Consider the following 72,089-nt stretch of genomic DNA (forward strand, 5'->3'; position numbering starts at 1 on the left):
TTGAGAGGTGCTTAACCTATCGCAGGGTTAAGGACGAGCACCAGCGACCGCATGGCATGTTGCAGCCACTTGAGGTTCCCCAATGGAAGTGGGAATATATTTCTATGGATTTCATTACAAAATTGCCGAGGACCGCGAAGGGTGTCGATGCAATATGGGTGATCGTCGACCGGCTGATGAAGAGCGCTCACTTTCTTGCTATCAGTGAGAGCTCTTCTGCTGAGAGGCTGGCAGAGTTGTATATGAGGTAGGTGGTATCGCGGCATGGTGTACCGATCTCAATTGTGTCAGATCGAGATGTGTGTTTCACTTCCAGGTTTTGGAAAAAGATTCATGAGGAGTTGGCTACTAGGTTGCATTTCAGTACCGCTTACCACCCACAGACGGACGGACAGAGTGAGCGGACGATTCAGACACTCGAGGACATGCTTCGGGCCTGTGTGCTGGACTTCGGAGGGAGTTGGGACATGTATCTGCCTTTGGCTAAGTTTGTTTTATAACAACAGTCATCATTCGAGTATCAGTATGCCTCCCTTTGATTTATTGTATGGGCGGAGGTGTCGGACTCCCATCTGCTGGGGAGAGGTCGGGCAACGAGTTTTGGGTAGCACTGAGTTAGTACTTTATACGACAGAGCAGATACAACAGGTCAGACAGAGATTGTTGACAGCTCAAAGTCGCCAGAAGAGTTACGCGGACAGGCGACGATCCGAGCTCGAGTTTCAAGTCGGGGATCTCGTACTCCTGAAACTGTCTCCTTGGAAAGGATTGATTGGATTCAGGAAGAGGGACAAGCTGGGGTGAAACATCCAAAAATTCAATCCAATTTGAACTTTTCAAAAACAAACCAAATTCATTAAGTTATTACAAAAAGGTTTTCAATACATTTATTATTAGAGTATTCCAGAACCATAACATAAAACATAAATATGAGGAGCGGTACGATCACGCCTTTGCCTTGCCACGGTCTCCTGAAAATACCTGAAACATTTAAACCATAACTGTAAACCCGAAATCCTAGTGAGGATACCCCCCAAATACCAACCACATATACCATACACATAACAAGACATATCATAACAGAACATAGAACAGCCATGCACTTCGGGTCTACTGTGTGACTGGTCTGCCGCACCGGACCTTCAGTCCACCTGGTCCACCCTCCGAGTCTAGCCATATCCCTCGAGTCTGTAGTGTGGTTGGTCCGCCCGCACCGGGCCTTCAACCCACCTGGTCCACTCTCTAAGTCTACAGTATGACTGGTCCGCCCGCATCAGGCCTTCAGTCGGCCTGGTCTACTCTTCGAGCCTCGGCACGTATGGTCCGCCCTCATGGGGCCTACAACCTATCCGGACCGCTCGTTGGGTCTTCGGGATAACCGGTCCGCCCTGGGTATGTTGGCCTACAGCACAAAGCAGGACCCGCCTCAACCCAACCCCAATCAACCATCCATGTGCACATAAACATATAACCACATAACAATTAATCATCAGTCAACCGATCTAGCAAATCATATACATAGCATACTCTAAACAGGATACCGACCTAACCGGTCACTAACTTATACCATCCTAACTACCAGGATGAAAGCATAGCAAAGCAATAACACAACAACACTGCCCGGATTACAATTCGATAAAGGGTCGGCCTTGGTGCCTTAGACCCTGTCGATATAGTGAGGATAACTCACCTCACAATTGCTGACTAAAGAGATAAGATCACGCTGTTCCAACCTCTGACACGAACTCCACCACTGATAATACCAAAAGACTGAACTCAATATATACAAATAATTACCAAATTACCCCTGGAAGTTAACTCTTGGTCAAAGTCAAATTCCTCAGTCAAAGTCAACCTTCCTGACTGACTCTACTCGCCGAGTTAGCCTGCTGACTCGTCGAGTCCCTATGCTCTGAAAACTCCCATATCGCGACCCAACTCGCCGAGTCCCACGAACTCTGAGTCACCTCCTGTTCAACTCACCGAGTCACCCCTCGGCTCACCGATTCACAACTCAACCAAAACAGTTAGGACTTCGCGACTAGACTCGACGAGTCCAAGAACAGACTCGCCGAGTCCAAGGCAATCTTCAACAGACTCGCCGAGTTGTTCTTCCAACTCATCGAGTTCCTTCCTTTCTTCAACCAACTCGCCGAGTACACCTATGTGACTTGCCGAGTACCTCTAGTTCTTAATCCATACAGAGGCGTTCCAAGCCATGCAGGGTCTCCAATCCGTAGATCTACTCTTATACAAGCGATCCATCATGTAAAGTGGCAAACTTTACGTGAATGCAAGGAGATCTAAGCATAATACACTCTAGGCTAGGGTTTGGGACAAAAAGGCTTCATCAACAACTCTTGAATAGGGACTTTATGCTCTTTTGGATCATCACTACTCTAGATCTGAGGTAGCAACCTCAGATCCAACCTCCAAACTCGAGATAGCACTAGGTATACTCCCAAAAATCCTATAAATGATAGATCTAGATGGATAACAGCTCAAGCAACAAATCATTACCTCAAGAGAAGAGTCCAACAGAAGAATAAGCCAAAACCTTGTAAAGCCCCTTGCTCTAAGCCCCTTAATCTTCAAAGATCTCTTCAACAAACACTCCTTCAAGATCCAAATGCTCTCTAATTCTCTCACAAACGAATATTAGGGTTTCTGGACTTCAAGGGAGAGTAAAGAGGATGGGGAGAGGGTATTATGTTCTTTATATAGGGCTCAACCCCTGGGATTAGGGTTTTTTCCACACAGCACCAACTCGCCGAGTCCAACCACCGACTCGCCGAGTTGGCCACTTAACACGCGACCAGAATCGCGACCCTACTCGCCGAGTCTACCCATGGACTCGCCGAGTTGACCATCCATATTTTCACTTTGAACCCTGAACTTGCACTCCTATACTCGGGATGTTACATGGGCCCCCGATATATTGGGCCGTTTAGGGTGATCGCGAGGGTGGGCAGAGTAGCATATCGTTTGGAGCTACCTGCGGAGTTGAGCCAGATTCATGACACCTTCCACGTGTCTCAGCTGAGGAAGTGTATAGCTGACGAGTCGGCAGTGGTACCGTTGGATGATATCCAGGTGGACACGAGTCTAAATTATGTTGAGAGGTCGGTCGCAATCATGGATCGGAAGATCAAGGTTCTGAGGAGCAAGGAAATTGTCACACCACCAAACCAAGGATGGTGGAAACGTCCGGGGGTGGAGGACTTCATGTATAATATCATAACCACAATTTCATTAGTAATTTAAGCAAACACAACCAACATATATATAATTGAAAAAGTTACATCACTTGTATGAATTACATGTTTCAAAATCAATTACAATATGTTGACAAAATATGAAAAGTTTGACGCCTTAACGTCCCCTCCTCAAAAGCACTTGATTACTTGTTTAGTGATTTCCTGAGAATACAAGTTATTTGAAAAGTGTCAACACAAAGGTTGGTGAGTTCATAAGTTTTTGCTATAAAACTTAATAGAAGTCTTTCTCATGTAAATGTTGCGTTTGTTTCAGAAAAATCCGATATTTTCCTTAAAATCCGTATAATGTAGTCTTATGACCAAAGACCAAAATGTATAAGAAATCATTCTTACTTAGTAGAAATGTCATGAGTTTGAATTGATAGAAAAAGTGAATTTAAATCAAACTAAAACCTACTTAGGTTTTATGAAATCCCGTAAACTTTATGAATTGTTATCTCCCTATGTGAGTCGCTATAATCATACTATGACTATGTGAACTCTCCACGACGTTTCTCAGGCGCCGCGAAAATGAAATGACATTTGTCACCCGTAGACCTGCAGGTCCCACTGTAGCTAGCAGCAAGGTGTGGTGTGTCAAACCCAATATAGATCTATATACAAGTATCACGTTCTCCCTCCAGGAGACTCTGACTATAACTACCAGGAATTATATTCCGCACTCGGACGTACGAAAAGAGAGAATGTCTCACAATTTAGGGTAACAAGTTTACGTATGATGTGTGTGAGTGTAAACCTTTTCTGTATGAATGTACTTTTTTAGTACGAGTGTGTTATACAATATGTCATAAACTATACCTATTATAGTTTATCTAAAACGTTTGTAATATGTAAGAACTCTTTTATGGAAATGTATTAGTGATATGAATTTATTAAACTATACTTTTTATAGTTTAATATACGTGTTCTAAAATGAATGAATAATATTTATTATGAATGACTTAGTTTTAGTTCATGATGATAAACTAACAAAGAAACACATTCAATAATTAGAACTTATGATTAAACACTTTGCTCAACATAATACAAAGTGTTATGATATTTACATGCTATTGGCTAACTTTAGCCATTCTGCACTGTTTCGGAAAAATAATAGAAAAATCATACGAAGTTGAAAACTAGATCCGTAAATTCTGGGAGTTCACAAAATGTGTCTAGTTTATGCATAATTTTTATCACGATTTTTAATGACTTCCAACTTGGGTGAAAAAGTCCATAATCACAGACTGGTCCGGATTGTTGTTTGAAATGATAGGCAGTTTTGTAAAAATCACCATAAATTGTAGAAAAATCGTATGGAGATGTGCAAGTAGTAATTTTAAAGCTAAGAACTTGAACTATTTTCACCTTGTACAGTTTGGAAAACAAAAATGTTTAAGATTCCCAAAACAGTCCGTGAATGGAGTTGAAATTTTCTGATGAAGGCTGTTAGAAAATTTTAGTTATGTTCTTGGTGTTTTAACTTGTATTCCCCCCTTAAAAACTTGAGAAAACATGAAAATGTAGGGGTATGAACTCACCTTAAGTGATTTTAGTAGATGATTCTTGAAGAATGGAAGTGTTTAACTCAAGAACACTTGGAGATACCTTGAAGATTTTTGAGAATCTAACATCATAGTTATGGAGTTTGTGTAAGCAATCAATGATTTGAGTAGAATGAAGTGAAATAATCATAAGGAGGATGAATTATACTTACTAAGAGTGGAAGAACACTTGAAAATCAGCCTTGAATCTCTAAATTGGTGTAGAAAAAGTTTGAGAGAAAAGTGGTGTTTGATGCTTAGTGAAATGAGAGCAAATGAGAGAAATGAGGAGAGAGGATGTTTGTTCCAGCTCTAAAAACGTGGGAATGAGTTTAAATTGAGTGTAAGGGACATTGAAGTGACCTAGGTAAGGTGGGGAGGTATGGCTGGTCATAGAGTGGGTGTGGGGTGGTTGCTTGTGTCATAAGTTAAGGCAAGGTCAACACTCCACCTTAAATAAATCCCCCATTAGATCTTTATTATTTAGATAATGATTTTCATCAAAATATGTTTAAATTATGAATATTTAGGGTTTATTATGTTAAAATATAATTTCTAGAGAAAATCCCGCTTTAAAATCACGAAAAACGGGCTTAAAATGTTAAAAATATCAAAAAGGGGCTAAAAGTGACAAATTTCCGAAATCTGGCCGAGGTTCGGCCTTCTGATGCTGAAACTGAGAGGAGAGAGGGCAGAAACCGAGAGGGGAGAAGAGAGAGAGTAGGAACCGAGAGGGGAGAAGAGAGAGAGTAGGAACCGAGAGAAGAGAAGAGACAGAGAGGAGAGAAGAGAGAACAAAGACCGAGAGGGGAAGAAAGGCGGGAGGCGAACAGAAGTAGAGAGGCGACAGAGAGGAGAGGAAGCGATAGAGAGCGAGAAGTGGCGACAGAGAGCGAGAAGCGGCGACAGAGAGCGAGAAGCGGCGACAGAGAGCGAGAAGCGACAAAGAGCGAGAAGCGACAGAGAGGAGGCGACAGAGACCGAGACTCGGTCTCAGCTACAGGGGTTCGGTCCTCCGGGTTCAGCCAACAGAGGCTCGGTTCGGTTCCTAGGTCTCGGCCTTAAGGAGCTTCGGCTCATTGAGAAGGGTTTCGGTTCCTAAGGTCCATTTTTCTCGTTTTTACCCATTTTAAGCCGTTTTTGACCCGGTTAAGGGTCGGAATGACCCGAATGATTCTAAAAAGTTACGGGAACTTTTTGAGAGAGATTTGGGAGAGATTTCTCATACTTGGAGAGATTTGGGAGAGATTTGACATTCTTGGAGAGATTTCTCATACAGAGAGATATTTGAGAGAGATTTGGGAGAGATTTCACATACTTGGAGATATTTGGGAGAGATTTGACATTCTTGGAGAGATTTCTCATACAAAGAGATATTTGAGAGAGGTTTCACATACTTGGAGAGATTTGGGAGAGATTTGACATTCTTGGAGAGATTTCTCATACAGAGAGATATTAGAGAGATTTCACATACTTGGAGAGATTTGTCATAGAGAGAGATAGAGTGAAAACGATTGAGAGAGGTTCCATGTGTGACAACTGTGAGTGTTTGGCCCCGCAATGCACGGTTCTTGAGTCCCGTTAAGTTAAGATTAAGGATCCTACACACTCCCGATGAGTATGCAACATGGTTTTTATCAGTTTAGTTCATTGATTAGCACTAAGGCTCATGAAATTTTAACACAAGACTTTTCCCAAGTGATGTTTTCCCATTAATATAGCAAGTTATACAGTATGAACATAACACAAACCCTAATACACAAGGTTTAATCGAGTTGACCGGTTTGACTTGATGACTTGACTTGACTCAAGATTGACGATTGTCATAGAAGTGCCCCTGGTTCAGGTTCAGTGGCAGCATCGAAGGGGGTCCGAGCTGACTTGGGAGTCGGAGTTGGAGATGTGAGAGCAGCATCCGGAGTTGTTTTCGACATGAGACTTCGAGGGCGAAGTCTTGTTCCAGTAGGGGAGAATTATAACATCTCGAATTTCAGGTAAAGCTATTTAACCCTTCTACCTTTTCCAAGTTGTCAAATTAAGTCCCTTAAGTAAAAAGTTAGGCTAGTGAGTACGTTGGGCGTACAGAGGAGTACGTTGCGCGTACTCACGCACTTAGTTTGGACGCGGACTCGTTTGGGTAAGCTGGGCATACCCAGGGTTACACTGGGCGTAGAGAACCCATGTGTAAACCCTAATTTGGGGCTTGAGCACTATAAAAAGAATGTTATGGCCTTGACCTCAGCCTCCATTACAAAGAGTGAAACCCTTATAGAGAGTCCTCCTTTGTTTCTAGCTAGTATGTTGGTGTTCTAAGCTTCTAAGTGTCATTTCAAGGTGGTGGAAGAGAAGAAGAGGCCATTTTGGAAGCTAGAAGTCTGTTGGAAAGAGTAAATGCGAGCTTTTCAGAGGTTAGAGCTTCTTCCTAAGGTAAAAAGCTCAAAACTTGCCTTGTCATTTGTGTTGTGTGCTTCTTGGACCAATTTCTAGGGTTTTTAGTCCCAAGATGGAGACTTTATGAGCAAATGGTCTCCATTGGCTTAGATCTATCATATTTCATGACTATAAGAGTTGTATGTTAATAAAAATGTAATCTTGGATGTAAATATTGAGCCATGCATGAGATATAGACCTTTGGAGGAAAAAGGAAAAGTGTTAGAGGGTGTAGGGACCTTTACAGCCATGCCAAGGCTTAAAGGTTCCGAGTTTATGGGATAAGAGGCTTAAGGAGAGCCAGATCTGGAAGTTGAAGGAGTGTCTTAACCGTTTAAGACCAAAATCCTTGGAATGGCTGAAACTGAGACTTACGCTGGGCGTAACTCTCAGTACGCGCAGCGTAAGGGGTTGAGACCCCGATTGTGGTTTGCCGGCATACGCCCTGCGTACAGAGAAGGTACGCGCCTCGTACTGCCTCTTGTTGACTTTCATTGACTTTTAGGGTTTTGTTTAACCTTGGGACTTTTGGGTCAAACAGGGGTAAAATAGTCTTTTACCCTTCTGTGGAAATCGTAGAGTGGATTTAATCTAGCCTTTGAGAGCCGTTATTTATTTGAGAGTATTGTTATGTGTTTAGGCAGGGGCTAGACTAGTGCGTTCGAGTGCAAGATTATCCGAGATACCGAGGTGAGTCTTCTCACTATACTGTACCTGGAAGGGTACCTATGTGTGACCGAAGGTCTTATATGCTATGAGATATATGTGCTACCTGCTGATATGTGATATGTATGCTATGTATGATATGGACCGGAAGGTCGATGCGGGTAGGACCGAAAGGTTTACCGGGATTCGGGACGGAAGTCCCCTAAGACACTTAGACCGGAAGTTTCCACAGAGTTATGGCCTGGAAAGGCATATGTATTGTATGTGGTATTTTGGGGAACTCACTAAGCATTTATACTTACAGTGTTGTGTTATGTGTTTTAGGTACCAGTGAGGATTGAGGGAAGGCGCTGGCTTGATTAGTACACACATGAGGAGTTTTATATATTATGATCTTGGGATGTGATGTTATGGATTGTTATGTGTTACAATGGAACTTTTATAACTATTATGAATGAAATTGTGTTTTCAAAATGTGAAAAATTGTTTCGAAGTTTACGTTGTTACATACATGTTATTTGTTAAAAAAATTCACCACATGCATCGAAACCCATTTCATCCCTTGTGAACCGAACACCAAACCCATTCTGCATATACCCTTGAAATGTCATAAATACATGTGATTTGTTAAAAAAATTCTGGAAAATCGTTTTAAAAGTCATTATAATATGACTTATTAGAGTGTATACCTTAATGTTTCCAGCCTCTTTGACGACATCTACAAGTTTGAGCTGAAAGAGGATTTGATGGTTACAAATATAAACACCGAAGACTACACATATCACCACGTATACTTGCTTTAAGGCTTCACGGATCACTGAATGAACCAATGACTAGTCAGGCTCCTCGCTTCTTAAAAGATAGCCACATCACTCTGATCTCCGATCTCCTGAGAATGTATGTCTTGTGGCCTTGTTGTACTCTGACCCTTTTCAATAAGTATCTTGTTGCCTCAATGAATCACCATTGTCGGTCTCCCTTTCCAAGTGAATCACCCCAGACTGCTTATCTCACATGGAAGTAATCACCCTTAAAACACCCATCGACCACCTTCACTTGCACCGTTGAACACCATCCCCGCCACCTCCTTCGTGAACCACCATTACTAACCATCATTGCTTCCATTACCACCTACACATCCGAGAAACACAACCACTTAAGTTGCTACTGATTTTAAGAAAAACACATGCAAATTCACTTACCTGAAATCAGGGGATCGTGAGACCGCTTGTCGCTTCCTTTTTGAATTCGCAATGGTGTGGTCAGTGGTGGTTGGAGTCGGCAATGGTGCAATGGCCTAAGTGGGAGATGGTAGATGGTGTGATTAGGTTACATCGGTGGTATATGTTGAAGCGTCGAAATCGAGAGGTCAAGGATGAAGGCGCCAATTAGGTTACCCACAATAATAGGTCACCACAAGGTTTTACTTGAGATATCCGGTTTTATTTAAACAAATGATATTTTTTATACTGAAAAAACATTAATAATATTTTACTGTTTTTTGAGCATTTCAGAAAATGTATTAGCTTTTAATGTCATATTCCCTGCTGCTAAATATTTAATATTTAATATTTTCTCCTTCTAATCCATTTAATACATAGGTTTCTAAGTTCTAAATAACCTATTGTCTTCACAAAATGGAACAACAAGCCCCATATATTTATTCCAATTTAGATTAGATAAACCGATAAAAGACTATTTTTATTCGAATGGCAAAAACACGGCCCACCCCTAATTCCACCAGGAGAACATAATAATCCCATCAAGCATCTTCTATATCGATTAGCTTTACAAAGCTCAATTATTTCCACATACGCACGATTTCAACAAAAAGTGGTTTCGAAATCCATTTATACCTGCAATTGTCGACAGATCCGCGATTCTGAAACTATTGCTCGATAGCGTCCTAAATTTTCAAGTTGCTGGATCTATATGCACAACCCAGTTCTAAAACAGTAATTTCAAACATATTTCATCCTCAGCGGATTGCTGTATCATTCGCTCAATCGATCCTGTTTAATCAGGTATGATCTTGTATTTAAAACCCTAATTTCCAAATAAACTAGTCAGATTGGTGCTACTGGATCCGATTTCGTTCTTCCGAACTTGACTTTTAATCAGATGCTTTCCTGTATGCGTGGGCTTCCTGCTTTTAGGCCTTTCCGTGTGTAATGATGGTTCACATCTCAAATTTCAATTCATACATACACACGCCACATATTCCTTTTACATACGTGTTCTTCCTGGATCAAATATTGTAATTTGATCGACACGCTATGCAATAAGTGAATTTACCTAGTAAATTGCATGAATAATTTTTGTATCTAGTTGAATGTTTAGATACAAAATCTTGTTGATTGTAACGCAAATTATATGAAGCAGCTTACTGATATGATTGTAGACTGAACGTATATGACTCTTATTCTCTAATCTTTTCTTTAACTTCTGGCTACTTCTGATGTTGACTCCCAAAACATAAAAACTAAGTGTATTTCATGTTCTTCACTTCTGTAATATGTAGGGCTGAAAGCATGGGGGCACTTATGTCAAAGTTTTGGTTCATGATGTTTCCTGCAAAGGAATACAAGATTGTTGTTGTTGGATTGGATAATGCAGGGAAAACAACAACACTGTATAAGTTGCATTTAGGTGAAGTGGTGACTACTCACCCTACTGTTGGTAGCAATGTGGAGGAGCTGGTTTATAAGAATATACGATTTGAGGTATTTTTAGCTTCTTATTCATTCTGCAAACTTAAGCTTCTATGTTCATTGTTCAACCTATTTCACACAATCAACTGCAAATGGTAAGTTTGGTTTCACCAACATAAATTTGCAACTTTTCGATCCTATATCACTTTGTTATTCTAAACTCTTCAAATAGAAAAGAAACAGAATCTATCATAACTCTTTTGAAAAGCAATTGCTTTCAATTATGTTGTGGGAATCATATTTAAAGTTTGTACAACAAAAAAACTACATTTTTTCTATATAATTGGTAGATTTTTCAAAATATGATGTTATCATAGAAACAAATAAAAGTAGTATGCTTTAATGAACACACGGGTTAAGTGCAAGTATAGCACTGTACTTTCATATTTTTGTAAATTATAGCATCCTACTTCAACATTGTAGACATTCTACTTCTGAAAATTTACCTAATTATAGCATTCTACTTCCATTATTTTAGTATGAATACATTTAAAATTGCTTTTTATGCAACACATATATATATCCCTCTTAATGAAATGCAATAATTACAGTTTTGAACCCTGTAGTTTTTGACTTAGGAAATGACTGAATTACTTTTGGTCCATCTAGTTTTTATGCATTAATTACTGTTTTGGTCCCTGTAGTTTTTAAATTAGGAAACGACTGAACCACACTTTTGATCCATGCAGTTTAATTACAGTTTTCGTCCCTGTAGATTTTAATTCGCATTAATTACAGTTTTGGTCCCTGTTGTTTATAACTTAGGAAACGACTGAATTGCATTTTTGGTCCCTGTAGTTTTTAATTTAGGAAATGACTGAATTATACTTTTGGTCCATCTAGTTTTTGTGCATTAATTACTGTTTTGGTCCCTGTAGTTTTTAATTTGCAGTAATTACAGTTTCGGTCCACGTAGTTTTCAAATTAGGAAACGACTGAATCACACTTTTTGGTCCCTGTAGTTTAATTACATTTTTGGTCCCTGTAGTTGTTGATTTGCATTTATTACAGTTTTGGTCCCTGTAGTTTACAATTTAGGAAACAACTGAATCACATTTTTGGTATACATAGTTTTCACGCATTAATTACAGTTTTGGTCTCTGTAGTTTTTAATTTATGAAATGAATGAATCACACTTTTGGTCCCTGTAGTTTTTAATTACATTTTTGGTCCCTGTAGTTTATAACTTAAGAAATTACTGAATTACACTTTTGGTCCCTGTAGGTTTATGCATTAATTACAATTTTGTTCCCTGTAGTTTTTAATTTAGGAAATGAATGAATTACACTTTTGGTCACTATAATATGTAATGGTAATTTACAGTTTTGGTCCTTATGGTTTGAAACTACTATTTTAACCCCAAAATCAACAAATCAAACAGGTGTGGGATCTCGGAGGGCAAGAACGTCTTCGAACATCATGGGCAACATACTACCGCGGGACCCACGCGGTGATCGCGGTGATCGATAGCACAGACCGCGCTCGAATCTCAATCATGAAAGATGAACTTTTTCGGTTACTCCCAAATGAGGATCTTCAAAATGCTGTTCTTTTAGTGTATGCAAATAAGCAAGATTTGAAGGATGCAATGACTCCAGCTGAAATAACTGATACCCTTTCACTTCATAGTATCAAGAATCATGATTGGCATATTCAAGCTTGTTCTGCTCTTACGGGCGATGGGCTTTATGATGGGTTGGGTTGGATTGCCCAAAGAGTTACTGGGAAAGCAACAAGCTAGAGAAAACTCTTTAAGGGCGTAATCGTCATTTTGTTGAATGTTTTATTGTTTGGATTATACGTAAAAGAGACACTTGTGTGCGATTTGGTTTTGAAAATTCCTTGGGTATTGTTTTCTTTTTCTAGGGTTGTGTTTGATGATGTGGATGAAAATAGTATTTACGTCTTTTGCACAGATGAGAGACCAAGTCCATGTAGACCTGTTGATCCGTGTCATGAAAACGTGTTAACCATAAATTTGACATGATACAAATACACGAAGAGAAATAAGCTTTATCTTAATTTTCAAGATGTATTTGTGTTTGTGTATTTGTGTCGTGTCACTCGCAGATTCGTGTCTCGAATTACCAGGTCTAAGTTCATGCCCTATCTTTTTAGATGCTGACAAAAAAGAAAAATGCAATTTTTGCCATATTCACATTTTTTGTTACATGGGATCGGACAAGACTAGATAGATTGCTATTTTAATATTAGAAGCGCATTTATGTCTTTTAAATAGATGGTAGATTGAAAATGGTTCCTACTTAACATTTGTTAATTTTTTTTGGACAAAATTTTAATTTCTATCTCATTGAGGTTTGTTGTATATCGTAGATTTAGTAGAAAGGTAAAATAATCTTTTCATAAAAATCTACTAGCTGAAAAGTTAGTTTTACCGTTAAGACCATTCATGAAATTTTGCAAACCACAAACCATTGGCATGACATGTCAAGTAAAAATACTTTAAGTGTGATATTTTACAAGCTATAAGGTGTTGCCCAACGGTACCCGGTGTTGCTCTCCCTCCTTGAGGTTGAGGGTTCAAGTCCCGTCGTGGATATAGGTGGATTTAAGGTGTAGTTTAGGAGTACGTTAGATTTGCCGTTTCAAAAAAAAAAAAAATAATAATAATAAGGAAAAAAATAAATTTTGTCTAAGTTTTATGTCCCACCTTGTTCTATGTTTTTTTGGTGGGACAAAGAAACCACAAATTTTACTGATATTATTTGGTCAGTTATAGTTTTTTATTTTTATCGATGAAGGATTTCTTTTCTCTGGTAATAAATAATAAATTGCAAATATGAAATAACAATCAAAGAAATTATAATTTATGTTTTTTATACAAATAGAAAAATGGAGTGCCATATTTTTTGATAGAATAAAAGAAATTATAATTTATGTCTATCGGCATTCGTCCCAATCTAAGCCTAATGAATGTCATGTGTTCGGTCTTTCAGGCCTCCTACATGACAAAGGTTTTGTTAGTCTTTTGTGGCTTAGGATTACCGAAGCAATTGGTTGTGTTAAATAATTGAAAGCACTCAACCAGTATTCCAGTAAGTAAATAAAATTAGATCTCATAAGCACACAAGAAATATAAAATTTTATTAAAGGTAAATAAGAATTAAATAAATATCAAAGCCAATATTTGTTACCGATTTAAAAGTTTATACATAATTTTGCACTTCCAGAAATTCACAAGCCTAAAACGCCTATACTTTTTTTCCATGCTACCACAACATCAAATGCCCTTCTAATATATTTTAGTCGAACTAAATTGGTTTTCATGTATAATTACATCACTATAAAGAATGTGGTCACAATATGCAGCATTTGCAATCCGATTTATCGTTTGGTCCTTCAAACCATCTATCCCATAATGGGTTTGTTGGTCCGTTCGTTCTGCCAAAACAAATAAAAATCATCTGACACATTTAGAACCTAACATTTATACAGGACAGGACATGACAAGACAAGGGAGGACAACACAGTTTGTAGTGTGTTTAGCATGCATTGAATTTGGACTGAGACTCATGGTTCGAAAAAAGTGAGGGCAAAATGGTCATTTAACATGGATTTAACATTCATTTATGAGTCAAGGACTAAAAGCGTTATAAAAATGTGAATTTTGGGACCGAAAGAGAAAGAAGATTTGTTTTTGGACCAAATCCGAAAATTGTACTAACTTGGATTGGTACTAATGTCAATAAAAAGTAATAAGAATAATTGATAAAAGCAAGTGAGGGTAAATAAAATTTTACATTGGAAGTAGTGGATCCGGCTTGCTTTCCGCGTCAATAAAGATTCTAGTGAACACAACCAAAAGGGAAGTTAGAACGTTGTGTGAATTGGTGTTAAGTTGGTTCAATTTTATTTGGCTAAATGCAAGAAATAGCAATGTACTTTGACAAATCTATCCAATTATAGCATTGTATTTTAATTTTTTTTGTTATTATATTTATGCGAGTGAAAATTGCCTCGTATTTGAATATCATTGCTATAATTCGACACAATGTTGCCATAGAAAGAAATGAATGTTGATGCTATAGTAAACAAATCAATGAAAGTACGTTGCTATTTCTTGCGTTTAACCTATACAATTCATACTTACGCGCTGCATACACTTGAAACTGTTTCCATATTCTCAAGTTGTTCTAGCTCCTCCTGCATTACATCAAATCGAGAAATTATAATTCTAAAAGTCACTAGGATAAGTTAACATAAGAAATGTCAAATATAGAGACATTGAGATTATTTCTCATTTTATCCCAACAATGCGACAAAGGTAAGCATATAACTTTGGAAATGACATCATGGTGTTATTTCTTGACTTAATCTAGTAAGTTATATGCAAGTTTGACTTAAAGCAAAAAGAACGATTTAAATGGAAAATTAAGGAAAGAGAAATTAAATATCCTACAACTTTTGTTCCTACAAATCCTCCTATCAATTAAATGATGACATTTGTCATATTAGTATATTAAAATATCATTAAATGAACATTAAATGTTACACATGTCACTATTTAATTGGGTAGGAAGATTTGTAGGAATAAAAAGTAAGAGGATATTTGATTTCTCTTAAGGAAAATGAAACTTTCTAGCTAAGTCACTTTTTACAAATTTGACACTTTCTTTTTTCCTTCCATTTCCATAATCATGTTATTTTTTCAAATATCTTTTAAGCAACATTTATGTTCAAATATTTGTAAACAACATTATTTTTTCAAATATCTTTTAAACAGTATTCATGTTCAAATATTTTTAAACAACATTTATCCATATAGCACATAATCTAGTAAGCTACTATATATGGGTGTGTGTTTTTTTTTTTACTTGATGCATACATAGAAACTTAATAGTAGTTAATTTCATGGATCTAAGTCTAATCTTTTACAAACTCTAGTGTTTTAATGGAAATGTGAACAGATTAATCAGTCAAACACAACAGACTCCAAACTTGTTCACAATTTGTAAAAAGAATATCAAAGTAATCATAAATCATTCCATACGATCTATTATCCTGTAAAGAAAAAACCCACATATTAAATATTCGATAATTTCGATTACTTCAAGATTACAACTTTCCGATAAAATCGCAATCAAAAACAAAAACCCATGTAATAAAAAATAAAAAAATAGTATATAAACGTCATAAAATTAAAGAAAAGAAAAACCTCTAAAGAATGAGATTCTTGCTCAAGCCTCTTCAATGCAGCAGAAATTCTATGCTTCCCTCTTGTGTCTGCGGCCATCGATCTCACCTGTTCTGATCCTTCTGTCTGCATATCTTTTTTGTCTCCACAATTACAAAATCAAATCTTAATCGTAAACCCTAAAGAATCAGAATTGGATGAAATCGAATAGCCATCGCAAGATTATTCAACTGCAAGACAAAAAGAAAGGAAAAAAGAAGGAAGACTTTTGATGGGAAAGGAAGGGGTTGGTGTGAGTGCGATTTTTTGGCAGGAACCGAGGAACAATGAGCGACAAGAAGAAGGCTTTTCTGGGATTGTTATCTTTTTTGTCCACAATTAACTTTGTTTTATATACATATATATAGTAGCTCAATTTAATCGAGTTTTTACTGTTTGTTGTCGACTTGTGGTTGTGGCTGGGGTCTGGGGTATTACTGGTGCGATTGTCGGTAGAGAACGGTTAATTACCTAATTTAATTATGAGTTGGGTCGGTTTTTTTTTTTTTTTTTTTTTTTTTTTTTTTTTTTTTTTTTTTTTTTTGAAAAGATAACTAGACACGAGCCATTTATTCTTCTTCTTCCCATGTACCCGAAGAAAGAGACGAACACAATCAATATAACATGTAATGGCCTAAATTTTTTGTTTTTAAAACTTATCCAAATCATTCGTTAAGTTGCTCAGAATTAACATCAAATCATAATATCCAAAACATCAGAATACGAATATATCAAATGCGGAAATCATGAGGAGAAGATGTTGTGCATCACGCTGGATATAAAACTTAGTAAGTTCTCCCAAGTACCACATATCCCACACATGAAAGAAGAAAATACTATGGGCCAAAGCATAATCATATAAAAATTTCCTACCATGGGCCAAACCATGGTCTTTCCGTTCAGTGCCGAGGGTCAAATCTTGATCTTGCATATAAATACTAGGGGTCAGATATAACTACCAGAGGTCAGACCATGGTCTTTCATACAAATGCTAGGGGCCATATCTTGGTCTTCCACATAAGAGTAAATTATTGACATCGTCCCTATGGTTTGGTCAAAATTGCACGTTTGGTCTCTAACTTTTTTTTTTGCACTTGGATCGTCCCTGTGGTTTGATTTTGTTGCGGTTTTTCATCACTTACATATATAAAATTAGGGACCAAACGTGCAATTTTGACAAAATCATAGGAACGAAAAACATTACAAAATCAAACCACATGGACGATCCGAGTGCAAAAAAAATTAGAGACCAAATGTGCAATTTTGACCAAACCATAGAGACGATTTTAGTAATTTACTCTCCACATACTTATCACAAGGCATTCAACATTCTACACAACAAACAATGGACCGACATTGGTGCCTTCGACCCATGCATCTAGTGAGAAAACTCACATCAATTGCTGAAAAATCAGATAAATACTCAGGCTGTTGGACTAGAAAAATCCCCACGGTAACTAAAAAACAAAACCCCAATTAATAATTGGTACATAACCCAAAGTTGAAATCCTACATTACTCGCCTAATGTCCAAGATAAAAAGAACCAATTTATCATTTTCTTTTTAAGCCTAATAAAATCCTAGGCCCAATCCCAAAGATCATCTAAAGTCGAATATGAGGCCAAAATTAGAAGTGGCCCATTATCATGAAAATCTATGGTCCAACCCAACAAGCAAAGCCCAATGATTTAAGGCCCAAAAATCACCCAAGCTGGACTGCGCCATACGCCAAGCTTACCAACTGGTATGCGTAGTGTACTCATTTGGAGCGGGAAAGGGTCGTGACTGAGGTGCAGTACGTGTAGCGTACACATCCCTAAGGCAAAACTCATTATAAGGTCTTAATACCATAAGACCTTATTACCAAAATTTAGATCTAAGCTTAATAAGACCTCTAAGGCCATAAAGTTGCTGTCACAACTGGAAATTTTGTGTCATGTAATCTATATATTCAAGCTTATGTGAATCAAAAACTTCAATCAAATACATCATACAAATACTACAAATAGTCATCAAACAATTGGGAACACTAGAAGTTCTTAATTAGGTCCATTTTGGGACTAGAACTTCCTTATTGGACCTAATGGGCCAATAAGCTTCCAATTTAACTATCTTGGGTTTAGAACCCTAATTGGATTCAAATTGGACCCACATTTATTTTATTCAACATTTTAGGTCATGTGGACCTAGAATGAAATGAACTAAAAGCCTTGATACACGAATAACCTAAACTAGTCCAATAAAAATATGAAAATCCTACCACATTCTTTTAGGTATAAAACACACCCTAACTAACTCTAATTTTGGGCTTAAGGGAAAAAGCCCAAAATTTTCTTCTCCCTTTCCAATTCTCGGCCCAAGGCCCAAACCCAAAGAGAAATGGAAGTGTTGACTTTGGATGCCACCTCACTAATACCCAAAGGACATCCATGCATTGTATCTCATTTTTCCATGCAAGTATCACTTCAAAGATCACCTCACTTCTTCCTCTTTCCCCCTCTCGGCCGAATCCCAAACACACACACAAACATTTCACTCATCTTTTCTCTCAAAGAGCTCTCTCCATTTCTCTCCAATTTTTCGAAGATCCAAGAGGAATTCAAGGGAGTTCTTCCACAAAGATCATCATCTAGGTAAGTTGAAGCTTGGATCCACACTTTAGACTTCTTCTTATATCCAAAAACCTCTTCTTAACCCTCATGAAATCATGAACTTGTGTCTTAGAACTCCATAAACTCGAGATCCTCAACAAGGGGTGCTAGGGTCGAAAATCACCAAGTTTTCTTCCATCCTTTCTTCAAAAACCGAATCAACATCCAAAGGTGAGTTTCATACCCCCTTATTTTCGGTTTTTATAAGTTTTTGTGGGGGAGAATACAAGAAAAGGTGTAGATCCATCATTATGTGTATGTTGTGGTTGATTTCTATGCTTATATGTGTGTTTTGTATGATTTTGATGCTAGATCTAGTGATGAAATGCTAAAAACCGAGATATATATTTTGTTCTAGCATAAAATATACTATTATATGCAAAGTATACTAAGAAAAATAGCCAAATGGCTTGACAACACTTATTTTGGGCTAAAAACTCATTTTTTGACATAAAATGTTAAAAATACAAAGTTGAAGGGCCTAAAATGAAATATTTCGAAATCTGATGGGTGAGATGAGTCAAAACAGTTTACATAATGCATTTTCTGAAAATGTGCTATTTTGGAGGGTTAAAAACATAAATTCCAAGCTTATTGGGCTCAATATGACATTTTCGGCCCAATGAGGCCCAATATGCGAAATTTTCTAATTTGGAGGACCAAAACTGCATTTTTCTGTAAAACAGTGGACTATAAGTGTTCCATGTACTTTTCAAAGGTTTAAAATGCTTTTCAAATTTAAAAAGGACCAAAGTTGCAAAGATTTTCCAAATTGGGCCAAAAATGTAAAAATTGCGAAAAAGAGGGGTTATAACCGAGAAAACTGCAATTTCAAGGACTTAAGCTGTTTTCTATGAAAAATATGCTGGAAAATACTTATTTCAATAATTTTTGGTGTTAAAATGTCAAGAAAATTGATTTAAGGACCAAACCGGAAAGTTTTTTTTTTAAATAAAGGGGTGAAAAGGGTAAATTTTACAAATAAGGAGGGACTGAAAACAGAAAATTCTCAAGGCTAGTTCAATACATGCAATTTGACCAAATGATGGTACCACGCCTATCGACGAAATACAATACATTACAATACCAAAAGTCGTTGTCAAACGAATTGGTTCGGTCTCGAACCAATAACAATCCGAAACTACTAACACGACGACACTATGACATTACGACATTACGATTCATAACTAATAACGATTGGGAAATCACTATACATGCGAGTGTGCACAGACGTCTACGCACCATCTTTGGGCCCCAAAAGTGTAAAATCTTGTTTGTTGAGCCTAGCTAGCCCAATGACCTGATCTTAAGGCCCAAAGACCTATCTCTTACGAAGTGTTGGGTTTTACCGATCCGACATAACGTAAAAGGACTTTGTCACACCCCCAAACCAAGGATGGCGGAAACGTTCGGGGGTGGAGGACTTCATGTATAGCATCATAACCACAATTTCAATAGTAATTCAAGCAAACACAACCAACATATATATAATTGAAAAGTTACATCACTTGTATGAATTACATGTTTCAAAAATCAATTACAATATGTTGTCAGAATATGAAAAGTTTGACGCCTCAACGTCCCATCCTCAAAAGCACTTGGTAACCCGATTAATGTTTTCCTGTGAATACAAGTTGTTTGAAAAGTGTCAACACAAGGGTTGGTGAGTTCATAAGCTTTTATTAATAATCTTATTAGAAGTCTTTCACATGTAAATGTCGCGTTGTTTCAGAAAAATCCGATATTTTCCTTGAAATCCGAAGAATGTAGCCTTACAACCAAAGACTAGAATGTATGAGAAGTCATCGTTTCTTAGTAGAAATGTTGTGAGTTTAAAATGAAATGGAAAGTAAATTTATTCTATCAACCTAAAACCTACTTTGGTTTTTATGCAACCCCGTAAACTTTATGAATTGTTGACTCCCTAAGTGAGTCGCTATAATCATACTGTGACTATGTGAACCTGCCACAACGTTTCTCAGGCGTCGCGAAAATGAAATGACATTTGTCACCCGTAGACCTGCAGGTCCAACTGTAGCTAGCAGCAAGGTGTGGGGTGTCAATCCCAATATAGATCTATATACAAGTATCACGTTCTCCCTCAAGGAGATTCTGATTATAACTACCAGGAATTATATCCCGCACTCGGACGTACGGGGAGATAGAGAGATAGAGATCGAAAAAAATAGAGAAACTCACAATATAGGATAACAAGTTTACGATAATTGTGTGTGAATATAAATATTTCTTGTATGAATGTACCTTTCTTGTACGAGTGCGTAGAGTGATGTATCATAAACTATACCTATTATAGTTTATCTAAAATGTATGTACTATGTATGAACCCTTTTTATGGAAATGTAACTAGTGTTGTGAATTTATCAAAACATAGATTAACTTTCGTGAAATGTGTGCGAATAGAAATCTTTCTTGTATGAATGTACCCTTCTTGTACGAGTGCGTAGAGTGATATATCATAAACTATACCTGTTATAGTTTATCTAAAATGTTTGTAATATGTATGAATTCTTTTATGAAAATATATTAGTATTGTGAATTTATCAAACTATACCTCTTATAGTCTAATAATACGTGTTCCAAAATGAATGAATAATATTTAATATTTAATATGAATGTCTTAATTCCAGTTCATAATGATAAACTAACATGGAAACACATTCAAATATTAGAACTTATGATTATACACTTTGCTCAACATAATACAAAGTGTTATGATATTTACATGCTGTTGGCTAACTTTAGCCATTCTGCCCTGTATTTGGAAAAATCATAGAAAAATCATACGAAGTCGAAAACTAGATCCGTAAATTTTGAGAGTTCACAAAATGTGTCTAGTTTGCTCATAAATTTTATCTCAATTTATAATGACCTCTAACTTGGGTGAAAAAGTCCAAAATCACAGACTGGTCCGGATTGTTGTTTGAAATGATAGGCAGTTTTGTAAAAATCACCATAAATTGTAGAAAAATCGTATGGAGATGTGCAAGTAGCCATTTTAAAGCTAAAAACTCGAACTATTTGCACCTTGTACAGTTTTGAAAACAAAAATGTTTAAGGTGCCCAAGACAGTCCGTGAATGGAGTTGAACTTTTCTGATGAAGGCTGTTAGAAAAATCTAGTTATATTCTTAGTGTTTTAACTTGTATTCCCCCCCTGAAAACTTGAGAAATCATGAAAATGTAGGGGTATGAACTCACCTTGAGTGATTTCAGTAGATGATTGTTGAAGAATGGAAGTGTTTAATTCAAGAACACTTGGAGATGCCTTGAAGGTTTTCGAGAATCTAACATCATAGTTAGGGAGTTTGTGTAAGCAACCAAAGATTTGAGTAGAATGAAGCGAAATAATAATAGGGAGGATGAATTTTTACTTACTAAGTGTGGAAGAACACTTGAATCCAGCCTTGGATCTCGAAAATTTGTGTAGAAGAGTTTGAGAGAAAGAGTGATGTTTGTTACTTAGTGGGATGAGAGAAATGAGAGAAAATGAGGAGTGTGGTTGATTGTTCCAGCTCAAAAACGTGGGAGTGAGTGAAATTTGAGTGTAAGGGAACATTGAAGTGACATAGGTAAGGTGGGGAGGTATGGCTGGTCATAGAGTGGGTGTGGGGTGGTTGCTTGTGACTGCGGATCAATGACACTGCTTTGAATGCGAAGTTGGATTTAGCTTTGCTATAAGTTTCAATCGATTTTGAAATTGAGTATTGTTCGCATTTGTATGAGTGTAGTCGATGAATCGATAAAGCAAGAACATATGAGTTTTGATTCGCAATTGGATTGATGATTGAGGGATGATTCGTGAAGAAAAAAAAACGCGAAGTCAAGGACTATGAAACTGTTGTTTGCAAGAATTTAAAAACTCGATTGTGGAGTTGTTGATGCTCATTTTGCGAAAGTAAAACAATCGAGTGTTCGCATCTATGAATCAATTTGAAGTCAATTGGGTTAATATTCGCATATGGGTTCAACATATGAATTTTTGATTTCGCAAGTTTAGAGTTCATGAACTAAACTGTGTTCGCATTTTTTTTTGGAATGAAAATTTTGTGAATCGCATTTGATTTATTTGGTTAAAATGCGAAGGTGATTAATGCGAAGGGATGCGAAAGGTGTAAAAATGAAAATGCGAAGTATTTCTCAGTAGAATGCGAATTGGGGAAGAAAACAGAAGATTTCAATTATTGTCCCTGGAGTTTCGCATTTTTGGAATGAAAATTTTGTGAATCGCATTTGATTTATTTGGTTAAAATGCGAAGGTGATTAATGCGAAGGGATGCGAAAGGTGTAAAAATGAAAATGCGAAGTATTTCTCAGTAGAATGCGAATTGGGGAAGAAAACAGAAGATTTCAATTATTGTCCCTGGAGTTTCGCATTTTTGGAATGAAAATTTTGTGAATCGCATTTGATTTATTTGGTTAAAATGCGAAGGTGATTAATGCGAAGGGATGCGAAAGGTGTAAAAATGAAAATGCGAAGTATTTCTCAGTAGAATGCGAATTGGGGAAGAAAACAGAAGATTTCAATTATTGTCCCTGGAGTTTCGCATTTTTGGAATGAAAATTTTGTGAATCGCATTTGATTTATTTGGTTAAAATGCGAAGGCTTAGGAAAATTTTTTTAACACAAACTTTTCTCCTGTGATGTTTTCCCATTATCATAACAAGTTATACAATACGAACATAACACTTACCCTAATACATAAGGTTTAATAGAGTTGACCGGCTTGACTTGATGACTTGACTTGACTCAAGATTGACGATTGTCACATCTTCCCCCCGTTAGAGGGAATTTCGTCCCGAAATTTAAATTCGGCTGGGACTTCAAGGGTTTGGGAAAAGATGTGGATATTTTTGTTTCATTTGATCTTCACGTTCCCAGGTAAACTCAGGCCCTCGTTTCGCGTTCCAACGAACCTTCACTATGGGAATGCGACTTTGTTTTGTTCTCTTGATCTCTCGATCCATGATCTCGACGGGTTCCTCCACAAAGTGGAGATTCTCATTAACTTCGATTTCTTCGAGTGGTATTACGAGTGTCTCGTCAGACAGACACTTCTTTAAGTTGGACACGTGGAAGATAGGGTGCACATTACTAAGTTCTTGCGGTAGTCGGAGTTTGTACGCCACAGGACCAATCCTAGCAAGGATTTCGAACGGACCAACGTACCTTGGGTTTAGTTTCCCCCGTTTACCGAAACGTATCACCCCTTTCCAGGGGGAAACTTTTAGTAGTACCCGGTCTCCGACCTGGAATTCTAAAGGTTTGCGTCGCTTATCCGCGTAACTCTTTTGTCGATCACGAGACGCTTTTAGTCTTTCCCGAATTTGAATGATCTTTTCTGTGGTTTCCCTTATGATTTCCGGCCCCGTAAGGGTGCTATCAGGGACTTGCCCTCTGGCTAGCTGAGTATCTCCAACTTCGGCCCAACACAGCGGCGACCTACACTTGCGGCCGTAGAGAGCTTCGAATGGAGCGACTCCAATGCTAGTGTGATAACTGTTATTATAAGAGAATTCGATAAGCGGTAGATGGGTATCCCATGCCTTACCAAAATCTATCACACAGGCTCTCAGCATGTCTTCCAACGTCTGGATGGTTCTCTCGCTTTGTCCGTCCGTTTGTGGATGGTAGGCCGTACTCATGTCTAACCTGGTTCCCAGTGACTTTTGCAGGGACTGCCAGAAACGCGAGGTGAATCTACTATCTCGATCCGAGATAATGGATGTTGGTACACCATGTAGTCGTACAATCTCCTTAATGTACGTCCTGGTCAACTTTTCCATCTTGTCTGTTTCCTTTATTGGCAGGAAGTGCGCGGACTTGGTCAATCTGTCCACAACCACCCATATGGTATCCATCCCACCTGATGTCTTAGGCAGTTTGGTTACGAAGTCCATGGTTATTCGCTCCCACTTCCACTCGGGTATATCTGGTTGCTGAAGTAGTCCTGATGGCTTCTGATATTCCACCTTGACCTTGGCGCAAGTGAGGCACTTGCTCACATAAGTAGCAATTTCAGCCTTCATGTCTGGCCACCAGTATAACCTTTTGAGGTCTAGATACATCTTATCTGACCCCGGATGAATGGAGTATCGAGTCTTGTGGGCCTCATCCATTACAACGTCTCGGTATCCACCGAACTTCGGTGTCCAGATTCGATTCATGAGATAACGAGCTCCATCCCCTCTGACTTCCAAGTTCTTATCCATCCCCCTTAGTGCTTCGCTTGCCACGTTTCCTGGTTTCAGGGCTTCAAATTGGGCGTCCTTGATCTGAGTGGCCAGTTGGGAGTGGATGGTCATGGCTAGGGATTTTACTCGGCGACCCGAGTATTCTTTCCTGCTTAAGGCATCGGCTACTACATTAGCCTTGCCTGGGTGGTAGCGAATTTCACATTCGTAGTCATTCAGTAATTCCACCCATCTTCTTTGGCGCATGTTTAGTTCTTTCTGATTGAGGATGTGTTGAAGACTTTTGTGATCAGTGAAGATGGTGCACTTGGTGCCGTAGAGGTAGTGCCTCCAAATCTTCAGGGCGAACACCACAGCTCCCAATTCAAGGTCGTGGGTTGTGTAATTAACTTCATGTGTTTTCAGTTGTCTTGATGCATAAGCGATGACTTTTCCCCTTTGCATGAGCACACAGCCGAGGCCTTGATTTGAAGCATCGCAATACACCACAAAATCATCAGTTCCTTCTGGAAGAGACAAGACTGGTGCGCTGCATAGGGCTTGCTTTAGTGTCTGGAAGGCGGCTTCTTGTTTATCTTCCCATTCGAACACCACCCCTTTCTGAGTCAAGGTGGTGAGAGGCTTAGCGATTTTGGAGAAGTTTTGTATGAATCTTCGATAGTAGCCTGCGAGTCCTAAAAATTGTTGGATTTCTGTCGGCGTTGTAGGTGTTGACCAATCTTCGATTGCTTTGATCTTCGAGGGGTCCACATGTATTCCTTCTTTGCTTACTACGTGGCCAAGGAATCCTACTTCTCGGAGCCAAAATTCACACTTTGCGAATTTAGCGTAAAGCTTTTCGGTCCTTAAAACCTCCAGAACTAGTCGTAGGTGATGACTGTGCTCTTCTTCGCTCCTCGAATAGACCAGGATATCGTCGATGAATACGATGACGAATTTATCCAAGAAGGGTCGACACACTCGATTCATCAAATCCATGAACACCGCGGACGCGTTAGTTAACCCGAATGGCATCACTACAAACTCATAGTGCCCATAGCGAGTTCTGAATGCCGTCTTGGGGATATCCTCTTCTTGAACTCGCAGTTGATGATAGCCCGACCTCAGGTCGATTTTTGAAAAGTAGCTGGCTCCTTGGAGCTGGTCGAAGAGGTCATCGATTCGGGGTAGGGGATAACGGTTCTTGATAGTGAGTTTGTTTAGTTCTCGATAGTCTATGCACATGCGAAAAGACCCATCCTTCTTCTTTACAAATAAGACTGGTGCTCCCCAGGGCGAGAAGCTTGGCCTGATGAATCCTTTGCTCAATAGTTCATTCAACTGGCTGGATAGTTCTTGCATCTCTGCCGGTGCTAAGCGATATGGAGCCCTGGCGACGGGGGTAGCTCCTGGGATTAAGTCGATCCGAAATTCGACTTGTCTTGCGAGTGGTACACCAGGCAGATCGTCTGGGAAAACATCAGGGAAGTTGCATACTTCTGGAATTTCTTTGATGTCCTTCACCTCCTGTTTTTTTATCTACGATGTGGGCTAAGAAAACATGGTATTGCTTTCGGAGGTACTTTTGGGTTTTAACACAGGAGATGATTTGTAGGTTCGCACTAGGTTTATTGCCATAAACGGTGAGAACGTTGCCATTCGGCAGATTGAGGCGGACGGCCCTTTCGTAACATAGAATGTCGGCACGATGAAGGCTTAACCAATCCATACCAATGATTATATCGAAGCTTTTTATGGTGACCGGCATAAGGTCGATTTTGAACAAATGGTTGTCTAGAGTGAGAGTACACCCTATGTAAATATCATTAGCGCGCTCAACCTTTCCATTTGCCATTTCTACGATGTAAGAATCTTCTAGTGGTTGAGAATTTTGCTTAAGTATATGTTTGAATTGGTGACTTATGAAACTTCTTTCTGCCCCACTATCGAAAAGTACGCATGCATAAGAGTTATTGAGGAGGAACGTACCAGTAACCACAGAGGGATCCTTGACTGCTTCTCCCTGCCCTAAAGTTAGGACTCTCCCTACACCCCCAGCATTAGGGGCTCGTGCCTTGGGGCAGTTCCTCCTGAAGTGTCCCGTTTCACCACACCCATAGCAGGCTTGGCTTGCTCCAGTGTTGGCGGTCGTAGCGACTTGTGTGGCGGGTTGGGTAGTCGCTCTACAGAATCGTGCAGTGTGCCCCTTTTTGTTACAGTTATTGCAGTGTAACTCACGACAAGCACCGTTATGGTGGTAGTTACACTTGTTGCACTTGGGAAGAGTTCCTGTATACTGTTTCGGTGGCGCTGGAGCGGCAGCAGTAGTGGCGGCGCGAACAGCAACAATTGGTTGCTTTTTGGCGGGGTCCTGAATTGGTTGTTTCCTTTTATTTCCCCAGAACTTCCTCTTGTTGTTCCCTCCTTTTGTTCGGTCGGTGGTGGTTATCACGGTACCACGGCTAGCCCTGTGATCTATGAGTTGTTGTGCCAATTCCTTGGCACTCTCAAAGGTAGTGGGTTTCGAGGCCAAGACACTATCTTGAATCTGGGATGATAGGCCCCAGAGATATCGTTCCACCTTCTTCTCTTCTGGAGTGACCATTGTTGGACAGAGGAGTGCTAGGTCGTTGAAGCGGGCAGTATAAGTTTCAAGATCAGTGCCTGTCATCCTGAGGTTCCAAAGTTCTTCTTCAAGCTTTTGTATTTCGCCCCTCGGGCAGTATTCCTTTAACATTAGGGCTTTCAAATCCTCCCAGCTGATTGCGTTAGCTACTGCAGGAGTAAGTGACTTAACTCGGCCATTCCACCAAGTAAGTGCTTTTCCAGTGAAAGTGAATGCCGCATACTTGACCTTGCTCGCTTCGGGACAAGCGCAGATTTCAAAAACTGCCTCGGTCCTTTCGAACCATTGCACCAGTGTGATGACGCCCCCGCTTCCATTGAAAGGATCGGGTTTGCCATTTGTGAAGTCTTTGTAGGTGCACTCCCTCGTACGCCCCGCGCTATCCCCATGAATGGAATTGGTAGCTCCGGATCCAGAACCGCCGGAACCATGGGTTCCCATTTGCGACATTGCTGCCGCCACGGCTGCCGTCACTGCAGCCTGGAACATTGCAGGATCAAACTGCGGAGGTGGTGGTGGAGGCGGCACTGGGTTGTTGGAAGGCCTTGGTCTTTTCCTTGGTGGCATGGTTCTGTCAAAAAAATGACTAGTCGGTAAGACTTCAATAGTGATAACGAGTCGAGTGTTACTGGTTTCATCCCTCTTGTATTTTATCATAACTTTATTATTCGTAATTGTTTGTGTGATCAGGTTATGATGTATAGTGTCCAACATTCAATAAATAAAATACATGCCAAATTTCATTGATAACTTTTAGTACATAATGCTTAAAGAGAAAAGTTTGACCTCATAAGGGTCTACATTACATCGTTACAAAAGGTAGTTTTTGGCATTACAAAACCCCTTTGAATAGTGTGATCACATAGTCGCAGGGTCGACCTACCTACAAGGAGTAGCACCAACGCGTACTCATAAAATTCTACTACCTAGACGGGAGAATAGCAACGAGCTCTAATCACTGCGACCCTTCTTTGACGGAGGCTGCGATGATGTCGATGCGCCCTGTAGTTCCGCCAATTTGCGTTCGGCTGTAACCATTCTCTCTTCAAGTGCCATGTATCTTTCCCGATACTCTCTTGTTTCTGCTTGAGCCGCGAGAAGGTCTCTAATGAGTTGGTCTCGGTGGTGGGAGTCTCGTTCCAGGTTTCTGGTGCGACCCGTAGTAGACTGTACAATGGCACTTAACTCCCGGACCTGATCTGTCGTTGTCCTACCACGATCATCCATTCTTGCCATTCGTTGTATCGTGACGGGGAGAGCCCTATCAGCCGGTCCACCATGAGTGAGATCATAGTAACCTCGTTGGTAGCCATATGGTGACCGTTGGCGTTGTTGTCGGCTCCATCTTTCGATCATTGTTACCCAAGGGGGTTCGGGTCCATTGTAACCAAAACGGTGCGCGGGTACCCTCGCGATGTAGGGAGGGTTGAATACTTCTGGTGGTTCCTCCGCTTCGTTCCCAACCATGACTACCTCATCACCTTCCTCTTCTTCCTCTTCTTCCTCTTCTTCCTCTTCTTCTTGGTTGTCTTCCTCTTCTTCTTCTTGTTCGTCTTCCTCCTCGGGCCCTTCCTCGGGATCCTCTTCGGGATCTTCCTCGGGATCCTCTTCGGGATCTTCCTCGGGTTCCTCTTCGGGATTCTCCTCGGGCTCATCTTCAATCCATCCCGCGTTTCCCTGATTGGGAAAGTAGGGGTCCCCGGGTATGTGAAATCCTGCCATGTCGTCTGCACGAGAAACGGGGTTAAGAAGTATGTATAGGAAAATAATAATTTGGCGCTATAGAAACGTACAAATACTCCTATAGTATTTTTAAATGTTTATATTTGGTTCTTAGCGTGTTCTTTATGGAGTGTTATTAGGTTTTCAGATTTGTCGCTCATTACGACTATTCCTTAATGTGCGTAAGTCACTTCTTGGACGGATATAGTTGATCAGGCTATATCCTTCCCAGAACTGATTACACATGCTAAGGCGTATTAATAATGTTCGACTCCTCCTCTTTCAATTTATGTTCTCCTAAGTTATGACACCATGCTATTATAGAATGCATGCAAGTATACTTTAAAACAAGAAATTATTTGTTTTCAAAAGTACAACTCTTTAATTCGCTTTAAGAATCGGAGACTTTTAGTCCCAAATGTGTTTATAGTTTGTATATCTTATGTGGTTGATATACTGAATTCACTATAAACCGTGCTCTGATACCAATCTGTCACACCCCCAAACCAAGGATGGCGGAAACGTTCGGGGGTGGAGGACTTCATGTATAGCATCATAACCACAATTTCAATAGTAATTCAAGCAAACACAACCAACATATATATAATTGAAAAGTTACATCACTTGTATGAATTACATGTTTCAAAAATCAATTACAATATGTTGTCAGAATATGAAAAGTTTGACGCCTCAACGTCCCATCCTCAAAAGCACTTGGTAACCCGATTAATGTTTTCCTGTGAATACAAGTTGTTTGAAAAGTGTCAACACAAGGGTTGGTGAGTTCATAAGCTTTTATTAATAATCTTATTAGAAGTCTTTCACATGTAAATGTCGCGTTGTTTCAGAAAAATCCGATATTTTCCTTGAAATCCGAAGAATGTAGCCTTACAACCAAAGACTAGAATGTATGAGAAGTCATCGTTTCTTAGTAGAAATGTTGTGAGTTTAAAATGAAATGGAAAGTAAATTTATTCTATCAACCTAAAACCTACTTTGGTTTTTATGCAACCCCGTAAACTTTATGAATTGTTGACTCCCTAAGTGAGTCGCTATAATCATACTGTGACTATGTGAACCTGCCACAACGTTTCTCAGGCGTCGCGAAAATGAAATGACATTTGTCACCCGTAGACCTGCAGGTCCAACTGTAGCTAGCAGCAAGGTGTGGGGTGTCAATCCCAATATAGATCTATATACAAGTATCACGTTCTCCCTCAAGGAGATTCTGATTATAACTACCAGGAATTATATCCCGCACTCGGACGTACGGGGAGATAGAGAGATAGAGATCGAAAAAAATAGAGAAACTCACAATATAGGATAACAAGTTTACGATAATTGTGTGTGAATATAAATATTTCTTGTATGAATGTACCTTTCTTGTACGAGTGCGTAGAGTGATGTATCATAAACTATACCTATTATAGTTTATCTAAAATGTATGTACTATGTATGAACCCTTTTTATGGAAATGTAACTAGTGTTGTGAATTTATCAAAACATAGATTAACTTTCGTGAAATGTGTGCGAATAGAAATCTTTCTTGTATGAATGTACCCTTCTTGTACGAGTGCGTAGAGTGATATATCATAAACTATACCTGTTATAGTTTATCTAAAATGTTTGTAATATGTATGAATTCTTTTATGAAAATATATTAGTATTGTGAATTTATCAAACTATACCTCTTATAGTCTAATAATACGTGTTCCAAAATGAATGAATAATATTTAATATTTAATATGAATGTCTTAATTCCAGTTCATAATGATAAACTAACATGGAAACACATTCAAATATTAGAACTTATGATTATACACTTTGCTCAACATAATACAAAGTGTTATGATATTTACATGCTGTTGGCTAACTTTAGCCATTCTGCCCTGTATTTGGAAAAATCATAGAAAAATCATACGAAGTCGAAAACTAGATCCGTAAATTTTGAGAGTTCACAAAATGTGTCTAGTTTGCTCATAAATTTTATCTCAATTTATAATGACCTCTAACTTGGGTGAAAAAGTCCAAAATCACAGACTGGTCCGGATTGTTGTTTGAAATGATAGGCAGTTTTGTAAAAATCACCATAAATTGTAGAAAAATCGTATGGAGATGTGCAAGTAGCCATTTTAAAGCTAAAAACTCGAACTATTTGCACCTTGTACAGTTTTGAAAACAAAAATGTTTAAGGTGCCCAAGACAGTCCGTGAATGGAGTTGAACTTTTCTGATGAAGGCTGTTAGAAAAATCTAGTTATATTCTTAGTGTTTTAACTTGTATTCCCCCCCTGAAAACTTGAGAAATCATGAAAATGTAGGGGTATGAACTCACCTTGAGTGATTTCAGTAGATGATTGTTGAAGAATGGAAGTGTTTAATTCAAGAACACTTGGAGATGCCTTGAAGGTTTTCGAGAATCTAACATCATAGTTAGGGAGTTTGTGTAAGCAACCAAAGATTTGAGTAGAATGAAGCGAAATAATAATAGGGAGGATGAATTTTTACTTACTAAGTGTGGAAGAACACTTGAATCCAGCCTTGGATCTCGAAAATTTGTGTAGAAGAGTTTGAGAGAAAGAGTGATGTTTGTTACTTAGTGGGATGAGAGAAATGAGAGAAAATGAGGAGTGTGGTTGATTGTTCCAGCTCAAAAACGTGGGAGTGAGTGAAATTTGAGTGTAAGGGAACATTGAAGTGACATAGGTAAGGTGGGGAGGTATGGCTGGTCATAGAGTGGGTGTGGGGTGGTTGCTTGTGACTGCGGATCAATGACACTGCTTTGAATGCGAAGTTGGATTTAGCTTTGCTATAAGTTTCAATCGATTTTGAAATTGAGTATTGTTCGCATTTGTATGAGTGTAGTCGATGAATCGATAAAGCAAGAACATATGAGTTTTGATTCGCAATTGGATTGATGATTGAGGGATGATTCGTGAAGAAAAAAAAACGCGAAGTCAAGGACTATGAAACTGTTGTTTGCAAGAATTTAAAAACTCGATTGTGGAGTTGTTGATGCTCATTTTGCGAAAGTAAAACAATCGAGTGTTCGCATCTATGAATCAATTTGAAGTCAATTGGGTTAATATTCGCATATGGGTTCAACATATGAATTTTTGATTTCGCAAGTTTAGAGTTCATGAACTAAACTGTGTTCGCATTTATTTTTGGAATGAAAATTTTGTGAATCGCATTTGATTTATTTGGTTAAAATGCGAAGGTGATTAATGCGAAGGGATGCGAAAGGTGTAAAAATGAAAATGCGAAGTATTTCTCAGTAGAATGCGAATTGGGGAAGAAAACAGAAGATTTCAATTATTGTCCCTGGAGTTTCGCATTTTTGGAATGAAAATTTTGTGAATCGCATTTGATTTATTTGGTTAAAATGCGAAGGTGATTAATGCGAAGGGATGCGAAAGGTGTAAAAATGAAAATGCGAAGTATTTCTCAGTAGAATGCGAATTGGGGAAGAAAACAGAAGATTTCAATTATTGTCCCTGGAGTTTCGCATTTTTGGAATGAAAATTTTGTGAATCGCATTTGATTTATTTGGTTAAAATGCGAAGGTGATTAATGCGAAGGGATGCGAAAGGTGTAAAAATGAAAATGCGAAGTATTTCTCAGTAGAATGCGAATTGGGGAAGAAAACAGAAGATTTCAATTATTGTCCCTGGAGTTTCGCATTTTTGGAATGAAAATTTTGTGAATCGCATTTGATTTATTTGGTTAAAATGCGAAGGTGATTAATGCGAAGGGATGCGAAAGGTGTAAAAATGAAAATGCGAAGTATTTCTCAGTAGAATGCGAATTGGGGAAGAAAACAGAAGATTTCAATTATTGTCCCTGGAGTTTCGCATTTTTGGAATGAAAATTTTGTGAATCGCATTTGATTTATTTGGTTAAAATGCGAAGGCTTAGGAAATTTTTTTTAACACAAACTTTTCTCCTGTGATGTTTTCCCATTATCATAACAAGTTATACAATACGAACATAACACTTACCCTAATACATAAGGTTTAATAGAGTTGACCGGCTTGACTTGATGACTTGACTTGACTCAAGATTGACGATTGTCACAGACTTTCAATGGCAAACATGCTGCTGGTCCCCAAGGGTCCTTCAGTGCTGCTAGTAAAGTCTGTAACTCACGATTGCGGGTTGGGCTTCGGGCCCTTCGCAATTGCAATGGTCTTGAACGACGCGGGGAAATACCGAGGGTTTCGCACCTTCTCTTCTTCCCTCCGGTCGTGGGACTACACAAGTCCGGGAGGATTGAGTGGTGTGAAGAATTACGAGTGACGCCTAAGGGATCGCTTGTAAGGTTGTCGATTGGACGTTTTCATTAACGCATGTCACAACACTTCACCACCCACTGTATTCTCAATGCCTCCGGAGCTCAACGGTATCCTCTAACGCAACGAAACAACGGTATACAAACTAAGTAAACCAAAGTGATAGGAAAACATCGGGTTTTCCTAGGGTTTTCAACAATTACAATTATGAATTATCGGTCGAATTTCACAACTCTTACGCTTACATCTATAGAATTCAAACAAGCATACTCATGGATCATCACATATTTTTACACTATTCTATTTTTAGAAAATATCGGATTTTCTGATGGTTTTCAAACAATACATTGGATTTCAAACACTACTTATGAACTCACCAACATTTCATATGTTGACGTTTTCAAAATACTTGTATTCTCAGGTAACAGATAAGGTGAAGGATGATTTGTACTCTATGACGTTTTGCTGTGGTTTAAGTAGTATCAAACAGTTATTTTTTTTTTTTTTTTTTGAGAATGTAATGTTTTGAACAATGTAAACGCTACCGGTTGTATTATCCCAAATGTTGGTGATGTATAATGTTATGTTTCATGTATATGCATTGTGATGGTATTCAATGAGTCACGACATCCCCCGGACGTTTCCGCCGTCTGGTTCGGGGGTGTGATAGGTTGGTATCAGAGCTTTGTTTATAGTGAACTAGCATATCTAACCACATATGGATATGCAACTATAAACCAAAAAGAGGGACTAACATAACTCTGAACAAAACAAGTAAATAAAACACCCTTGCTTGCACTAGGAATAGGAACATAACGCCGAACCAAACAAAAATAATACTAGTGTCTCGGTTAATTCAGGACTGTTCTTAGTAATACCAAGGAGTGAATGCAGCCTGATCAACTACATTCTCTCCAAAGTAAAATTAACACACGTCCTGATAAGATCGGAATTTCTAGGGAATCTAAAACTATACCCCTACCACCGAAAAGAGAACGCCTACTCGATCTATGCGATAATTGTAGCATCCTAGGAATAACGTTAGCATAATTACACACTCTCGCAGACCGCATGGCTGGTTTTCATCACCCTAGAGACACCTACTTCCCTAACCATGGGAACAACGGATGGTTAGAGGAAGAGACCAAGGAAGAGCCTGAGGAAGAGCCTGAGGAGGAGCCTGAGGAAGACCCCGAAGAGGAATCTGACGGGGAACCGGAGGCCAAAGTTGAGGGCGAGCCTGCCGAATCAGAGGAGGATGAAGGAAGCCTCGAGGAGGATGCTGATGATGGAGAAGGGGGTGATTCGGATGCGGAGTCCGAAGTCATCAACCCCCCTTACCCGATCAGGGTGCCTGCCTATCGCGTAGGCCCCACTGGTCCTACACCTCCCTGGGGAATTGATCTTTGGAGATGGAGCAGACAGCAGGGACAGCGACCCCCGTACGGCATGTCACGCGAGTTCTTTGACGTGAGAGACGGAGGACCGGCTGATCGACCTTCCAGTCATGGTGAAACGGTTACGGAATACGGGCGACCTTGCCCAGGACACTGCGGATCGGGTGCGCCAGTTGAGGACTAGGGTCGAGCGTGCGGAGCAGGAGACGCGTGACATCCTTCGAGAGTTTCACATGAGGCAGGTTCGGTGGGAGTCTCGACTCCGGGATGCGGAACGCTTGGTGGCTCGTCTTCAGGGAGCATCCACATCCTCAGCACCACCTCCGGACGCAGCTCATCGCGGTTAGGGATAGACTTATCTTAGTAGATCGTTAGGAAATATGCTATGTACTCCGACTCTATGTTTAAGTGACTACACTACTCATAGAGTCGTTATGCTGTCGAACTAGTATCACTCATGTGTGCTCCTACGAGCAAATTTTCATGTATCAAATGCGGATAATATTAATAAATTTTTACGTGTTTTATTACGATATTGCAAATTGCTATGTGTTGAGATATTATTATTGATTGGTAAATGGTAGTAGTGTTTAAGTTCGTACCATGCACCTAGTCAGTAGGATCACGACCTCACCGAAACCACATACCCTCAACATCTTTCCGTTTTGTCACAGAAAGATGCCTCTTCGACCTACTCGCGGAAACCCAGGACCAACCCCACCTGAAGTTGACTCAGCCGCTTTCCAGGCAGCTGTATCTGCAGCAGTCACTGCAGCGATTGCGCAAATTCAACAAGGGAACAATGGAGGAGTCAATGGGCAAGGAGCCGGAAGTTCAAACAATGGAATGAATCAAGGACCCACCAAGACATGTACCTACAAGGACTTCACAAACGCCAAACCACGAAATTTTAATGGCACTGGAGGAGTGATCACTCTGAAGCGATGGATCGAAAAGGTGGAGTCGGTATTCGAGGTATGCGACTGCCCTGAGCACATGAAGGTGAAGTTCGCAGCCTGCACTTTTGTGGATCAAGCACTCACCTGGTGGAATGGACATGTAGAATCCATGACACTCCCTGTAGCCAACTCTATACCGTGGACGGAGATGAAAGAAATGTTAATGGCAGAGTACTGCCCACGAGGCGAAATACAGAAGATGGAACAAGAGCTATGGAACCTCACTGTGCAGAACGCGAATATCGATGCCTACATATCGAGATTTAGCGAACTATCTCTGCTGTGCCCGGGTATGATCACCTCGGAAGGAAAGAAGATTGAGCGATTCATCTGGGGACTCACATCACCAATTCAAGGGAATGTGATAGCTGCAAACCCCGAAACATTTGACAGTGCAAAGAGACTGGCAAAAAGGTTGTACGACCATAACAACAAAAAGGGAGAGAAGCCAGTGGAGGCTGAGAAGACGAAGGAAGGAGATGGCAAGAGGGGAAAGAACAATAAGAGGAAGGGGCGCCAGGGCCCCGACACCTCCAAGAAGCAGCAGACAGTGGCGGTTAATGCTATTACCACATCGGTTCCAGCCGCACCACATGCTCCAACCTCAGCCACTTCAAATGCTTCCAAACCTTATTCCGGTAATCTTCCCAAATGCAACAAGTGCGGTTTCCATCACTATGGAGAATGCAAGGATTTTCAGTGCACCATTTGCAACCGAAGGGGTCACACCGCAAAGTACTGCAAGTCTTATCCGTCCCATAACCAAAATCAGGGAATCAACAACAACAACCCTCGCAATAACAACAACGCCCATGCCAGCGGCAATAGCGCAGGACCTAGCTACACCTGCTTCGGATGCGGGAAGACTGGACACATCCGCCGAGACTGTCCCAACAACAACAATTTAAGAAATGGAGGAATAGGAAGGATGTTGACCATGGGTCAGAGTGAGGCTATTCAAGACCCTTCTGTTGTTACCGGTACGTTTCTCTTAAACCACGCATATGCATGCATCTTATTTGACACCGGAGCGGAGCGAAGTTTCGTAAGCAATAAGTTTAAGAACTTATTAAAACAACTTCCCCAAAAGCTAAATGAAGCCTATACGGTGGAAATGGCCAATGGGAAAACCGAATCCACTGGGGAAATCTACACCGGATGTACCCTAACTCTTAATCAACACGTTTTTCGAATAGACCTAATGCCAGTGTCAATTAGGAGCTTCGATGTGATCATCAGCATGGACTGGTTAAGCCCCCACCATGCCGAAATTATGTGCCATGAGAAGGCCGTCCGTCTTCGCCTTCCAAATCACGAAACCCTAGTAATTTACGGAGACAAATCTAGCATGAACCTTCGCCTCGTTTCGTGTATCAAAGCACAAAAATATCTACGAAGGAACAATCTGGCGTTCCTGGCTCACGTGGTGGACAAAACCAAGGAGGAGGTTAACGTTCGAGACATTCCCGTAGTATGTGAATTTCCGGATGTGTTTCCTGGAGATCTTCCGGGAGTGCCCCCAGAGAGACAGGTTGAGTTTCGAATCGACCTTATTCCAGGAGCAACTCCTCTCGCTAAATCACCCTACCGGTTGGCTCCTGCCGAAATGCAGGAATTATCCAGCCAACTCAGCGAACTTTTGGATAAGGGATTTATACGACCTAGTTACTCGCCATGGGGAGCTCTGGTGCTCTTTGTCAAAAAGAAAGACGGATCTTTTAGAATGTGTATCGATTACAGAGAGTTAAATAAACTCACAATCAAGAACCGCTACCCACTCCCACGAATCGATGACCTATTTGACCAGCTCCAAGGAGCTAGTTATTTTTCTAAAATAGATCTACGGTCCGGATACCACCAACTCAAAGTCCGGGAAGAGGATATTCCAAAAACCGCTTTCCGAACTCGCTACGGACATTATGAATTTGTCGTAATGCCCTTCGGTCTAACGAATGCCCCTGCCGCATTTATGGACCTAATGAATCGAATCTGCCGACCGTTTCTCGACAACTTTGTCATTGTTTTTATCGATGACATCCTAGTCTATTCTCGAAGCAAGGAAGAGCATGGCCAACATCTTCGACAAGTCTTAGAAACTCTACGATCAGAAACACTTTACGCCAAACTCTCCAAGTGTGAGTTCTGGCTGCGGAGCGTGAACTTCCTAGGTCATGTAGTCAGCCAAGATGGAATCCATGTGGATCCCTCTAAGGTCAAAGCTGTAGAAGGATGGGCAATCCCGACAACGCCCACAGAAATTCGTCAATTCTTGGGATTAGCAGGCTACTATAGGAGGTTCATTCAAAACTTCTCTAAGATCGCCAAGCCACTTACCTTGCTTACGCAAAAGGGCGTACCATTCAAATGGACAGACAAACAAGAGATCGCGTTTCGAACCTTGAAACAAGCTCTCTGTAGCGCACCTGTACTATCTCTGCCTGAAGGAACGGAAGACTTTGTAGTCTACTGCGACGCGTCAAATCAGGGTTTAGGTTGCGTTCTCATGCAACGTGGGAGAGTGATAGCCTATGCATCCCGCCAACTAAAGACGCATGAAGTAAACTACACGACCCATGACCTAGAGTTGGGAGCTGTAGTCTTTGCCCTAAAAATTTGGAGGCATTACCTTTATGGTACAAAGTGCACCATCTTCACGGATCACAAGAGTCTCCAACACATCTTGAACCAAAAGGAGTTAAACATGAGGCAACGAAGATGGGTTGAGTTGCTAAATGATTATGAGTGTGAGATTAAGTATCACCCAGGCAAGGCCAACGTGGTAGCTGATGCATTAAGTCGGAAGGAGTACTCTAATCGTTATATGAAAACTCTCTCGATAACCATTCAATCACACCTGGCCACTCAAATTGCAGTAGCCCAGTCAGAGGCCATGAAGACAGAAAACAGAGCAAGCGAAGTATTACGCGGAATGGAAAAGAACCTGGAGGCAAGGGAGAATGGAGTATACTATTTCATGAACCGCATTTGGGTCCCTAAATTTGGAGGGTTTAGAGATATTGTCATGAAGGAAGCCCACAAGATGCGATACTCCATTCATCCCGGTTCCGATAAGATGTATTTGGATATTAAGCAACGCTATTGGTGGCCTAACATGAAGGCGGAAATCGCGACCTACATCAGTAAGTGCCTTACGTGCGCCAAAGTAAAAGTGGAATACCAAAAACCCTCAGGATTGTTACAACAACCGGCAATCCCTGAGTGGAAATGGGAGGGGATTTCTATGGATTTCGTGACCAAGCTACCCAAAACGTCGGATGGATTAGACACTATATGGGTAATAATCGACCGACTAACGAAATCTGCCCATTTCCTGCCAATTAAAGAATCGTACAAGATGGAGAGATTGACGCGTTTATACATTCGAGAGATCGTGAGACTCCACGGAATACCAACATCTATCATCTCGGATAGGGACAGTAGGTTCACGTCCTGATTTTGGCAATCACTCCATAAGGCGATGGGAACAAACCTCGATATGAGCACCGCTTATCATCCACAAACGGATGGTCAAAGCGAGCGAACCATCCAAACGCTCGAAGATATGCTCCGCGCATGCGTGATAGACTTTGGAAAGTCTTGGGATACCCATCTACCCTTAATCGAGTTCTCATACAACAATAGTTACCATTCGAGCATCAAGGTGGCTCCTTTCGAAGCACTGTATGGGCGTAAATGTAGATCACCGCTATGTTGGGCTGAAGTAGGTGACACCCAGCTAGCAAAGACCCATACGTCGGACAAAACACTAACGGGACCGGAGATCATCCGTGAAACCACGGAAAAGATCGTTCAAATCAGAGCTCGACTGCAAGCATCGCGCGACCGACAAAAGAGCTACGCTGACAAACGACGGAAGCCCTTAGAATTTCAGGTCGGTGACCGAGTACTGTTAAAAGTCTCGCCCTGGAAAGGGGTTATACATTTCGGAAAACGGGGAAAACTAAATCCGCGATACGTTGGACCTTTCGAAATCGTCGCCCGAATTGGTCCAGTAGCATACAGACTGCAACTACCCGCAGAGCTAAACGGAGTACACCCCGTGTTTCACGTCTCTAATCTGAAGAAGTGTCTCTCAGATGAAACACTCGTCATTCCTCTTGACGAAATCGAAATCAATGATAAACTCCTGTTCGTTGAGGAACCAATTGAAATCATGGACAGGGAGGTGAAGCGTACTAAGCAGAGTCGCATCCCGATTGTGAAAGAACGGTGGAACGCAAAGCGTGGGCCAGAATTCACTTGGGAACGCGAAGATCAAATGAAGCAAAAGTACCCTCACCTATTCTAGCATTCTCAAATCTAGCTTTCGAACAGAATTTCGGGACGAAATTCCCTCTAACGGGGGGATGATGTCACAACTGGAAATTTTGTGTCATGTAATCTATACATTCAAGCTTATGTGAATCAAAAACTTCAATCAAATACATCATACAAATACTACAAATAGTCATCAAACAATTGGGAACACTAGAAGTTCTTAATTAGGTCCATTTTGGGACTAGAACTTCCTTATTGGACCTAATGGGCCAATAAGCTTACAATTTAACTATCTTGGGTTTAGAACCCTAATTGGATTCAAATTGGACCCACATTTATTTTATTCAACATTTTAGGTCATGTTGGACCTAGAATGAAATGAACTAAAAGCCTTGATACACGAATAACCTAAACTAGTCCAATAAAAATATGAAAATCCTACCACATTCTTTTAGGTATAAAACACACCCTAACTAACTCTAATTTTGGGCTTAAGGGAAAAAGCCCAAATTTTTCTTCTCCCTTTCCAATTCTCGGCCCAAGGCCCAAACCCAAAGAGAAATGGAAGTGTTGACTTTGGATGCCACCTCACTAATACCCAAAGGACATCCATGCATTGTATCTCATTTTTCCATGCAAGTATCACTTCAAAGATCACCTCACTTCTTCCTCTTTCCCCCTCTCGGCCGAATCCCAAACACACACACAAACATTTCACTCATCTTTTCTCTCAAAGAGCTCTCTCCATTTCTCTCTAATTTTTCGAAGATCCAAGAGGAATTCAAGGGAGTTCTTCCACAAAGATCATCATCTAGGTAAGTTGAAGCTTGGATCCACACTTTAGACTTCTTCCTATATCCAAAAACCTCTTCTTAACCCTCATGAAATCATGAACTTGTGTCTTAGAACTCCATAAACTCGAGATCCTCAACAAGGGGTGCTAGGGTTGAAAATCACCAAGTTTTCTTCCATCCTTTCTTCAAAAACCGAATCAACATCCAAAGGTGAGTTTCATACCCCCTTATTTTCGGTTTTTATAAGTTTTTGTGGGGGAGAATACAAGAAAAGGTGTAGATCCATCATTATGTGTATGTTGTGGTTGATTTCTATGCTTATATGTGTGTTTTGTATGATTTTGATGCTAGATCTAGTGATGAAATGCTAAAAACCGAGATATATATTTTGTTCTAGCATAAAATATACTATTACATGCAAAGTATACTAAGAAAAATAGCCAAATGGCTTGACAACACTTATTTTGGGCTAAAAACTCATTTTTTTGACATAAAATGTTAAAAATACAAAGTTGAAGGGCCTAAAATGAAATATTTCGAAATCTGATGGGTGAGACGAGTCAAAACAGTTTACATAATGCATTTTCTGAAAATGTGCTATTTTGGAGGGTTAAAAACATAAATTCCAAGCTTATTGGGCTCAATATGACATTTTCGGCCCAATGAGGCCCAATATGCGAAATTTTCTAATTTGGAGGACCAAAACTGCATTTTTCTGTAAAAAAGTGGACTATAAGTGTTCCATGTACTTTTCAAAGGTTTAAAATGCTTTTCAAATTTAAAAAGGACCAAAGTTGCAAAGATTTTCCAAATTGGGCCAAAAATGTAAAAATTGCAAAAAAGAGGGGTTATAACCGAGAAAACTGCAATTTCAAGGACTTAAGCTGTTTTCTATGAAAAATATGCTGGAAAATACTTATTTCAGTAATTTTTGGTGTTAAAATGTCAAGAAAATTGATTTAAGGACCAAACCGGAAAGTTTTTTTTTTTTAAATAAAGGGGTGAAAAGGGTAAATTTTACAAATAAGGAGGGACTGAAAACAGAAAATTCTCAAGGCTAGTTCAATACATGCAATTTGACCAAATGATGGTACCACGCCTATCGACGAAATACAATACATTACAATACCAAAAGTCGTTGTCAAACGAATTGGTTCGGTCTCGAACCAATAACAATCCGAAACTACTAACACGACGACACTATGACATTACGACATTACGATTCATAACTAATAACGATTGGGAAATCACTATACATGCGAGTGTGCACAGACGTCTACGCACCATCTTTGGGCCCCAAAAGTGTAAAATCTTGTTTGTTGAGCCTAGCTAGCCCAATGACCTGATCTTAAGGCCCAAAGACCTATCTCTTACGAAGTGTTGGGTTTTACCGATCCGACATAACGTAAAAGGACTTTCAATGGCAAACATGCTGCTGGTCCCCAAGGGTCCTTCAGTGCTGCTAGTAAAGTCTGTAACTCACGATTGCGGGTTGGGCTTCGGGCCCTTCGCAATTGCAATGGTCTTGAACGACGCGGGGAAATACCGAGGGTTTCGCACCTTCTCTTCTTCCCTCCGGTCGTGGGACTACACAAGTCCGGGAGGATTGAGTGGTGTGAAGAATTACGAGTGACGCCTAAGGGATCGCTTGTAAGGTTGTCGATTGGACGTTTTCATTAACGCATGTCACAACACTTCACCACCCACTGTATTCTCAATGCCTCCGGAGCTCAACGGTATCCTCTAACGCAACGAAACAACGGTATACAAACTAAGTAAACCAAAGTGATAGGAAAACGTCGGGTTTTCCTAGGGTTTTCAACAATTACAATTATGAATTATCGGTCGAATTTCACAACTCTTACGCTTACATCTATAGAATTCAAACAAGCATACTCATGGATCATCACATATTTTTACACTATTCTATTTTTAGAAAATATCGGATTTTCTGATGGTTTTCAAACAATACATTGGATTTCAAACACTACTTATGAACTCACCAACATTTCATATGTTGACGTTTTCAAAATACTTGTATTCTCAGGTAACAGATAAGGTGAAGGATGATTTGTACTCTATGACGTTTTGCTGTGGTTTAAGTAGTATCAAACAGTTATTATTATTATTTTTTTTTTGAGAATGTAATGTTTTGAACAATGTAAACGCTACCGGTTGTATTATCCCAAATGTTGGTGATGTATAATGTTATGTTTCATGTATATGCATTGTGATGGTATTCAATGAGTCACGACAGCCCCCGGACGTTTCCGCCGTCTGGTTCGGGGGTGTGACAGTTGCAAACTTTGTCACAACTGCATTTTGCTAGGAAATTCTATTCCCATGTAAACATTATCTATTGCAAGGCTTGTACTCTAAATGAATAATATACTATATCCTCGTTCAAATACATCTCATCTGTTCAACTAAGGGTTGAAAACGTTAGAAATCGCGGTTCAAGTTCTTTATGGACTAGGATTTTCTTATTGGGCCTAACGGACCAATACACATTCAATTCGAGTATTTTGGGCTTGGAAACCGTATTTGGATTCTAAATTGACCTAATTCACAAATCTATAACATTTTGGATAATTTGGGCCAAGAATGATTCATTCTAACCCTAATGGGCCTTATTGGGCCATAACAAATCCAATTAACCTTAATGGACCTTAGAACCCATTCTTTTATACTATTGGGCCGATAGATACCCTAAAGGCCCAATGGGCCGAAAGATTTTATGATTAGACACCAAAAATCCTAACTAAAGTTTAATGAGCTCAAGCTATTCCAATTCCTACCCTCTTGGCCCAAAATCTTGGCCTAACACCATTTAACAAAAAAAAGAGAGAGAGAGAAAGAAATGAAATAAGGGTTGACTTTTGGATGTGCCACCTCAATATTTCATGGTGGCCATCCATGCACAATAACCACCATATAACAATGCAAGTTACATGTATCTAGACAAGGATTACTCTCTCTCTCTCTCTCTCTCTCTCTCTCTCTCTCTCTCCCCTCTTCAAATTCTCGGTCATAAGGCCTTTCTACCCTCACTCATCACTTTCAAAGCCAACATTTCTCTCATCTCTAACTCTCAAAAGTTTCTCACCTTCTTCCTCTTCAAAATTTCGTGACTTGGTGAGTGTTTTGCAAGAGTTTATCATCAAGATCTTCACACTCTTGAACCACCTAAGTTCGAAATCTTCTTCCAAGGAATGCTCTCAAGAACTCATCCTCCTTCCTCTAAATTTTCAAGTTTTGGTGTGTAGTCTCAAGAGGATCTTCACCTAGATCATCATCTTTGGTAAGTTTTTGCTTAGATCTATGACTTAACTTTTTGATCTCTTCAAAAATCTCCTCTTACACCCATATTTTTGTGGATCATGTTCTTAGAACCATCTAAGTTTAAGATCTACTCAAGAAGGCTTGCTAGGATCAAAAATCTTCTTTCATTTCTTCTTCAAAACCGAAACATCAAAGCAAAGGTGAGTTCATACCCCCTTGTTTTCAGTTTTTACATGATTTTTGGGGGAGAATACAAGTAAAATGTGTAGATCTATGTATATATGCATGAATATGTGTGTTTTTCATGAATTATTTGTTGATTATGTGTTATATACCTCCTAAATCTAAAAATATGTTATGAATATTAAGTTTTTCACTTTGTTCTCCTCATTTGATTGTTCATTATTGATCTATGATTGTAAACATATTCTACTTCTAAAGCTTTGATTCTATGTTATTGACATGGATTATGAGTTTGTAACCTTTCTTTTATGTTGTTTACGTTGATTAATCCTTTTTCATCTATGAACTTCTGTTAGTCCCTAAACCATTTATTAATATACATGACTATTTATAGGATGCTATGACAGCATCTTGGCCATACAGATGCATTACAATGGTTCTTCGCCCCATCCCTAACAATAATGTACATTAATCATGAAGTTAAATACCTTGATGTGATAGATAAACCAAATTTTACCATGTTTGATAATTATATCGTGATGAGAGAATTGAAGGGCTAAGCTAGTTAAGCCATAATGTACCTGAAGAGAGTAAAAAACTCCAATAAGAGTTTAGTGGTTTAGAACTAAGTTGATACCAATGTCCTTGTTCCACCAAAATGCTAATTAACCCAATGCTTGTGTTTGTCTGATAGTCATAAGTGCTATGAACGAGTATTGATTTCTTGTATGCTATACGCATTGAAAACTGATATCATGGTCATTCAAAAAGCCCAAATGCAAAGTAATAAATAACAACCTAAAGTGTTTTAAGATGGTATTGATTCTTGGAAGGCAAGAAAGAAATTAGTGTAAAGAGTTACATGATATAAACTCTCAATCTGATAGCAAAGTTCTTGTTCATAGTCATGACTCATTTTGTTATGAAATAGAATAAATGTGACTTAGAGGAGTTTCAAGTTAAGATATCATAGTTGATTTGATAACAAAATCTAAGTGTATTGTAGCTAGTGAAGTTACAAAGGGTCCTATATTAATGAAAGAGTTCATTAAAGATGATGGTATGGTTACACATTAACACATATAGGATATACTCAGATTTGTAGGCATCCTAGAGTGGGTTTCAGAGAAAACTTAGATAACTCCAAGTTGTTGACCTAGTCAAAGTATGACTCTTACTCAAAGTCCTTTTGTATTAAGTATGAAATTGACGGAGTATATTTAGTCTATTTAATATATTGAACTAATATAATATGAAATTTACGTAGATATCTTAATATACTTTCATTTCATTCATTAATGTGTTCAAATTTACATATTTTATGCTTCCTTGAATACTAATATATTCATATCTCCATATTTTATGCTTCCTTAAATACTAATATATTCATATCTCCATAGTCAATCATACTTTAAGGAGGGGAGTAATGAACTAAGACTGATGTGGGGGTGTTAGTAGATTATCCATAGTGATGGATATATCATAATTATATACACCAAACATCCACATATAGTTAATAATGATTAGTATTAGAGTAACATGAACTTAGAGAATTACCTCAATCAAAATTTGTCATGAGATACATAAGATGGTAATATCCTATGTCCTTGAAATAGAGATACATATGACTTAACCTTAGTATTCTATGCCTTGACGTGATCTAACATATCCATAACTAGAATCCATACAAAGTACACTTAGGTGTGACATTACGAAAGAAGTAAGGACATTGTAGTTGAAGTTGATTTGTTCATTATGAGGTGATATCTTAGGGTCCCTTAATGATTTCTTGTTAATAGTAAATGTATATGTATACTTATATTGGATTAATAGTTGTTCAATCATGTAATCTTCTTTGAGTCACCACATATCTATATTGAGAAACAAAACCTTAAACATGAGATCTAGACAAGAACTCCATGTCTCATAATCATACTTATCCAGAACAAAAGGACACTTACCCACTTATCTAGGGCTAGATAGGGCTTAAGGGTTCAGTTGATATTAGTACTTGTTACGGAGACATACCTCGTGTAAGTTGTGAGTTGGATTGTGAAGATGTTGAGACATGTGCAAGTGGAAGTTTGTTGTAGATATGCTAACTGTCACAACATGTTAGTAACATAATATTGCATAAGGCTGTATGAATTACTTACCCAACTTAATATTGCGTAACAAGACTAATAAATGCGATAAATTAATTTATTATTTATTGAAATGTCAATAAATAATTAGAAATTAATCAAGAAATTTTTTATTTATTAAAGTGCTAATAAATAATTATAAATTAATTAGTGTAATTAATCACTTATGCTAAAAGAATTATATTAATTATATGGAGATAAATAATAGATAATTCTAGAAGATAATAATAATGATTGTATTAAATAACATAATTAGATAATCCTTGAATTTAAATAAGGAAACTTTTAAATTCAAGGAAAGTTCAACACCTATATAAAGGGTCAAAGATTAAGGAAACACACACATAAAAACCATATAAAATTTGGCCCTCCTGTAACATCACGTTTATTAAATAAATAAATAGATAAAGATTAATAAACGAATAGTAGACCTAAATGCGGAGTAATTTAGCAAGGCTTTTAATTTTAGGGGTTAAAGAGTCATAATTAAGAGTTTGGGGGTTAAAATGTAATTCCTGGATTAGTTTGTAAAGAATCTTGGAGGTTAAGGGTTGTTTGGTAAATTTTGGATTTTAATTGAAATAAAATCTTGAAGAGAGGGACTGAATGGTAAACATTGGATTAAATTTGAAAAGATTTTATGGAGGCAGGGGCTAAAGGGTAAGTTTTGGGTTTAAGTGGAAAGGATCCTATGGGGAGGGACCAGACTTCTAAATGTGCAAAAGTTTTAAAATGGACGAGGCTTATACCCATCACCACCTTGCAGTAAACCCTAAACCTAGATGAGTTCAACCGCCACCACCATTCTTGGAGCACCTCAACCGCCGCTTACATCACAGGGTCTGACAACCACCCTTTTTGCCCACTGCCGTGTCGTCTAACGCCATCGTCATGTCCCCCGCTACCGCTAGTGATGTCGAGAACCGCTAGTAGATCGCTGATGACTGAGGGAGCGTTGCGTCATCGTCATGTGCGGGTCGTGAGTTGTCGGAACCGCACGGTAAGTCCACCGAAACCTACTTTTCTCTCTTTCTCGTTCTTTTCTGTGAATACGACGCTGGAACCGCTGTTACTGCCGTCAGTGGCCCTTGGGCCGCCATTTTCATCTTTTTCCGGCAGCATCTGCTGCCTAGGCGGTGGATATAAGGGTGTGTGTTCAAAGGAACATGCTGCTTGATGTATTCATGGGGTTATAGGTACGGTTTTTGGCTAGAAACCCACCGCCACCACCACGAGGTGGTGGCTGCCACCATTTTCTGCAGCCACTAGCCACCGTGAAGGGTGGCTATGTGTGTATATATTATGTGTGTTGTAATGGTGAATGTTATACCATTTTTCTTAGTCAAAAGTGAAGAAGATCACCACCACCGCCGTGAGGTGGTGGCTGCCGCCGTAAGCCGCCGCCGACCACCACTACACGAGGTGGCAGTTGGTGGTGCCCGACCTAGGGAAACCCTAATCGGCCCAATAGCTTAATCTTGGATGTAGTTGGCTTGTGATTGGGTTGAAAATCCTAATTAGGGTTTAGAAAACCCTAATTCTGGGAATGTTAGTTTGGGAATTTTCAGGACCCGCGTTTGGACTGTTAGACTGGAATTTATATTTATGTCCAACTACATTATATGAATGGCCTAGTGGAGTGATGGACTTAATGGATTAAATCGTTAATGGGTTTAGTAAGAACACTTTACCCTAATCGTCGTTTCATGTGAAAACCCTAACTTTGGTTGTGCCTTTCTGTTGGGCCTTGGTGATTGGGATATTGATAGGCCATCCAATAACAAATATACGGACTAGAATATTTAGGGTGGGCTTTAGTATAAGGCCCATTGGAAAGGCTTGGGCCTAATTTGGAAGATTATGCCATAAGAATGCCAAGTATTTGGACTAGAATAAATGGTGGGGCCTTAAGGTAAGGCCATGTAGAGGTTTGGGCCAAATTTGGAAAATTAGACTATATGTTGGGCCTTGGTTGAGTATTTAACTTTTGGGCCTTTAGAGTATGAGTTGGGTCTTGGTTTTGGACCAAACTATGTTAAGGGTAAATGGTCCTTTTACCCCAAGTGTGTCTTTATGGTTATGCATTTAAAACCAAATGGTTAATTGGGTTTGTTTTGACGATTAACAATTCAGGGACTTGTTAGCTAGCAACCAAAGAATTATCCGTGAGACTTCAGCAGTGTGAGGTGAGTTTCCTTCAGTAGGAATGGGTCGAAGGCACCGATGCCGATCCATGTAGAGTATGTATGATGATTAGTAGCTAAGCGTGGGCAGGGCCCGTATCTTAGAATTATTATGTTTAGTAGCTATGTATGGGTTGGGGCCGTATCTTAGACTTGTTTATGATTAGTAGCTAAGTGTGGGTAGGGCCCGTATCTTAGCATTATCTGAGTATGTGTTTGTTTATGTATGTGAGTGTGGGCGGGGCCGTATCTCATAGAGTGTGGGCGAGGTCCTTATCTCATCATTAGCTGAGTGTGGGTGGGGTCCGTATCTCATAGTATTGTTCGTGTATGTATATATGACTGATTGATAGAATTGATTATACTTGTTGTCTGTGTGATACTTGTATGTATACTTAGTGGTGAAGTGTGGGCGGGGCCCGTATCTCCTAGTTATCCAAGTGTGGGCGGGGCCCGTATCTCGTAGTAGCATGATTATTTATATGGTATGTGGTAGTTTGGGGAGACTCGCTAAGCTTCATGCTTACAATTTCCAGTTTTGGTTTCAGGTACTTCCAGTAGCAAAGGGAAGAGCTCGGAATGATTGCAGTGCACACACCATTTGTTCAGCCTTGGGTGTTTGTACTATGATATATTTGATAGATGTTTTTGATATTTAAGATACATGACTTATGATTTTTATACGATGAATGATATTTATGGTTTGATTAATGATTTAAAAATGAAAATTTTAGACTATATTTTTGGGATGTTACACCTCCATTTCTCTTCTCCCCCTCTTTTTTTTTTCAGCCATGTTTCACAAAGAAACATGGAGCTCTTTGAAACCGAATAGCATTTCTCTAACATAGGTTCTTTCTTGCTTATTTTCTAACGGGCATGATGCAGTCTGAAGGTTTCTGGTCTAAGGGGTAGAGCCCTTAGCTGGGGTTGAGGAAAGCTTCTACCTAATAAAGAAGCTCTAGTGTCTCAACTTAAGTACTCAATAGCTAGAGATGTCTTATGTATGACATGATTAGCACCAGACCATATATAACATACAATGTAGGGAAGCTTAGTAAGTATACTGGTAATCCTAGTTCATATCACTGGTAAGCTTTAAATTGATTATTCAAGTACTTGAAAGGAACCATGGATTATGGTTTGACATGTAATGGATTCCCTTCTATTTTAGAAGGTTATTCAGATGCCAACTGGAATACTAATTTGGAGGATCACTACTCTACTAGTGGTTGGGGATTCCTTCTTGATGGAGGTATCATTTCTTGGGTATCCAAGAAACAAAACTGTATTACAAACTCAACAATATTGTATGAATTTGTAGCATTGGCTACAAATGGTAAACAAGTTGGATGGCTAAGGAATTTAATATATAAAATTTCATTATGACCCAAACCAATATCTACCCTTTCAATTGGGTGTTATAGTATTGCTACGTTAGCTAAGGCATATAGTCAAGTGTATAATGGGACGTCTAGACATTTAGGTATTAGACATAGTATAATTCGCAAACTCATCAAGTATGGTATGATATATATGTAGAGTTTGTGAGTAATCAATTGAATTTAGCCGATCATATAACCAAAGGATTATCTAGATCTTTTACACAAGGTGGCTGTAGGGATGGGTTTAAAGTCCACCTGAAATCTTTCATATTAAGATACCCAATTCCCATATAATATAAGATTGTATGTTAAATTCAATATGGAAAACTTGATATTTAAAGATTGGAACACATAAATAACATCATCCTAAGGTATGTGTTCAAAACTACAAGTAAAGGAGGTTAAAATTTTAGTTTTTAATAGTTTTTTTTTAATGGCATATGCAAGTGTAAGAGTTAGATGATTACCTACATAAGCATGAAGTCTAGTTGTGTAACACCTGCTCCAGGCATCATTTAATTTTCTATGTTTTAGGGTTGCTTGTTGGGACTCGACGAGTTGGGGAGCTCCAACTCGTTGAGTAGAGATCATTTATGAGGACATAAGATTTAGAGCCTACTCGATGAGTCGGAAGGCCCCGACTTGACAAGTAGATGCTGTAAATGAAAACCCTAACTTTCAGGGGTTTGTACCCTATTTAAAGAACTTATGGCTCACTTTCAGCCTCTTTCATCATTCTTACAGTCCAGAGAGAAATCATAGCTGCATTTTGGTGCTTTCTTGAGTGTGTGTGAGCTTTGGAGAGTGAATCTTGGGCATTTTGGAAGGAAACTTGGAGGGTGAAGAGATTGAAGTGAGGAGAAGGCTTTGGATCCGACATCTATTTGTTACTAGCATACAGTTAGAGGTAAAACGTTGCTACCTTGATCTCTTTTTCCTTAGATCCCATCTTATCGAAGAATATGGCCACTTTGGTGCAACAAGGGTGTCAAACTCGGATTTGGATTTTTCATAAGGATATGGTTCCAGATCTGGACACCTTTAGGTCTTTAATGACATAAAGCTTCCCACTTTACCCAGTTAAGGCCCTTTCCATGCACTAAAACCTTGTAGGAACCCTTGTTTTAGTGTTTTAGCCTTGTGAGGCCTTGTATTCATGTAAAGTTTGCAACTTTACGTGGTAACTACACCATAAGGGGTTGTATTTATGATTTGTAGCCTTGGATTGCACTGGAAAGGACTGAACACATAATGGGATGAAAGGACTCGATGAGTTTCTTAGCCAACTCGATGAGTCGGGGAGGGTTTTCCCGTTTTCGGGATCTTGAGTGATTTCAGTGAGCTGATTAAAGGATGTTGGTCAAGAGATTTCGATGTAGAGTTTTCAGCTTTTGGACATTAAGGAACTCAACGAGTTACTCAGGTGACTCAGCGAGTTTACACGGGATTTTGGTTGTACGGACTCTAAAGGAACTCAACGAGTTACTCAGGCGACTCGACGAGTTGCTGGATGCACTCGACGAGTTGAGGTCAACATGGAATGTTGACCTTGACTTTGACCAGGGTTGACCACAGTTGGCTTTGAGGCTATTTATGGTATTTCGGGATTATGATAAGTTAATCGCATGATAATTATAGGCAGTTGAGTTGGAGTTGTGCATTGGGACTTATCTGATCTTATCTTGTTAGTTCAGCATTCACAAGAACCGAGTCTCTTCACCATATCAATGGGTTGAAGGCACCAAGGACAACCCATTTGATAATTTGTGGTACATTAGTTGAAGTTATATTATGAGGCATGATAGTTAGTTATGTGTTAGGAAATATGCTTGTTGTATATGTGGTATGCTTGTATGGGAGATAATGGGAGAGCCCATTGCACCTGGATGTAAGATCATGTGGAGAGCCCATGGCTTTCCTACTAAAGACCATGGCAGAGCCCATGGCAACCGGATGTAAGACCATGTGGAGAGCCAATGGATTTTATATTAAAGACCATGGGAGAGCTCATGACACTTAGGTGTAAGAACATGTGGGGAGCCCATGACATCCTGGAGTAAGACCCTGGGGATGAGCCCACGACATCCCTTTATGTTGTATGCATGGCTTATGTGGTTTATGTAGCTTTTATAGCTAATATGATTATGTGATTACGCGGATTGTGTGGGGTATGCTCTGGGGAACTCTCTAAGCATTAGCTTACAGTTTGTGGATTTGTTTCAAGTACATCTGAGCCTAAGGGCAAGGGAAAGGCTTGATGATGCGACATGCACTCTCTCTTAGACGTTTTTATGGGACACTCTGATGTTTGGAATAATATTGTTGATGTTATGAATTTGAAAATAGATGTACTTGAGATTTTAAGGTTTATTGAAAATGTTTTTGAATATTTAAAAATAAAAAACTTTCTTTTAAAAAATTGGGTCATTACAAGTTGGTATCAGAGCCTTGTTTAAGGGATTCGGTCACACTTTCGTGTGTGTCTGGACTCAAACTAAGGAAATGGTAAAACTGTTTTTTTTTTTTTAAATCAAAGTTAATATTAACTAAAATGAGAAAGAGGAGAGTGCAATGCGCGTGATCGGCCAAGCCAAGTAAGTATTTTCGCCAATATGTTAGCCATGCTATACTGATATATGAGTTATGATAATTGTATGAATATTGCTACGTGTATGCTTTCAAAATTGTATACGGTAAGGGTCTTATAGCCACATAATGATTGATTTGGCCTTATTTCTTGTTCCTTGTCTGGTTGTGGTCTTAGGGTAGAGTCTATTATTCGAAAGTCTATTTGATCATGTCTGTGTATAATTTGCATGCATAAGGCAACCTATTATGATTTGGTTCTGATTTGATATGGATGGAGGAAATCTTAATATATCCTAGGATTTGAGCTATGCGGTAGCCTTTGAGATATGATTTATTCTGGGATGAATTAGAGTTATCAGGTAGAGCCTTGGGGAAGGTACAAGTAGGTGTGGAAGGTAGTATTGGGCCCATACTACTGAAAGCACCAAACCTGTACCCGAACCAATGTTAGATCTGGAAGCTCTAAGGAGGACCGGTGTAGGAGGATCCCTTCTTTGGACATCTTGATCATTATGATTTATGGTTGTAAAGACCCAATTTTCACGACCAAAAATTTCATTTTTGATTAAGTGATTTGCACAACATTTGTATCAAAGTATCAACCGATCATATCATTTAATAAAAGCATGTATCGTATCTGAAAACCGAATCGAAAAAACATAATAACGTCAGAGTACAAATCCTAGAATAACTCATAATGACGAAAACAAATAGTGTGTGTATGATGTGCCGCTACCGCGGCAGCTCCTCCCCCCTCGCTGAAGAGGTACCTGAAACCAAAACTGTAAACTATGAGCACGCAGCTTAGTGAGTTTCCCCATCGTACCACATACCATGTAATCACATAACATACATACTGTCAGGCAATTCTAGGGTGCCCAACCTACCTGGTACGGCCATTCTGGGGTGCCGACCTACCCATGCAGCCATTCTGGGGTGTCGTCCTACCCATGTCAAGCTATTCTGGGGTGCTGACCTACTCGTTGGTCCTAACAACCGACCATCAGGGACTATTCCACCCCTTACTGCTACTATCACATATATCATAACATAAACATACTATCAGACATATCTAGGGTGTCCGAACTACCCTTTGGTCCTAACAACCGAACTTGGGGACTATTCCCCTCCTACTACCACTATCACATATAACATATCTTGCCAGCATATAAACATATCAGCACATATTATCAGACATATCTGGGGCGTCTGACCTACCCTTCGGTCCTAACAACCGAACTCTACTACTATCACATATAACATATCATGCCAACATATAACATATCAGCTAGTAGCAAACCTAGATGATATCACAAAGACAATCATATAATCATACAACTCCTACTAGTGGGCCGACATTGTGGCCGTAGACCCACCGCTACTAGAAGGTAACTCACCTCGTAGTAGCTGCGGATCTGTATGGGAATCCTCTGACTGCTGCCGCTAGCTGCTGCTTTGGAAATCCTCTGGCTATAATTCCCACAAAACACTTAGTCATACACTGATAATTGTTCTTAGGGTAAAATGACCATTTTACCCACGACCAAATCAAATTCAAAGTCAACTTCTAGTTAACCTGACTCGCCGAGTTGGCTGGCCAACTCGCCGAGTCCCTATCCTTCCATTTGTCCTTATACTCGTCTTTACTCGTCGAGTTAGGCGATGACTCGACGTGTTTTCCTTCTAAATGAACATCGACTGAATCCTCATCCGACTCGCCGAGTTGTATGAACAACTTGTCGAGTTCATCTTCAACTGATACATAGGTCCTGTCCTTAACTCGCCGAGTTGTATGAACAACTCGTCGAGTTTATCTTCATCATTAAGAAGTTTTCCATAGACTCGCCGAGTCCTATGAACTTCCAGAACAATGGTTTAGTCCAGAACGTTGGGTCACTCCCCGGGACCCCCCTAAAACCATTCCACACTCAACTGGGTCCTTATGACCCTCAACTGATATGGGACAGAAACCTTGGACTCGCCGAGTCCAAGAATGGACTCGTCGAGTTGGTCACATCCTCTCACTAAATCTTCGATTTTTGATGTATAACCTTTGATCAAAAGATAGATCTATGCTTCTACAATCAATCTAGCACGTAACGTTACAACCTTTACGTGCTTACATGGGACTTTGATCTTAAAAGCTCTTAAAACAATCTCTTACAATGCATGGGGCCTTCTTTGAGTGCAAGAACCACTCCTTTCTGCCTTATAACCCCTCTTAGGGCCTAGATCTGAAACATCAACCCCTAACCATGCTTGCAATCATGGTTGGTGACCAAAATGGCTTAGAAAAGCCCTAAAACTCCACAAAATGGGATCTATCAAAAGAACAAACAAGGTATAGACTTTATACCTTCTATAGACTGCAAATGATGCTCAAAATCGGATCCTTCTAGCCTCCTCTTGATCCTTCAAGCTTTTCCTTCCTTCCTTGGGTCACAAAAGCACCAAAATCACTCCAAATGCCTTAGATTGCTTCAATAACGGCTAGGGTTTCCTATGGGGGTCTTCTGGGAGAAAATGGGACAAAGGAGGTCGAGTTAAGGTGTTTAAATAGGGTGCAAACCCTCGGGTTAGGGTTTTTGTCCAGACAGGGCCTACTCGCCGAGTCTAGGACCTGACTCGTCGAGTCCACTGCTTAAACCCCATGTCTCATCCCGCTTCTACTTGGCAAGTTGGTCCTTCAACTCGCCGAGTCCAAGGCCAAAATGCAAAAATATTAATAAAAGAATATGTACCAAGAACCAGGTGCTACAAATCTCCCATACTTATTTTAGACTTCGTCCTCAAAGTCTGCTGCTCGATCCTGAAATAGCCCCGGGTAATGTTCCATCATCTCGTCCGCTGGCTCCCAAGTCCACTCCGACCCCTTCTGCTGCTGCCATTGCACCTTCACGAGTTCCACTCTTTTGTTCCTCAAATCCTTTGACTTTCGGTCAAGGATTGCCACCGATCTCTCAATGTAGTTAAGGCTGGCATCAACCTGAATGTCCTCCAAGGGTACCATTGCTGAGGCGTCCACTAGAAACTTTCGCAGCTAAGAAACATGGAAAGTGTTGTGTATCTGATTGAGTTCGACAGGTAAATCCAACCTATACGCCACCTTGCTCACCCGGGCTATAACCCTGAACGGTCGAATGTACCTGGGGCCCAACTTGCCCCGCTTCCTGAATCGGATAACGCATTTCCATGGCGACACCTTCAGGAGAACCATATCCCCGACCTGGTAATCCAGGTCTGATCGGCGCTTATCAGCATAGCTTTTCTGTTGACTCTAAGCAGTCTGAAGCCTGCTTCGGACCTGCTGAATCTTCTCTGTCGTCTTGAGCACTACCTCAGTGCTCCCCATTACCCTCTGGCCAACGACCAACCTCGCCCCAACGTATCGGGGTCCTGCACTTCCTCCCATATAGCATCTCGAAGGGAGGACGATCAATGATCGCATGATAACTATTGTTATAGGAGAACTCTTCCAATGGAAGGTAGGTATCCCAACTACCTCCAAAGTCTAATACGCATGCTCGCAGCATATCGTCCAGGGTTTGGATGGTCCGCTCGCTCTGACCATCTGTCTGCGGGTGAAAGGTAGTGCTAAAATGCAGACGAGTACCCAAATCATCATAAAACTTCCTCCAAAACCTTGATGTGAACTGTACATCCCTATCTGAAATCACAGAAACTGGCACACCGTGCTGCGTCACTACCTCCTGGATATAGATGTCGTCCAACTTCTCGGCCGAGATGCTCTCCTGAATCGGGATAAAATGGGTGCTCTGGGTCAATCGATCGACGATGACCCAGATCGAATCCACTCCCACCGCGGTCCTGGGAAGCTTAGTGATAAAATCCATCGTGATGTCTTCCCATTTCCACAGCTGAATATCCAACGACTGCATCTTGCCATGAGGTCTTTGATGCTCAGCCTTAACCCTTCTGCAGGTCAAGCACCGCTCCACGAACCATGCCACATTCCGCTTCATGCAGGGCCATCAATAGTCCAGATAAAGATCCCTATACATGGAGAACCGAGATTTATGTGCCTCCTCCATCAGAACTTGGTGCACACCCCCGTGGTATGGCACCCACACCCTACGGTGTAGTGTCAGTAATCCTCGAATGTCATAGTCGAAGGAGGAAACATGCCCCACGATCAGCTCACTCTTCCAATGTTCCTCCTTCATGGCCTCCTGTTGGGCCTCCCGAATCCGCTCCAACAGCGGAGTCACCACTGTCATCCTTAGGCAGATATCCCTGGTCGGCACTGCCTTGCGTCTTAGCGCGTCGGCCACCACATTGGCCTTACCCGGGTGATAAAGGATCTTGAAATCGTAATCCTTTACCACGTCCATCCACCGATGCTGCCTCATGTTTAGATTCGGCTAATCCATGAGGTACCTTAAACTCTTATGTCCGTGTAAATGGTACAACGAACCCCATAGAGGCAATGACGCCAAATCTTCAGGGCAAATACAACCGCCCCCAACTCCAAATCATGCGTCAGGTAGTTCACCTCGTGAGGTTGTAGCTGCCTCGACGCGTAGGCGATGACATGCCCTCTTTGCATCAATACTGCGCCCAAGCCTGAGATGGACGCATCGCAGTACACAACAAAATCCTCCATGCCCTCTGGCAAAGCTAAGATTGACGCCGCGCACAATCTCTGTCTCAGTGTCTCGAACGCGGCCTGCTGCTCAGGCCCCCAATGAAAGACCATGGCCTTCCTTGTTAGCCTGGTCAGAGGTACAACTATCTTGGAGAAATCCTGGATGAATCTTCGATAGTAGCTGGCTAATCCTATGAAACTCCGAATCTCGGATGGAGACTTCATAACCTCCCATCTTATCACAGACTCCACTTTGTCCGGGTCCACTGAGATCCCGTTCTGGTTGACGAGATGCCCAAGGAACTGCACCTCGCGCAACCAGAACTCACACTTGGAGAGCTTAGCATACAAGTTCTCCATCCTCAAAGTCTCCAGAACCTCTCGCAGATGCTCCTCGTGCTCCTCCTGCGTCTTGGAGTAAACCAAGATATCATCAATAAACACTATCACAGACTGGTCTAACATCAGTCTACATACGCAGATCATGAGGTCCATGAACACGACGGGATCATTGGTGAGCCCGAAGGGTATCACCACAAACTCGCAGTGGCTATAGCGCATCCGAAACGTAGTCTTCTGTACATCCTCCTCTCTGACCCTCATCTGATGATATTCTGAATGCAGATTGTAAATAACCCGTCATTTCAGGTCATCAAAGATCGAGTCTTGTAACCTCTTTGAAAAAGGGATTAGAATATCATCGAAAAATGAAGTATTCAAAAGCTCTGTTTGGAGTACGCTATGTAGTAAATATCGTCTTAAGTTTTTCAAACATATAAATAACACAAAAATCCGAGTTATAACGAAGAAGTTATGACCATTCTAAGTTTTCTGACAAAAACCGGCGATACGAAGTTACGTAAAAACGCAAAGTTTCAATAGAACACTTTTTGACCTTAAGTGTCTAAATGAAAGTCATAGATATCGCTAAACTACGAACGTGCATAAAAAGAACGCTCAAATCGGACATCATATGAAAAAGTTATGAATTTTTAAAGAAATTCCTTAATCACGTCATTTTAATAAATAAATAAATAAATAATAAAAATAATTTCGGAATTTGCCGACGGAATATAAATGAAAGTTGTAGATCTTAGTCTCACCTACGCGTGGATATAAAGAACGTCGAAAACGGAGTTCGTATGAAGGAGATATGAATTTTTGAAGTTTGATAAATAATTAATATATATTTTTATTCAAAACTTCGGTATTATCCAAAGTCTGAGTCACACAAGTACGCCCCACGTACACGAGTACGCCCAGCGTACTCAAGGCCTTGGCCTCGGATCGTCCACATCGCCCCTATGCGAGCCTCCCCCCCCCCCCCCCCCCCCCCGTCCCATCCGAAGTCCGAGGCAGTCGAGGACTCGGTCATGCGTGACGTACGCGTACGCCCCGCGTACCGAGGCGATTCCAGCCTCCTATAAAAGGAATGCGAGGGTTCCCGGAAAAATTGCTCATTCTCTCCCACTTTTCTTGCATTTTGCCTCGTTTTCCGTGCTCGCACTACCCCGAAGCCCTGGTCATTTTGTGCAAGTCCCGAAGGTCGATTTTACTCCCGAGAAATCCGCTTTTTCAAGCCAAAGTTCCGCTCGATTTTCATCACACCTTCTTCAAACTATCAAGTGAGTTCATACCCCTTTTAAACACACTTTAAATACATTTTAAATGCTTTTATACGCTTTAAAGGGGGGAATACAAGTAAACATACGGTTATTATCGTGTATTTTATAAAGTTTCACTTCACTTGTTTTATCGAATAAATCACTTGGAATTCCTTACTACTATGGAAAACTCTTGTCATACATTGCGTGCATTAGACTTATATAAAATATATAGTGATTTCAAAGTACCTTTCATTGCTAAGTCGTTTTATACATTCTGAAAACTTATGATTTTTGCTTTGTCAAACATTGTGAAAAAGGATAAACTTTGCATACAAAACTATCACTTTAATACAAACTTAGTTGAGAATCAATGAGACGTGTATATCTTCAAACACTACTTTTTTTTAGAAAGTAATGCTGCAAGTCCTGTCTATAACCAGAGTCTCCCGTTCGGAGAGTGTATCAAATGTGTATAGATCTATACGGGAAGTCATGATCCCGCGCCCTGACTGTTAGCTACAGTTCGTCCTTTGGGGTGACAGTTGTCATAATGCTGCGACGCCTAAAGAACGTCGTTACAAGCATATTATGTTTAGTATGGTTATAAAACTCATCGGATATACAATTATTATGGTATTATGCTTTTATGAATGGGTAGCTATTAAAACTATTCTTCATCCAACAAATGCGATCTTCGTATAGCTTTATTATATAAAACTATGACACAACTTTTAAGAACGTCGGTTGCTTGCGATTTTCGGTCTTAGAGACTGCTAGTTATGTTAGGAAAATAAGGGTTTTTCCTGTATACAAACCAAACAACTAATAGGAAAATAAGGGATTTTCCTGGTGCAATTATTTGCAACTTATAACACGAACATTCATATGCATTTCATACTTTTATAAGAAAATAAGGGTTTTTCTTGGAAAACACAACAATTCATATCTCAACCATTAGGGAAAATATGAGATTTTCTGGATCTAATACATTCATTTTCAACACCACAAATCATAACTCTTTACATTTGAAATAATGCGTTTTCTGGAAAACATACACAAACTTTCGAATGGCGTCCATTTTCTCAAACAATACTCATGAACTCACCAACTTAATTGTTGACACGTTCTCTTTGAAATAACTTGTATTCTCAGGGAACCACTAAGCAGATTGGAAATCAACTTTTGGGGATTAACGTACTGACGTTAATTACTTCTTTTGAAAGATGTTTATGTATTTAACTTTTGAACATGTAACGAATACAATTATGTAAACACTTTGGAAAATTTAATATATATGGTGGCGTGTACTTTCCTTTCTATGAACTGTTATGATACTGAATATGACGTCCTCCGCCTCTGAACGTTTTTGCCGTTCTGGTTTGGGAATGTGATACGGATCAATCTTGGAGAACCAAGATGCTCCCTGTAGCTGGTCAAAGAGGTCATCAATCCTCGAGATTGGGTAATGGTTCTTCACCGTTACCTTGTTTAGCTCCTGGTAATCTATACACATCCGATGCGACCTGTCCTTCATCTTCACAAATAGAATCGGGGCTCCCCAGGGAGAGCTACTCGGTCTAATGAATCCCTTGTCTAACAGCTCCTGCAGCTATGTAGACAACTCTTGCATCTCAGGAGGAGCCAACCGATATGGTGCCTTGGCTATCGGAGCCGCACCAGGGAGTAGGTCGATCCTGAATTCCACCTGCCTCTCTAGAGGTATCCCTGGCAACTCCTTAGGGAATACGTCCGTAAACTCTCGCACTATGGGCACATCGCCCATTGTCGCCTTACCCGCCTCCCGAGTGTCCATAACATAAGTGACATATCCTGCGTAACCCTGCTGAAGGTAACGCCTAGCTCTCGTGGCTGAACATACCGCTGGTCCTTGTTGTGACCTCTCGCCCTGAACTACCAACTCTCCCCCACTTGGGGTCCTGATCCGAACCAACTGCTGCGTGAAATCTATCACTGCCCCATTGGGGCTCAACCAATCCATGCCTATAATCACCTTGTTCCCTCTCAAAGGAATAAAACCAGGTCCACCAGATAACGCTCCTCAAATAATCTCAGCACACAGGCTTGGAATACCGTTGATGCTCAACATGCCCGAAAACTCAGGAAAATTCTTGCTAAGCGCAAGACAGACAAATGATCGGGTAGCCCTCGAATCAAATAGTACCTGAAATGGGATACCGTTCACATGGACCGATCATAAACAGAGCACATACATCACATATCAAAATCACAGCAGCGCATCATAAAGCATAATGATAAGAAATCATATCCGTCACCACATCGGGTGCAGCGCGTGCCTCCTCAGTAGTCAACTGGAATGCCCTGCTCCTCACCACTGGAGCCTATGTCTTGCCCTACCGACCATCAGTGATCCGCGGGGTTGCTGGAGCTGGCGCCTTCACTGGCGCAGATGCTGCTGTCAACTTGGGGCAGTTGGCCTTCTTGTGGCCCCTTTGGTTGCAGTGGAAACATAGCAACTCAGACGTCTGAATAACTGGTGTAGGGGCAGTACAATCCCTGCTAAAATGCCCCGTCTTGCCGCACTTATAGCAGCCTGATGATCCCAATCTGCACACCCCCTCATGTGGCCTACCGCATTTCCTGGAGCGGCTCGGTCCTGACTAGCCTTTCAGCCTACCGTTTGATCCCTTGGATTTCTTCCCCAAAACCCCAGTCGTCTGACCCTCCTCTATATTTCTTTTTTTGACATGCTCTAGATCAATCTCCCTCTCCCTTTCCCTGGCAATCATGGAATCCAGGGTAGGGCACGCTGAAAAACTAACATGCTCCCGAATATCGGCCCGTAGCATGTCGTGGTAGCGGGTCCTCCTCATATCCTCATCTCCTACATACTGGGGCACCAGCAATGCCCTCTCCCGGAACTTGGTGGAGATCTCCGCCACGGTCTCCGTAGTCTGTCTCATGTACAAAAACTCCCTGGCCAGATGTTGAAGCTCTACAACTAGCACAAACTCTGCTCGGAACCGGGTCACAAAATCTGACCATGTCATAGCCTCAACAGCCGAGGCTCCCAGAGAGTCACCAACCGAATCCCACTAATCCCTAGCCCAGTCCCTTAAACACCCTGCTGCAAATCGTACCTTCAACCCCTCGGGGGAGAAGCTGGTCAGCTGCGCGGACTTAATGTCCATAATCCGTCATTTGGCAGGAATGGGGTCCTTCGCCCCGTGGAAATCTGGTGCACCACTGCCCCTGAAGTCCTTAAAGGACAGTGTACGAGATCCTGACTGACTAGACGCCATATCACTCCTGAACGCCCTGAGGCGATCCTCCATCAGCTCGACTATCCCTTCCTTGATCGACCTGAATATGATGGGGGTCGACTCAAGGATGCCTCTGGTGATCTCTGATGCGATGAAATCACATAGCCTCTCATCTACTTGCTCGAAACCTGATCCCGAGCCCGATCCCTCTCCTGAACTGCCAACTACTGGCCTCTGCCGTAGTACCACCATTCTGCAAAACATAATACCAACTGTTAGTGATACCAATACATCTCGAGGGATCACATCCACTACAAGTTCCCTGGTCTTGTCTCAACCTTCCTTAATTTAGGTACGGATCCTCTACTTTCAGTAGTACGGGACCATACTACCTTCCACATCTATCCGTACCTTTTTCAAGGACTGCCTTGACTCCACCAAGTCCCTTTCACCACTGCTGATTCTCTGCTATTCCCATCCTAGGCTTACCCTAGGGAAAATCTCTAACTCCACCCAAACCGGTCCTCAGCTGCTGAAGGCCTCCTTGTAATGCTAATTAGCTGTTACCTGAATACCATCACATGTGATGAGACTCAGATAATCCTTCAAGTAACGAACTCGTCCCTACAACAGTTAGACTCAGATGAGAGCTGCGCAATACGGCCAAATCTAGCACTCTGAGATTATTCAACCCTGATCACATGTGACGTGACATATTCACCTAATGGCTAACTCCCATCACTCAGAGTCCCACAAAGCACAAAGCAAGCCGCATTCGGACGTAGGAAAACTACTCAAGCAAATCTGTCCTTATAAAGAGAAATTGAGCTAGCATATAATTCTGAGCTCATACTACCAGGCATAACCTAAACATGTTATCCTACTACTGTCTACTCAATACTAGCATGCAATTCTCATAGGATGAAACACATAAAGTAGGCACATAAGGCATCATTCCTAGATCCTTAGTCCTATTCTAGCATGCTGTTCTACTGAAACTGATAAGCATAAGATAACTGGTATGGGTATTATGGGGAATACTTACTTCAGCTCGACCGGTTGCATACATCACACACTTGTTCCTTCTCAAAACTCTTTTATCTTAGCTCTTAGAAAGTCATTTTCCTTGTAAAAAAATGTTTTAATCCCTTGGTTTGAGTCCAGACACCCCGAAGGCGTGTCCGAATCCCTCAAACCAGGGCTCTGATACCAACTTGTAACGACCCAATTTTATGACCAAAAATTTTATTTTTGATTAAGTGATTTGCACAACATTTGTATCAAAATATCAACCGATCATATCATTTAATAAAAGCATGTCTCATCTCTGAAAACCGAATCGTAAAAACATAATAATGTCAGAGTACAAATCCTAGGATAACTCATAATGACAAAAACAAATAGTGTGTGTATGATGTGTCGCTACCGCGCCAGCTCCTTCCCCTTCACTGAAGAGGTACCTGAAACCAAAACTATAAATTGTGAGCACGAAGCTTAGTGAGTTTCCCCATCGTACCACATACCATGTAATCTATCACACCCCAAAACCAAGAACAGCGGAAACGTTCTGGGGCGGAGGACGTCATGTACAGTATCACAACAATGAAAAGTAGTAAACAAGCAACGACATCATCCATTGCATTAATAATAGAATTATTATACAAGTGTGTTCTGTCAAATTTTGATAAACACTAAAGCATAAATCAAAATGAAAGATGAGTCTTGAACAAGCTCCATCTTCCTTTCTCCTTGCATCGGTACCTGTCTATGATGACCTGAGGATACAAGTAATTTTGAAAGAGAGTATCAACTTTAAAGCTGGTGAGATCATAAGTATTTAGTGTCTTAATTTGTACGTAAGTATTTGTATGTAAGAATTTGTATATGAACTGTAAGTATGAAGAGGTTTGTAAAACAACTGTAAACATTTGAAAACCCTAGAAATCCCTATGATTCCTATTAGTAACAAAAGGAGTCTTCTACCAAGACTTAACTGTTCTCATGTACTCTTCTACCATGACCTAACTATTCTGAATGTAGTCTTCTACCAAAGCCTAACTATTCTGAATGTAGTCTTCCACCAAGACCTAACTGTTCTGAATGTAGTCTTCTACCAAGACCTAACTGTTCTGAATGTAGTCTTCTACCAAGACCTAACTGTTCTGAATGTAATCTTCTACCAAGAACTAACTGTAATAGTATCACTATTTGGTACTAGGGCAAATAACAATGTTAATTGAAGACATCCGTAGATGTACATTTACCTATGTTGCTAACAGCTGGGTATAGGAATAGTCAGTCCCTAAAAGTATACCTGTAATGGTATCAACCGTTGACATCCGTGGATGTGCTTTTACCTCTGTAGCTAACAGAGATTCTAGGAATGGTCAGTCCTGCAATGTATCCGTGGGTAGTAGGATGTTAAATCCAATACATCTCGTAGATTATGTGATTGAATCACAAGGTAAAGAATAGAATGAGGATTATATAACATAATCTATACATATGAAATGTACTAGTAATTCCTGTAAGTGTACTCATGTACATGTGATCATGTGACCATATCTATGTAATAGTATGATAAGGTACTGTAATGTTCTAGCTGTAGTGTACGTGCTCTCTATCTAGCAAGTATAGTAATATACTGTAATGTTCTAGCTGTAGTGTACGTGCTCTCTATCTAGTAAGTATAGTAATGTTATAGCTGTACTGTACGTTGTCTCTATCTAGCAAGTATAGTAATGTACTGTAATGTTCTAGAAAGTATGATTCATGAATGAACTGACTCATTGTATAGTATTGCGTTCTAGTAATAGTTCTAGTATCTTCCTAAATTACCCATATGGTAGCTTACTAGTAATATAACTGGTAAGTATGAACATGGATGTATACCCTTGCTACCCAAGCGCATTGGATGAACTGGAAGGGCCTTTATGACTATATATGTACATATGATATATAACTAATATTTAAACGACCTTTGGACGGATACCCGTTATCCCACCAGACCACATCTCAAGCGCGAAAAGGAAATAGGGTGGATAGCCTTCCTAAGTCTTTTAAACATTTCTTATATAAATACATATATAGGCATGCAATTGATATTATAAAAGTATAAAATAAGTTTTGTAAAACCTTTGAACATAATTATTATCTAATGATGCGATTAAACCAACCTTTAATCTACAAAGATCGATTAGATCTTGAACAAGTATGTAAATATAAAACTGTATGAACGCAATAATAAGAACAAGTCAAGATGGAATCAAACGTGTCGAATGATTAAACAAAATCCTCAGAAGAGCTCGATTAAGAACATCAACTGTAGAGGATTGGTAGGTTACAAGAACGATTAAAGAAACCTGTTATACTCTAGATGAAACGCTATGTCGTTAATCTCTAAAATCGTTAACCTAATAAGCATGCAAGCGTAAACTTATATACAAAACATAAAAGGTTCTCGGTTGGACAGGCCCAAACCGGAATGCAAAGTAACTTATACTATCGAGCCCAAAAGACGCAATCTTTAGCCCAACAATCTCCCCCTTTGCGTCAATTTGGAGCGAGATCTTCACTAGTTACTTGGGCCAGCAGCTGAAGCAGGTAACTTCTTCTTCACGGTGCTAAATAGACATTTGGTGATGGAGAGAATGGTCTGTCTAAACCGGATGTACCAATTGATCATATCATTGAAGTACTTGATGTCATCAGCCGTGTTCTCTTTACACCGTTTGATAATGAATAACACATGCTCCAAACAAGTTGTGGTGTAAAGGTGCTTGTCAGCTAAAGCGAAGAGACATTTCTGTCCTTCCACTCTAGTGAACATAACCGAGTTGCGTCTCGGGTCAATCCTGCCCAATTGCATTTGGTTGAGATCACTGGCCGATCCCACAGAAGCAATCTTTGGTTTCTTCTTGAAGACTGTGGCGACCTCCTGATCCATTAGGGCAACCTCCATGATGTAGCAGGCTAACATCCTTTTGACATGGTCTAGAATGGGACCATATTCGGCTTTATTAGTCAAAAGGATATTATACAGGACAATCCAATCATGAGGATTTAGATTCGGTAGATCTGCCAGGGAGATAATATGAGCAGTTCTTGCAGATCCCCGAATCAACTTGAACCGAGCGTTTATAAAACGACCTTCGGTATAAGGTTTCAGCACCCGAACATTTACAATCTTCTGGGTGCTCCAAGTGAGGAATTGAGGACGAGTAGCTGCCAGATAAAAGTCAATGAGCTCCCTATCAAGCTCAGCATTCGGGTGAGGGACTTCAAAAATGTTTGAGAAGACGTGGAAGATGAACGCCTTTCGAGTCAGCGGCATGTCGAACTGCGAATCGACAGTATTATTGCAGTCGAACGAGATAACCGGCTCGAGCCATAAAATGCTAGGAGTTTCTATGGCCTCTTTAATCAAACGCTTCCTGGTCCAGGCAGGGAAGAGAGTCTTCCGGCTTTCAAGGAGATCGTGGGCTTCCTTTTGTTTGCGTTCGACTTCTTCAGCCTCTCGCGCCACACGACTGGCATCATCGTCAACCTTGCGACTGTTCTTTCTTTTTAATATGTCAGCAATGGTCTCCTTGTCTCCTTCTTCATCTTCTTCCTCAGCTAAGTTTTTGCCTTTGTTCTTCACACCCGAACCCAAAGCTTGACCAGCTGGAGGAGATTCGGTCGTGTGAGTAGCTTTAGAGGAAGGAGGTGGTTTCGATCCAGTCTTCTCATCTCCCCCTTGTTTCGGAATGGACACGAAACTCGGTAGTCCTTCGATTTTGTTGAGAAGATCGATGGCCGGAGAGAGTTTTTCAGCGAGGGTACGCCTCACCGAAAAATTTAGAATGGGATCGTGTGCTTCCAGGATGTTGGATAATGCGGCGTGGACATCCGAAACACACGTTTTGATCACCTCCCTTTCGGATCGAAGATCGTCCAGTTGTTGTTGGGAGTTGGAGAGTTGTGTGCTCTTGACTTCGAGGGCGGTTGATTTGCCCGCCAGAACGTCCATCAAAGAATGCTCAGCTGCAAGATCCTCTTGTAGCTTAGCGAGGCGAGCATCGATGGAGGCACGAAGTGCCGAGTTGTCGTCGCTTAGGTTTTGGCGAAGAGTAGCGAACGAAGTCAACTCCGTTGAGACAAAGTTGGCCAATTGCTAAACAATTGGTTCCAAAGATGTCTTGGTGGCATAAGCGCTTTCCTGCAAGGACTTCAGCAGGACAGAAGCGTCGGAGAATAGTTTATCGACTTTTTCGGTCGCAGCCTCACAGGCTCTGGTGGAGGCATCAATCGCAGCAGTTGCAGAGGCCACCGAATCATGTTGAGCCCTGGAAAAGACATCAACAATTTTCTGAAGGGCAGCTTCAGAAAGAGAGGACTGCTAGTTGGAAGAGGAGGCGAGAAGTAGGTCAACCTTCTCGTTAAGCTCTTTGAGATGCTTCTTTGTCACTGGAGCATCATCCTCCTCGTCACTTTGAACTTGAAACGGACTATAGTAGACCGAATCAAAGATCATGTGTTCACCACCAAGGTAAGGGTTTTCGCCATCAGAGGCATTTTCAGGAGATGAAGGGGGTGGTGAAGTTGGGGGTGTTGTGGGTTTGGTAGGATCAGGTTGAGTGGGTGTTGGTATAATTTTGGGTGGTGGTTGAGTATGGGTAGTTTCAGTTGTATGGGTTTCGATTTGTGGTGGTTCGGTTACGGGAGGTAGGTCGGTTACTGGTGGTGTTTCGGTTGCAGTGGTAAAGATTGGTGGAGGTGAAGGAACTGGGGAATTGTGAAGTTCCATCTCTGGGGTAGGGGACCGAGGTGGTGTGTTGCCTCGTTGAGGAGATTCGTCTCCTTGAGAGCCGTCAGAGCCCAAACTCTCACCCTCAGAGTCACTCGAAGAAGAGGGAATTACAAGCTTTCGCTTCTGTTGAGTCTTCCTCCTCTTCGGCTGTGGGGATTGTGCAGCCTTCGGTTGTTTCCTCTTTTTGGGAGAAGGTCCCTTTGGAGCTTTGGACGCATGCTTCCCTTTTTCTGCCTTTTTGCCCCTGCTCACCGGTTTGTTTGCATCGTGAATCGACCTAAGCATATCCGGTGTCAGTTCCCTTGGACCAGATGGCCTAAGCTCCTTGATCTTCCGAATTAACCTGCTGTCAGATGGCACGTCGCCATACATTGACTTCGGGATGGAGCCAATCAAGGAAAATTTCGATGCATCTGAGACGATGATCTTCTTGGTATGGAACATACCGACAGAAGACATCGATGCACCGTCAGCAGTAGGAACATCAAATTTATCCATGGCCCATCGTGTAATCAAGATCCAGAACCGGGCCAACGACACCTCAGAGTGTCGGGATGATGAGGAGAGGCTCTGGATAAGCTGCTGCCATAGGACAAACCCATAGTCCAGGTTAATCCCGTTGTAAACCCCGTACATTATTGACAGGAAGAGACGACTTGCACCGTCGGATCCTGAGCTCCTTTCCGACAAGCCCTTGATAAGGACTGTAAATAGGCCATTCCACTGTGGCGGCAGGCAAGACTTTTTAAACTTAGCGACAGAGGTGAGAACCTCTGTGTATCCCATGTTGTAAAACATGTTATACAGATGACCAATCTGAATCGACTCCGGATGAACTCTTGAAGGGTCAACAGCAAACCCTAGCAAGGTGCAGAAGCGTTGGCGAGAGACTGAGGTCTTGTGTTCTGCAAGCTCGAAAAACATCCGGTCGACGGCCTTGTCGTAGTAGGCAGTCGCGTAAACCTGCGATAGGGCCACCATTGACACAGATTCAATTCTTGAGAGAGCCGGAGCAAGTTGGGAATACTTCAAACATTCTATGACCGGCGACATATAGGAGTCGTACGCCAGTGGGTTAAGATCAATGACCAGACATTGTTGTGGGCGGATGGGAAGGATTTGTGAGGTAGCATGAACGGAAGATGAGTCAGCCATTTATGCAGGTATGAAGAAGAGGATGAACAGGAAACTGTTTGGGAGTATTTGCTCTTTGGAAATTTTGGAGGCAGTAAAGAGGTAAAAGGTGGTGTACAGGGCTTTTTATAGTGAGTGAGAGGAGAGAGAAAAATCGTTTCAAATTTCGTATGGAAATATGAACCGGGTTCTTGAGTGATAGATGGATGACAGTTGAGGCGTGCGATGATCAAGTAGGAGAGAGAGTCTCAGGTTCCTAGGATCACGCCGCCCAATTAGCGCCGTTTCAGAGAGAAAAGCCGTTACCATTTCCACACGCGCATTTAATGCCACAGGACAAGAGAGACCTTAAGGTTTAAGTGTGGATTCCCATTAAATTACGATCAAACATTTATTAAGAAAAGTTGAAAGGCTTCTTTTAATTAGACTAAATAAGGGGGCTTGGAAAAATATAAAATCTCAGAAGAAAATTAAAAACTAGATCCCAAGGGAAGAAATGTTATGGTGTTTAACAATTTCATAGGGATCACACAAAATAGAATTTGAGATTTTAGTAGGGTACATTCGTCAATCCTTTAGTGAAAACTTGAGCAACTTAATTGTTCATCGTCAATTCATTAGGTGTTGAATTTTGGGTTTCACGCAGCTCGTAGTGACACGAGACTAAGATCATAAACACAGATGTTGTGTAACCATAAACCTCAGCGGTAATTTCTGAGAGTCTCAAGGGTTACTATGATGGAACGAGTGTAGTGGAGAAGTAAAATGGAGATGGTGTAAGAGAACGTAGTACCTCTGCTGCGAAAATAAGGACCAAGCAGGAAACTCTTAACTCATGTGAGAAAAGAGTGAGGTAGCTCACGATTAGAATAAATGAGTTAGCCTTATTGGGAAGACAAGGTTTGTGTATACCAGGTCATGAAGGCCATTATTCAAAATCTTATGAGGCTTGAGACACATACAGCAGCATGCTTCTAGGGACACTTAGGTAATTCATCAAATTTATCACCATAAACGAACACGAACACACAAGAAATTAAAAAAAAAATATTTTTGGAGTTTTTGAGATTAAAAAAAATAAGTAAAAAGAAAAGAAAAAGAATAAAACTTAAAAAAAAACTTTGGAAAGAATATGAAAAACTGAACCCGAACGTTCGGTTGGTTTCAGTTCAAGAAAATTTTGAAAAACCGAACCCGAACCTTCGGTTGGTTTCGGTTTAGGAAAATTTTGAAAAACCGAACCCGAACCTTCGGTTGGTTTCGGTTCAACAAAATTTTGAAAAACCTAACCCGAACCTTCGGTAGGTATCGGTTTTGAAGAAATTTTGAGAAACCAAGGAATTTAGACATACAAGGAAAAATATTTTTAACACAAGGAAAAACAAAATTGTACAAGAAATATACAACAGAGAAAGACTACCTTTGAAGTAATGAGCGAGTCAGATAGTTGAACCGAACCTGAACGTTCGGTTGGTTTCGCTTCTTACGTTTGAGGTTGAGAGGTAGTGTGAGGTACTGACTCTGATTCCATCATACCTAGCCCTTGCAATATTTTATTGAATGATACTTTAGAAAGAGCTTTGGTAAAGACGTCAGCCAATTGATCAGTGGTTCTTACGAAGTGAACTTCGACGTTTCCATCTTCCACGTGATCTTTGATGAAGTGATACCTCAGTGCTATGTGTTTGGTTTTAGAGTGTTGCACTGGGTTATGACAGATCCTAATTGCACTTTCAGAGTCACAATATAGTGGGATCTTCTTCATATTGAGTCCATAGTCTCGAAGTTGACTCTGGATCCAAATCACTTGTGATGTGCAGGATGCAGCGGTAATGTATTCTGCTTTGGCAGTAGACAATGACACACACGTTTGTTTCTTTGATTGCCAGCTGACCAACTTCCCGTCAAGGAATTGACAGCCACCAGTTGTGCTTTTACGGTCGAGTCCACATCCTCCAAGGTCAGCATCAGAATAGGCTTGAACGAAGAAGCCTGAGTTGGATGGATACCATAGACCTAAGGAGGTGGTTCGTTTGAGATAGCGTAAGATGTTCTTCACTGCAAGCATGTGAGGTTCGTGTGGGTTTGCCTAAAATCGAGCACAATAACACACAGAAAACATGATATCAGGTCTGCTAGCAGTTAGATACATCAGTGAGCCTATCATTTAATGATAGAGCGTGATATCGACAACCGGTTTATCTAGAGATGGGGTAAGTTTGGTGCCGAATGCCATTGGGACTTTGACTTTTGAGTCTCCCATCATGCCAAACTTTGCTAGGAGAGACTTCATGTAAGCTTCCTGATTAATAAAGATGCCTTCAGGTCCCTGTCTTATGTTTAAACCAAGGAAAAAGTTAATAGGACCCATTGAGCTCATTTCAAACTTAGTCTCCATCAACTTTCTGAATTCAACTGTTAAGTTGGGATTCTTGGAGCCAAAGATGATGTCATCGACATAAATTTGAACTATCATAAGGTGGTTACCTTCCTTTTTGCGAAAGAAGGTTGGGTCAACCGAACCTTGTTTAAATTTAGACATCTTTAAAAATTTAGTAAGCGTTTCATACCAGGCTCTCGGAGCTTGTTTGAGGCCGTACATAGCTTTATCCAGAATATAGCAATGATTTGGATGCTTTTCGTTCACGAACCCAGGAGGTTACTCCACATACACAGTTTCTTCGAGTTCTCCATTGAGAAATGCACACTTGACGTCCATTTGGAAAACCTCAAAGTTTTTGTGACCAGCATAAGCCAGAAATATTCTAACAGATTCTATCCTAGCTACTGGAGCGAAAGTCTCTTCATAGTCTATCCCTTCCTCCTGACAGTATCCCTTTACCACCAGATGAGCCTTGTTCCTGATAACATTACCTTCCTTGTCCATTTTGTTCCTAAAAACCCATTTGAGACCAACAACCGAAGCATCTGGAGGAGTTGGAATGAGGCGCCAGACTTTGTTCCTTTCAAATTCGTTCAGTTCGTCTTGCATTGCTTGAACCCAATCAGAGTGATCTAGGGCAGTGTTAACTGTCTTCGGTTCAACTTTTGATACGAATGAGTTAAACATACAAAACTCAACCTTTGAAAATAAGGATGTCTGTTTTGCCTTCAGTTGTGATCGGGTCAGAACCTTTTCAGATACATCACCAACTACTTGAGAGATAGGATGATCTCTGGTCCATTTGACAAGAGGAGGGTAATTCGGATCAAAGGTTGGGTCTAGTTCAGC

General features: G+C 40.4%; 2 protein-coding genes across 2 annotated transcripts; one reads left to right on the forward strand and one right to left on the reverse strand.

Annotated features, from left to right (window-relative positions):
* Positions 1-9,778: 9,778 nt before the first annotated feature.
* On the forward strand, positions 9,779-12,473 carry ARFC1 (ADP-ribosylation factor C1). Its single transcript, XM_078956787.1, has 3 exons — positions 9,779-9,921; positions 10,419-10,620; positions 11,990-12,473. The coding sequence occupies exons 2-3, from the start codon at positions 10,429-10,431 to the stop codon at positions 12,347-12,349; spliced, it is 552 nt and encodes a 183-aa protein (XP_078812913.1). The 5' UTR covers positions 9,779-9,921; positions 10,419-10,428; the 3' UTR covers positions 12,350-12,473.
* A 1,217-nt stretch (positions 12,474-13,690) lies between these two features.
* Positions 13,691-16,151, reverse strand: LOC145045013 (guanine nucleotide-binding protein subunit gamma 2-like). The gene is made up of 4 exons (XM_078993366.1): positions 15,785-16,151; positions 14,720-14,772; positions 14,370-14,414; positions 13,691-14,010 (listed from the first exon to the last, which is right to left on the reverse strand). Exons 1-4 carry the CDS (start codon positions 15,893-15,895, stop codon positions 13,926-13,928), a joined length of 294 nt encoding a protein of 97 aa, XP_078849492.1. The 5' UTR covers positions 15,896-16,151; the 3' UTR covers positions 13,691-13,925.
* Between the last annotated feature and the right edge of the window lie 55,938 nt (positions 16,152-72,089).

This window comes from Lactuca saligna, chromosome 5 (assembly GCF_052625555.1).
Source record: "Lactuca saligna cultivar CGN05327 chromosome 5, ASM5262555v1, whole genome shotgun sequence".
NCBI lineage: Eukaryota > Viridiplantae > Streptophyta > Magnoliopsida > Asterales > Asteraceae > Lactuca > Lactuca saligna.

Bases quoted from the DNA above. Each gene is read 5' to 3' on its own strand.
- LOC145045013 (XM_078993366.1), bottom strand. From the start codon at position 15,895: ATGCAGACAGAAGGATCAGAACAGGTGAGATCGATGGCCGCAGACACA. The intron at 14,773-15,784 runs GTTTTTCTTTTC...GATGTAATGCAG, and splicing joins AAGAATCTCATTCTTTAGAG to GAGGAGCTAGAACAACTTGA. The intron at 14,415-14,719 runs GTAAGTATGAAT...TGTGTTCACTAG, and splicing joins GTTTCAAGTGTATGCAGCGC to AATCTTTATTGACGCGGAAA.
- ARFC1 (XM_078956787.1), top strand. From the start codon at position 10,429: ATGGGGGCACTTATGTCAAAGTTTTGGTTCATGATGTTTCCTGCAAAG. The intron at 10,621-11,989 runs GTATTTTTAGCT...CAAATCAAACAG, and splicing joins ATAAGAATATACGATTTGAG to GTGTGGGATCTCGGAGGGCA.